Raw genomic sequence first — 72,089 nt, forward strand, 5'->3', positions numbered from 1 at the left:
CAGAACTTGCTTACAAGATCCGAAACATAGTCAAGCTCATGTTCGAGACACCCTCTGGCTTCGCGCTTTTCTCTTTTGATGAGACATACCTCGACAAAGATATTGAGGTACTACTACCCGATTATTTGTTCTTTCTTCCGTGTTGATGCTCTTTAATGTGTCAAGCATCATATAATTAATTAACCTTTTCTGTTTTTTCTGCAGGACATCTGGGTATACTTCGTGGGTGAATATTGGCATCAAAATGTTTGTAACCCCGTCATTTTCCTTTTTCTTACTAAGATTTTTGACAATTGAATAGAGTCAGTAGTAATGCTTGCAGAGTTCACCTCATGGCTTCCATAATTGTTGCTATCTTTTCGTTTGCAACGTGGGGGGCTACAATATGTGGGTCAACTTATTATCCATTAGCTTTTACTCCCTCCGTTCCTAAATGTAAGTCCTTGTAGAGATTTCACTAGGTGGATTACATACGGAGCAAAATGAACGAATCCACACTTAAAATGCATCTAGATACATCCATATGGAGTTCATAGTGGAATCTCTATAAAGACTTATATTTAGGAACGGAGGGAGTACTTCACATCAAAGTGGCAAACATTGAGAAACACATCTTGTAACTATAGCAGGCTATTGGGGATTGTGGAACCTATATTAGGGTTACGGAATGACATGATACTATTGTTAAAAATGCCATCATATTATTTTTCTTCAAAATACCAAACAGTAAGCGCTGCTTAACGCATGAACAGGTTGAGAGTTTTACTGATTGGATTTTAATAAAATAAAAGTTTGAGCAAGGCTATGCATTTCTGGCTGAGACAATCCTACTGAATTACCCGCAACCTGTCACAACTGAGACACATTTCATAATATCAGTATTTGACAAGCTTTGTGTTTTTGTCTCTAACATGCTTGCCTTTGTTCCTCAGATCATCTGGCTGCATGAATTCCAAAAGTTTGAGGACAAGTCCGACGCCATTGACCTTACAAAACGGAAAATAGGCAAAGACATGAACATGTTGCTCATGAACTACTGCTACTCTTATGACAAACTAATTGTCTAAAGCCTTGCATATAAAGAAATAATTGAAGAATCACTGGTTTGTGTGACTCTATAAGCTCCCTAGTCGTGTATGCATGTGTAATAGTACAGTTGACTACTTCCTTTTTCAGGGGCTAACCTGTGTGTACAACGATGATGCTGTGACGGAGGTGATGTGGGTCTGTAGAATCTCATGCGTACTTTAGTGCCTCAAGAACAATCTGAGATTAGTAAGGAGGACCGGATCCTGAGCCGCGAACTGAATATGGTCTTAAATTGACATGACATTGTCATCAAGAAAGATATGGTGAGTTATTAGTGCTTGTCCTTCTATGGTCTGATACACAACGTTTTCTGCTTTATTGCTGCTATCTCATCATGTAATATTCTTTTCTGGTTAAATTGTGCACTCATAACACACTATATTGCCAGTGACAAAATGTTTTTGTAGAAACACTGTTATCATAAGCTGACATTTGAGACTCTGAATTTGTTTGATTCATCTTCCAGAATATGCATGCTTCTTTTTCATGTTTCTTTCAGCGATTAAGCAATGCTCATTTCTATCCAGATTAATGAGCGCATTATTGAGAAGGCCCGCAAGGTGCATCATATCGACATAGGCGAAGATGAACATTTAGTTTTCTTGCACGAAACACTTACTGAGGATTTCAGGACGTTTTCCAAAGTTGACATCAAGGACTGGAGCTTATTCAAACTTGCAACAGCATTGAAGTTGATGTTTGATCCACATGGAGGACTTAAAGCTGGTGATGCTTATGAGGTGAATTCTAATTCTTATGCAAAAGTTTAAGTTCTGATATGATATGTTGACAAGTTGTCATTTAGCTATGGTCTGAAGTATGTTTGTTTTTTCAGATGTTCACACGCGCTGAATTTGCAATGATGTCACGTGATGCGCCTCGATACCATGGGACGATAAGTAAGAACATTGTCTTGGAAATCTACAATGATGTTGTCACTCTCCGTGAGGACAAGATGGAGTTGCTGTATGAATTGCACTGCTTAGTTGAGGAGGAGGAGGTTAAAGCAGCAAATGGAACTGAACAGCATTGCCTCCAAGCAGCAACTTGGTGAATTGTTTTTACTGTATGGAATATGAAGAATTTCAGTTAAGTGCAAAAGCTCTGTAGGAGGTTAATCAGAGTCGTGCAGTCTAGTTTGGATGATGGGAGCGTGCTATTTGGTCAAATGGGTTGTTAAACTTTAGATCTAGAGGTTTAAGATCACAAGAGATCCTAGGCGCGCCCCATGAGGAATCCTACTCCCACCGGGAGTAGGACTCCCCCCTTCCAAGTGGGAGTAGGAGAGGAGAGGGAAGGAGAGAGAGGGGGAAAGGAAAGGGGGGCACCCCCCCTCCTTGTCCAATTCGGACTGGGGGGAAGGGGGCACGCGGCTGCCCTTGGCCGCCCCTCCTGTTCTCCACTAGGGCCCAAAAAGCCCATTAGTCTCCCCGGGGGGTTCCGGTAACCCCCGGTACTCCAGTATATGCCCGATGCTCCTCGAAACCATTCCGGTGTCCGAACATAGTCGTCCAATATATCAATCTTTATGTCTCGACCATTTCGAGACTCCTCCTTATGTCCGTGATCACATCTAGGACTTCGAACTACCTTCGGTACATCAAAACACATAAACTCATAATATAACCATCATCGAACTTTAAGCGTGCGGACCCTATGGGTTCGAGAACTATGTAGACATGACCGAGACACGTCTTCGGTCAATAACCAATAGCGGAACCTGGATGCTCATATTGGCTCCCACATATTCTACGAAGATCTTTTATCGGTCAAACCGCATAACAACATACGTTGTTCCCTTTGTCATCCGTATGTTACTTGCCCGAGATTCGATCGCCGGTATCTCAATAGCTAATTCAATCTCGTTACTGGCAAGTCTCTTTACTTGTTATATAATGCATCATCCCGCAACTAACTTATTAGCTACATTGCTTATAAGGCTTATAGTGATGTGCATGACCAAGAGGGCCCAGAGATACCTCTCTGGCAATCGGAGTGACAAATCCTAATCTCGAAATACGCCAAATCAACATGTACCTTCGTAGATACCTGTAGTGCTCCTTTATAGTCGCCCAGTTATGTTCTGATGTTTGGTAGCACACAAAGTGTTCCTCCGGTAAACGGGAGTTGCATAATCTCATAGTTATAGGAACATGTATAAGTCATGAAGAAAGCAATAGCAAAATACTAAAAGATCAAGTGCTAAGCTAACGGAATGGGTCAAGTCAATCACATCATTATCCTAATGATGTGATCCCGTTAATCAAGTGACAACTCATGTCTATGCCTAGGAAACTCAACCATCTTTGATCAACGAGCTAGTCAAGTAGAGGCATACTAGTGACACTATGTTTGTCTATGTATTCACACATGTATCATGTTTCTGGTTAATACAATTCTAGCATGAATAATAAACATTTATCATGATATGAGGAAATAAATAATAACTTTATTATTGCCTCTAGGGCATATTTCCTTCACGGCTATCTTATGTTTATCTACAGATCAAGATGTCGGGTTACAAGGGGACCATCACGGTTCATGGTAGTCGGAAGGTAGCCTTGGAATGCGAAGAAGGTGACGCGGCTTATGCTGAGTCGGTCTGTGCAGCGGAAGAGTTGAAGTTTTACAAGGATAATTTTGATCCGGCTGATATGACATCTTTGAAGAAGCCAACTACGGAACATGAACCGGTAATGAAATTTAAGTCGGCTGATGACACCAAGCTTGTCGATTTCGTTCCTGGCGATTCATCCAAGCAGTTTAGTATCAGTGCTAATCTGGATCCCAAATTGGAAAGCACGCTCACCGAGTTCATCCATGAGAACCGGGACATCTTTGCATGGAAACCTTCTGACATGCCGGGTGTACCAAGAGAACTCGCTGAGCACACTCTCAATATTGATCTGAAGTTTAAGCCGGTCAAGCAGTTTCTTTGGCGGTTTAATGAGGAGAGGCGTAAGGCCATTGGTGAGGAAGTAGCCCGTCTCTTGGCGGCTGGGTTCATTGTTGAAGTTTTTCATCCAGAGTGGTTGGCTAACCCGATGCTAGTGCTTAAGAAGAACGGCACCTAGCGCATCTGTGTGGATTACACGGACTTAAACAAGGGTTGTCCGGCTGATCCTTTTGCTCTCCCTCGTATTGATCAAATCATTGATGGTATGGCAGGTTGTGAGCGCTTGAGTTTTTTGGATGCTTATCCTGGTTATCATCAGATCAAGATGGCAATTAAGGACCACGAGAAGACGGCTTTTATTACTCCTTCTGGAGCCTTCTGCTATGTATCTATGCCTTTTGGGCTCAAGGGTGCCTAAGGGAGTCCTGGATTAGGGGGTATCCGGACAGCCGGACTATATACTTTGGTCGGACTGTTGGACTATGAAGATACAAGATTGAAGACTTCGTCCCATGTCCGGATGGGACTCTCCTTTGCATGGAAGGCAAGCTTGGCGATTCAGATATGTAGATCTCCTTCTCTGTAACTGACTCTGTGTAACCCTAGCCCCCTCCAGTGTCTATATAAACTGGAGGGTTTAGTCCGTAGGACAACAACAATCATAATCATAGGCTAGCTTCTAGGGTTTAGCCTCTACGATCTCGTGGTAGATCAACTCTTGTAATACTCATATCATCAAGATCAATCAAGCAGGAAGTAGGGTATTACCTCCATCGAGAGGGCCCGAACCTAGGTAAACATCGTGTCCCCAGCCTCCTGTTACCATTAGCCTTAGACGCACAGTTCGGGACCCCCTACCCGAGATCCACCGGTTTTGACACCGACATTGGTGATTTCATTGAGAGTTCCACTGTGTCGTCGCAACAAGGCTTGATGACTCCTTCAATCATCTTCAATGATGTAGTCCGAGGGGAGGTTTTTCCTCCTGGACAGATCTTCATATTCGGCGGCTTCGCACTGCGGGCCAACTCGCTTGGCCACCTAGAGCAGATCGACAGCTACGCCTGTCGGTGTCAAAACCGGCGGATCTCAGGTAGGGGGTCCCGATCTATGTGTCTTAGGCTGATGGTAACAGGAAGCAAGGGACACAATGTTTACCCAGGTTTGGGCCCTCTCGATGGAGGTAAAACCCTACTTCCTGCTTGATCAATATTGAAGATATGTGGAATACAAGAGTTGATCTACCATGAGATCGTAGAGGCTAAACCCTAAGAGCTAGCCTATGATGGTATGATTGTAAATGTGATTGGCCTTCTAAGGACCATCCTCTCCGGTTTATATAGACACCAGAGAGCTAGGGTTTACATGGAGTCGGTTACAAGGAAGGAAACATAATATCCGGATTGCCAAGCTTGTCTACCACACAAAGGAGAGTCCTATCCGAACACGAGCCGAACTCTTGAGTCTTGTATCTTGACGCTTCTATAGTCCGGACATCGAATATAGTCCGGCTGTCCGGATACCCCCTTATCCAGGACTCCCTCAGTAGCCCCTGAACCAGGCTTCAATGACGATGAGTCCGGCGCGCAGTCTTGTCTTCGGCATTGAAAGGCGGGTTCCTCCTCCAAATACTCCAATGTTCCCATCATGACGAACAATGTTCGGCATCTTCATCAATGTTGTACTCCTCGGCATCAGCGCCTCAATAAAGGCCATTTCCACGTGTCGAGCGAATGTGAGGAGTCAAGGCGTTTTTGCATTTGCCACCCTCAGTCCTTCGGACTAACCGTCTATTTGAAGAGACGGGGATTCCTAGATCCAAACCTCACTCTCCCTCCTCAAGCAAGCATCCAACAGAGCGCCCAAAAAAAACCACCCCAACATGGCCGGTCGTCACAGCTCTTCTGCTCGCTCCCCTTGCCCCAAGCCGGGGGACTGGGGAGAGTGTTCAGTTTCCCATAGCCGCTTGGTAAAGTTACAAACCCAAGGGCTCCTCCCGCCAGCGTTCATGGTCCCTGTCTAAGCCGGAGTGGCCTCCTATAATGGTGGGGAACAAGCGGAGAGATCCCCCAATCCATCTCCAGAGGAGCGGGTATGCTTAATTCTGCATGTGTTAAGGGGCGTCGAGTCTCTTATTCACCCGTTCCTTCGTGGCCTTCTGGAGTTCTACGGCCTCCAGTTGCATGACTTTACCCCAGCCTCCTTACTGCATATAGCAGGGTACGTCACCCTCTGCGAGCTATTTCTAGGCTGCGAGGCTCATTTCAGACTGTGGAAGAAGTTGTTCTGCCTTGTCCCCCGCAACCAGGGAGAATCCCTATGTCAAGTGGGCAGGGCCGAAATATGGCGTATCGCTGAGACCGGATACCTATCCGGTACTCCCAAGAAGGCGCCAGATAATTGGACTTCAGAGTGGTTTTACATCAATGACGCTCCCCTTCCGGATCCAGTCCGGACAGGACTCCCCAAATTCAGTAACACCCCGCCGAGGGCACATCTAAGCTGGCGCCCCCGCGGCCCCCGAGAAGAGGATTCCAAGGAAGTACATTTCCTGATGAGTAGGATAAAGTTACTGGCCAAATCCGAACTGACGACAGTCGAGGTGATGGCAATATGCATAATGCGGGGAGTACAACCGCTTCAATACCGGAGCAATCCCATGTGGCACTACAACGGGATAGACGATGCCACCCGCTGTGGCCGGAAGGGCCCGGACTCCCCCACCACAATGGCAAGGATACTGTCCGACCTGTACAAAGGAGAAGAGGAAGAATTCCTTCGTATCAAACCGCGAGACGGATTCTCCATGTACAACCCCCTGAACTGGGTAAGTCGTCATTTATTTCATCACTTCACTTATTGTGGCGTACTTTGCTAAGGTTACCTGCATTTTCTGAGCAGGAACTGAGGAGGGACGTGGAAGGAATCTCCAGCCCTTCCCCGCAGCCAGAGGACCCCAAAAGGGCCCTGGATCTGGGACTCAAAGAAGACCCGGATGCGGCCGTGGAGCTTGTCAACGGGATATTTTGTCGGGCGAGCCGTGACGGTGCCCCGGTAGCTATCGTAGCTGATTATCCCAGACTATTACCTTCGTCGCACGTAAGCCAAGCCAAAAACTTGATCCTCCAAAGAGGATTCTTTCCTGATGTCACACCTTATCCCTGACATGTCGCGTTTTTACAGAAGCGACGTTCAGAGCGCAGGGCTGAGCCCCTAGGGACCCGTTAGCCACAGGTGTCCGAATCGAGTAGGCTCAAGACGAAGGCGACTAGAACCGACACACCTCTATAGAGGTAAGAAAACAACTTGTCATGTAATTTGTTGTCGTTCGGAGTATAACGGTGCCCTTTGTACGTCTTGGCAGGAAGAGGAATATCCAGACAGTATCCGGGGATCCTGCCAACCACGCCTCCACCAGTCGGGCTCCAGGACCAACTCCGAGAGAGGAGGCGGACGTAGGGCCGACGCCACATAGTCCTCCGACAGAGGACGCAGACATGCTCTCTTCCACAAATTCGGACGTAGAGAGCGCCATGCATCATCGGCGTCGACGGGCCGTGCTTCGCAACAACATCTTTTCCGAAGAGGCATTTAATGCCTTCAATTTGGGAGACGCATACATCCGAGCTTCTCAAAGCGGACTTGCTCGGGCGACAGTTCGGTATACCAAAGATATACGGGTAAGAAAGCTTAATCAGCATATATATAGTAGTAGCCCCTCAGACTTGAAACGGTTGAAGCAACAGTTTTAAGTATCAATTCATGCACAGGTTCTTGTAGATAAGAACGAGAAATTGTCTTGGGAGCTGGAGGAGTGCAAAACCCAACTGAGGGCCACAGTTGCCAAGCTAGAGGAATCCCAGAAGGCCTCATGTGGTAATTTTTATCCGAATTTTATGAACACGCACCAGTTGGCAACTAGCTAGTATGACGAATTTAACAGAAAGTTCTGTAGACAACCCCGGAGTAAATCCGGAGGGCGGCGGGGATGACGAGTCGCATCTCCAGAGGCAACTAAAGGCCGGTGAGCGCATTCTAACGCAAGTGAAGCATGATAAGAATATGCTCCAGGATGCCAATATTCGGCTGGACGTGGAATTGAAAGACGTCCGCGCACAGCTGGTAGGCTCCATGAAGGAGAACAAAAGGCTTCGCCATGGCATTTATCGTAAGTGCCCAAACGAACTATAGTATAGTTCGGCGAGGAAGCATATTGAAAAAGTTATGTTTGCAGGAATGCTAACGGGTTGCCCTAAGGAGAAGATGTCCGCTTCTGCAGGTGATCTACTGCAGGACCTCTCACAACTGCATGAGCGAGCTCGGCAGGTGATGCAGGGCATTGCGAGGTCGTTGTGGCCCTCAAGCACCCTGCCAAAAGGCATGGGGGGCTTGTGGACATGCTTCATTGAGCACGGCAGCGCTTCCGCTTATGAAAGGTATCCACATGTCGGCAAGGTGCAAGAGAAGCATGGGAAATGGTGAAGACGCACTACACCAAGCTGGACCCGAACCATATGGCCAAAGTTGGACCGGCCGGGCCAGATGGGCAAGAAATCCCCGTGAGTCTGGTATATGACCAGGTGGCGCTAGCCGCAAAGTATTCTCAACAGGATTGTAGGTTAGATAGCCTATTGGATGGTATAGAGGATGAATATAATCAGTCCAATTGACTGTGTAATTCGATGGACATAAGTAGCCCCTAGCCGGATTAAAATCATTTGTCGTGGCGAACCTTTTCGCTTCAGCCCCCGGATCCTAAAGTCCGGGGTGTGTCCGAATACCTGCTCAGTTATATAAAACCAGAGTATGCATGGAGACCAGGCGTAGGGGTCATAAGTGCTTGAACAGACAAGTACCCAACTAGTTATGTTATATTGCATGGTTAGCAAGAAACATCTTCCAGGGAGAATAGTTCCGTTAAGGGTTCCTTTCCCTAGGTAAGCATGTGTCAAGGCACATGTCCAGACTGCGAACCAAAGCGCAGGATACAAAACTTCTAGGGATTAATGTTATAATAAACAAAGACATCTTTTGTTCACCGACCAAATATTGTCTTAAGGAAACTAGCTTTCGGCTTCACCCAGTCTGAGGTACACATCCGGCTCAACCGGCAGTAACAATCGCAGAGGTGCTCCCCTTATGCCCTAGCCGAATTAATGGGAACGTAGGGCATAAACACAGGAGCCAGGCAACCCAGCTTGGCCACGTCTTAAGTCATATCGATGCATATAATGGTGAAGAAAAGGCGCACCTGGAAAGAGAAACGCATGTGTGACGAGCCAAGAGCCCTGAGAGTAATTTATATTAAGCTTCCGTATAGGAAGCCCCCGGGTAAAGTTTACACACATAGTGCGGCCAGAATAATCCGGGAATCTGCACTGTGTTGAATATTGTGTGTGAAAGGGAAGGGACCGAGAAAGGAAAAAAGGAAAAAAAAAGGGGTGGGAGCAGTATTAAAAAGGAGGGTTAAGGAGACGAACACTAAGTTCGGTGCTAGGCATAGAATCTCCGGAGTCTGGCCACGTACCATGGGTTCGGCTCGAGTCTGTTATCGGACGCATTACGTAAGCGGTACGCTCCTCCGGTGAGAACCTTATCGATGATGAAGGGGCCTTCCCACTTGGGTTTGAGCTTGTCCTTCTTCTCTGGTAAGCATAGAACGAGTTCGCCAATATTATAAGTTTTGGCCCGCACTTCTCTGCTTTGGTATCGTCGAGCCTATTGCTGATAGAATGCGAAACGAGCCTTAGCGACATCACGCTCCTCCTCCAGGGCATCCAAATTATCCTGCCGATCTAACTCAGCTTCCTTCTCTTCGTACATGCGTACGCGTGGCAAATCATGTATTATGTCGCATGGTAGTACTGCTTCCGCGCCGTACACCATAAAAATGGTGTGTATCCGGTGGTGTGATTTGGTGTGGTCCGCAGCCCCCAATGAGTATCTGACTCTGTCAAGGATCGCACTAGTCTGGGTTTGATGCCACTCATGATGAGACCATTTGCCCTTTCGACCTGACCATTTGTCTGAGGGTGGTAGACGGAAGCATAGTCGAGCTTAATGCCCATTTTGCCACACCAAGCTTTCACTTCATCGGCTGTAAAGTTTGAGCCATTATCGGTGATGATGCTGTGGGGGACACTGTATCGGTGTACGACCCCGGATATAAAGTCTATGACTGGTCCGGACTCGGCCGTTTTCACTGGTTTGGCTTCTATCCATTTGGTGAACTTGTCAACCATGACCAGTAGGTATTTTTGCTTATGGCTTCCCCCTTTAAGGGGTCCGGCCATATCCAGCCCCCAGACCGCGAAGGGCTAAGTTATGGGGATTGTTTGGAGAGCGGTAGGGGGCATATGACTATGATTGGCGAAGAGTTGGCAACCGACGCAGTGTTGGACAAGGTCATGTGCATCTGCTCGGGCCGTCGGCCAACAGAAACCTGTACGGAAGGCCTTGCTGACTAGTGCTCGAGCCGCAGCATGGTGCCCGCCCAGTCTGGCACGGATCTCAGCCAAGAGCTGCCGCCCTTCCCCTTCGGAGATGCACCTTTGGAGCACTCCGATAGCACTTTTCTTATAGAGCTCTCCTTCATGGACTTTGTAAGCTTTAGAACGCCGGACAATGCAGCGTGCTTCGTTTTGGTCTTCAGGGAGCTCCTGCCTATTTAGGTAGGCCAAGAAAGGCTCAGTCCACGGGGCGATGACAGCCATTATTTCATGGGCTGACGATGTTATTTCGGTGGTAGAACCTTCGACTATGTTTGATAGTTCGGAATCTGGGGATGTATTCGGATCCGTGCTGGTATTGCCGGGTTCCCCTTCCCATACCACGGATGGCTTGAATAGTCTTTCCAGGAATATGTTTGGTGGGACGGGGTCGCGTTTAGCACCGATGCAGGCAAGGACGTCTGCCGCTAGATTGTTTTCTTGAGCCACATGGTGGAATTTGAGCCCCTCGAACCGAGCTGACATTTTAAGGACGACATTGCGATAGGCCGCCATTTTCAGATCCTTGGCATCGAAGTCTACATTTATTTGTGATATTGCGAGGTTTGAGTCTCCGCGCACTTCTAGGCGTTGAATGTCCATAGAGACTGCCATCCGAAGACCGTGCAACAGAGCCTCGTATTCGGCTGTATTGTTGGAGTCTGTGTATAATATTTGGAGGACGTATTGGACTGTGTCTCCGGTGGGAGAGGTCAGGACGACGCCTGCTCCCAATCCGGCCAGCATTTTAGAGTCGTCGAAGTGCATGATCCAGTTAGAGTACGCGCCATACTCTTTAGGGAGTTCGGCTTCCGTCCATTCGGCAACAAAGTCAGCTAATACTTGCGACTTGATAGCCCGCCGAGGCTTGTATGTTATGTCAAATGGAAGGAGATCGATGGCCCATTTGGCAATCCGGCCCGTGGCATCGCGGTTATTTATTATGTCGTTTCGCGGTACTTCGGAGGCCACCATAATCGAACACTCTTGAAAGTAGTGTCGTAGCTTCCGGGATGACATGAAGACCGCATATGCTATTTTTTGATAGTGTGGGTACTGGGCTTTGCATGGGGTGAGGACTATGGATACGTAATAAACCAGCTTCTGTAGCGGGAATTTATATCCGTCAACCTCTCATTCGACGATAAGTACTGCGCTTACAACTTGATGTGTTGTAGCTATGTACACCAGCATAGGTTCGCCGATAGTTGGTGCTGTTAGGACTGGATTACTGGCCAATAAGGTCTTTATTTCATCTAGTCCGGTCGTGGCTGGGTCCGTCCACACGAAGTGTTCGATGCGCCGAAGGAGGCGATAAAGAGGCAATGCCTTTTCTCCTAATCTGGAGATAAAGCGGCTTAAAGCAGCCACGCATCCAGCTAGTTTCTGGATGTGTTTGAGGTCTATTGGTATAGCCAACTGTGACAAAGCTCGGATTTTTGCCAGATTAGCTTCAATTCCTCTATTGGAAACGATGAAGCCCAGCAGTTTTCTAGAGGGATCCGGAGAAAATGCATTTCTCCGGATTCAGCTTGATGTCGTATGTTCGTAAGTTGTCGAACGTAAGCCTCAAGTCATCAATTAGGGTTTCGGCGTGTCTTGTCTTTACGACTACGTCGTCCACGTATGCCTCCACTGTTTTGCCGATTTGCTTTTCCAGACATGTTTGAATCATGCGTTGATAGGTTGCTCCGGCATTCTTAAGGCCGAAAGGCATAGTGTTGAAGCAGAAAGGGCCATATGGCGTTATAAAAGCTGTTGCAGCTTGGTCGGACTCTGCCATCTTTATTTGATGGTATCCAGAGTATGCGTCAAGGAAACACAGCGAGTCGTGTCCGGCTGTGGCATCGATGATTTGATCAATGCGAGGGAGGGGAAAGGGATCCTTGGGGCAAGCCTTGTTAAGGTCTTTGAAGTCGACGCACAGGCGCCAGGATTTGTCCTTCCTTGGTACCATTACCAGGTTCGCCAGCGAATCCGGATGTTTGATATCTCTGATGAATCCGGCCTCAAGTAGCTTGGCTAGCTCCTCCCCCATGGCTTACCGTTTGGGCTCCGAAAATCGCCTTAGGGTCTGTTTAACAGGTTTGTATCCCTTCAGTATGTTGAGGCTGTGTTCGGCCAATCCACGTGGGATGCCCGGCATGTCCGATGGATGCCAGGCGAAGATATCCCAATTCTCGCGCAAGAAGTCGCGCAATGCGGCGTCCATAGTAGGGTTCAAATGTGTCCCGATGGAGACTGTCTTCGTGGGGTCCGTTGGGTGGACTTGGAATTTGACTATCTCATCTACGGGTTTGAATGAGGTGGACTTGGGTCGCTTGTCGAGTATCATGTCGTCCCTGTCCATGGTGGCGCATAGCGTGGTTAATTTTTCTGCCGCTAGGGCTTCGGATAATGCTTCCAAGGCCAGCGCAGCGGTTTTGTTTTCGGCGCAGAGTGCAACGTCCGGATCACTAGCTAGAGTGATGATTCCATTGGGTCCGGGCATTTTAAGCTTCATGTACCCGTAGTGGGGTATGGCTTGAAAGCTCGCAAACGCGTCCCGCCCTAGAAGGGCGTGGTATCCGCTGTTGAAAGGAGCCACTTGGAAGGTGATTTCTTCGGACCTGTAATTCTCTGGGGTACCAAATACCACGTCGAGTGTGATTTTTCCCGCACACCGTGCCTCTCGACTAGGGATGATTCCCCTGAAGGTCGTGCCACTTTGTTCAATGCAGCTTTTGTCAATATCCATCTTCTTGAGTGTTTCTTCATAGATTAGGTTTAATCCGCTTCCGCCGTCCATGAGTACTTTAGTGAGCCGAAAGCCATCCACTATTGGGTTGAGAACCAGGGCAGCCGACGCCCGGACGGACTGGAATTGGGGTTCGTCACTGGCATTGAAGGTTATAGCCATGTCGTTCCACGGGTTTACCTTTGCCACATGGAAAATTTCAGCGGAGCTTCGATGCGCTCGCTTGCGCCTATTGTTTGAGGCGAAGGTCTCAAAGATCGTCAGCACCGTATTGTATTCCTTGGTGGGATGTAGTTTTGCTTTATGGCTCTCGAGGAGATCCTCGCCACTCTTGGCTACCTGCCGGAGTATCCAACATGCTCTAAGGCTATGGGTCGGCGTTGCCTCTGGTGTGATGTGAAGCTTACACAGCCCGTTGAGCCATTCCTCCAATATGGTTACACGCCCTGGGGCGGGTTTTGGTTTCTTGGGAATTGAATTGGTCGACTTACAAGAGTTTGGCCGTTTAGTTCAGACAAAGGTTCCGGTGAGGGCCGTACAATCCCAAAATTCTGTTTGGGTTTTCCAGGCACTTTCCATCGCATAGTACTTTTGTACTATGGTCGCCAAGTCTGTAAAGTGCGCTATGTCATGGCGACTTATAGCATTAAGGAGTCCTTTGTTCGTACAGTTCCTGCAGAAAAGAGAGACTATGTCCTCCTCGTGACAGTCCTTGACCTTATTAAGAGCAAGGAGGAATCTGGCCCAGTAACGATGTACCGTCTCCTGGGGTTCCTGCCGGACACGGGAGAGATGGATCAGGTCCGAGCGGGCGTCGTTGGCTAGATCCGTATTTTGATCCGATCTGACGCCCGGGGGCACGGGAAGTGCCGAACCTGATAGTTCGGGATCTGGAGTATTACCTAATCCCCTTGGCCCAGCGCCCGATTCTAAGTCCGGGACCTGGGTCACGTATTCCTTTGGGTGGGTGTTTGGCTCACTGAGTTCGGTGATCCGGACATAATTCATCCTCAAAGTTGAGGAGCAACCCACGTGTGGTTCCTCCACTACCGCTATCTCATGGGTGGTCGGCGGGGATCTAATATCCCTCTGGTCGGGTTTAAGCCCAATCTGGTCATAGTTCTTAGCGACTCCCAAAGCGGCGATGCGATCCAAGAGCTCGTTAAGAGGGGAGAGCTCCATCGGATCCATCTGTTTGGCAAGCTCCGAATCAATGCGAAGGTTATGCGTGATGACCTGAGAGGCCATCGTTGGCGCGACAGCCGATGGGGCGGTCATAACGAAGCTGCCAAGTCGGAGAGTGTGGCCTACAGCCAGCGCTCCCCCACAGGTGATGTCGTCCTTGACAATGAGACGAGCCATCGAGCCTTTGCAGCGGAGACGCAAAGGAACTCTCAATGAAAGCACCAATGTCGGTGTCAAAACCGGCGGATCTCAGGTAGGGGGTCCCGATCTGTGCGTCTTAGGCTGATGGTAATAGGAATCAAGGGACACGATGTTTATCCAGGTTCGGGCCCTCTTAATGGAGGTAAAACCCTACTTCCTGCTTGATTAATATTGAAGATATGTGGAATACAAGAGTTGATCTACCACGAGATCGTAGAGGCTAAACCCTAAGAGCTAGCCTTTGATGGTATGATTGTAAATGTGATCGGCCTTCTAAGGACCATCCTCTCCGGTTTATATAGACACCGGAGAGCTAGGGTTTACATGGAGTCGGTTACAAGGAAGGAAACATAATATCCGGATCGCCAAGCTTGTCTACCATGCAAAGGAGAGTCCCATCCGGACACGAGCCGAAGTCTTGAGTCTTGTATCTTGACGCTTCTATAGTCTAGACGTCCAATATAGTCTGGCTGTCTGGATACCCCCTTATCCAGGACTCCCTCAACGCCCTTGGCCAGTAGGTCAGGTTCGGGAACCTAAACTACACTGCCGACATCCATGGAGACTTGATCTTCAGTGGGTCCGAGCCCATGTCAGGTGCACTGGACAGTCCCGATGAGCATGACCTAGATCTGCCATCGGACAGTACTTGGGTTATCGCACCTGTGGCTGCTCCAGGAAACAATCTGGAGCAGACTGTGCCATTCGAGGACAGGTGGATGGACCCCGCCACGGAGGAAGCGCACTCATGAGCCTTGGAGCTGAATACACTTCCCACCTCCTATGAGTTCGATGCCCTCGGACCCTCGGACTCGTCTCCGGCTACAGGATCCGAACCGCGTGCGCCCGTGCCTATCGAATCCGATTGGGCACCGGTCATGGAGTTCACCTCCGCGAATGTTTTTCAGCACTCGCCCTTGGGCGATGTGCTAAACTCATTAAGGTCTCTCTCTTTGTCAGGAGACTCTTGGCCGAACTATGTCCGGCTCGAGTGGGAAGCGGACGACGAAGAAATTTGGCACCCACCCACCACCTACTTAATAGCCACTGTCGATGACCTAACTGACGTGCTCGACTTCGACTCCGAAGACATCGACGGTATGGACGATGATGCAGGAGATGAACAGGAACCACCGCCTATCGGGCACTGGACAACCACCTCATCATATGACATATATATGGTGGACACCCCCAAAGCAAGCGATGGCGATGAGGCGACGGAGGATAAACCCCCGGAGAAGCAATATAGGCACCGGCGCCATAGACGCCGCTCCAAGCCCCGCCATGGCAAAAATAATGATACCGGCACAATAGATGACAATAGTCCGGATGGTGCCGAAGACGAAAACAATCCTGCCGAGCCAGGCTTCGAGCAGGCCGAGCAGGAAGAGGGGCAAACTAGCCCAAAGGAGCAGGCAATAGATGGAGAATCAGAGGATGATAATTACATGCCTCTCTCTGAAGACGAGGTGAGCCTTGGCAACGACGAATTCATTGTGCCTGAGGATCCCGTCGAGCAGGAGCGTTTCAAGTGCCGACTTATGGCCACTGCAAAAATCCTGAAGAAAAAGCAGCGACAGCTTCAAGCTGATCAAGATCTGCTAACTGATAGATGGACCGAGGTCCTGGCTACCGAGGAATACAGACTCGAGCGCCCTACAAAAAGTTACCCAAAGTGTAGGTTGCTATCTCAACTCGAAGAGGAGGCATTAAAGCTCACACTACCAGCGCATGATGCGGCTGACCGGCCACCACGTGGCCGAGACAAAGCAATGTGTAAGCCCGAAGTCCAGACCGCACCCCGTCGCCAAACAAGCAAAAACGCGTAGGCCGGGGGCCACACGAAGGACCTGCGAGATGTATTGGAAAACAAAGCAGGACAGTCAAGATTGATCTACGGATCGCGGGGGCGCGCCACAATGCGCAACGATGACCGACGCACCGGATACACTAAGCAAAAGTCCGGCCGGGCCGAATACAACAGACCAGAATCACTCGAACAGCGACATGATATAGCCCGGCATAGAGGCGCCGCACACCCCCTATGCTTCACTAACGAAGTAATGGATCATGAATTCCCATAAGGGTTCAAACCCGTAAACATTGAATCATATGATGGCACCACAGATCCCGCGGTATGGATTGAAGATTTTCTCCTACACATTCACATGGCCCGAGGAGATGCTCTACACGCCATCAAGTATCTCCCACTAAAGCTCAAGGGACCATCTCGGCATTGGCTGAATAGCTTGCCAGCAAACTCCATCGGTAGAGGGGAGAACCTGGAAGACACATTCCTCGACAACTTCCAAGGCACTTATGTGCGACCCCCAGATGCTGATGACTTAAGTAACATAACACAACAGCCCGGAGAGTCAGCCAGGAAATTCTGGACTCGGTTCCTAACTAAAAAGAACCAAATTGTCGATTGTCCGGATGTTGAAGCCTTAGCAGCTTTCAAGCATAACATCCGTGATGAATGGCTTGCCCGACACCTCGGCCAAGAAAAGCCAAATCCATGGCAGCCCTTACGACACTCATGACCCGCTTTTGCGCGGGCGAGGACAACTGGCTGGCTCGCAGCAACATCAATCCAAAAAACTCCGGCGATTCAGACGCTAGAGACAGCAACGGCATGCCACGACACAATAGACACAAGCACCGGAACATTGGTGACAATGCCGAAGACACGGCAGTCAACGTCGGATTCAGAGGCTCGAAATCCGGTCAGCGGAAAAAGGCGTTCAAAAGAAACAATTCGGGCTCATCCAGTTTAGACCACATACTCGATCGCTCATGTCAAATTCATGGCACCCCTGACAAACCAGCCAACCATACCAACAGAGAATGTTGGGTATTTAAGCAGGCCGGCAAGTTGAACGCCGAATACAAGGACAAGGGGCTACATAGCAATGACGACGAGGAGCCCCGGCTGCCGAACACAGGAGGACAGAAGAAATTCCCTCCCCGGGTAAAAACGGTGAATATGATATACGCAACCCATATTCCCAAGAGGGAACGGAAGCGTGCACTACGGGACGTCTATGCGATGGAGCCAGTCGCCCCAAAGTTCAACCCATGGTCTTCCTGTCTGATCACCTTCGATCGCAGGGACCATCCTACCAGTATCCATCATGGCGGTTTGGCCGCATTGGTCCTAGACCCAATCATTAACGGATTCCACCTTACACGAGTCCTCATGGACGGTGGTAGCAGCCTGAACCTGCTTTACCAGGACACAGTGCGCAAAATGGGCATCGATCCCTCAAGGATCAAACCCACCAAAACCACCTTTAAAGGTGTAATACCAGGTGTAGAGGCCTGTTGTACGGGCTCAATCACATTGGAAGTAGTCTTTGGATCTCCGAACAACTTCCAAAGCAAGGAGTTAATCTTCAATATCGTCCCCTTCCGTAGTGGTTATCATGCCCTACTAGGATGAAACGCATTTGCTCGATTCAATGCGGTGCCGCACTATGCATACCTCAAGCTCAAGATGCCAGGACCTCACGGGGTTATAACAATTAATGGAAATATAGAGCGCTCCCTGCGTACGGAGGAGCATGCGGCGGCCCTAGCGGACGAAGTATAAAGCAGCCTTCTTAGGCAAACAACCAACTCGGCGATGAACAACCCGGACACCGTCAAGCGAGTCCAGAATACCCCGTAGGAGGATCATCCAGCGCGTCCAGAGCTGCATTAGCAATTCGGCCTCCGTCCTAGTCCCAGCCAAGCGGCGAAACTTGTGTCCCGAGTACATAATTACGCACTAAAAATACCATGGGCACGGGCGGAGGCACATCTATGACGCGGTCCATAATGCGGCTCAACCGCCAGGGGACCCGTATCCCTTCATCATTTTCTTTCCTCCAGGACCCAATTTTCTGGAAGCCCTTTCAGACAGCCGGATTATCGGACTCATCATGGAAAGGAAAACCAAGGAGATCAGAAGCTTTGACGTACAAAGAAATACCCAGGTGGTCTCTGTTAATGATATTTATACCTGTTTTATATACCCATACGTAGCTTACCCTTGGTTAGGACATGTTAAATAGTCCTATTTTGCTTATCGCACTTCTTGTACACATATGCTTCGACGTTTCATTCGAATAACAGTACAAGAAACATACATCGTTAGCTATGGTACGTTCAGTTCGCCAGGGGCTTCAGTGTACCCCATAACACGGCGAGAAAAGTCCGAACACTTTTGACAGTGCAGCACCCCGAACTTATAGCATTATATGCATCAGCTCCGAATCATGTCTTGGGTCAATAGTTGGGTTTGCCCAGCTCCCTTGTTTTGGTGCCTTACGTTCCGCTATATCGGCTAAGGTAGCGCAGGGAGAACTACTGCAATTGTGTCCTGGTTCTTCCGGACGAGAGCCTCAGTAGAGAAAGCCGAAAACTAACTGTCATGATGCGGCGAGAGTTGGTCGTTGTTCGAGAGGTCTCAAATCCTTAAAGATTTTTTCCACTTCGGGCAAGGAATCGGCCTTGTCCGATTTGGGCCTGTATAGCGCCCCAACTTCGGCCTTCCGAATACTAGGGGCTTCGCCAAAATTTAAAATTGTAGACTTCTATGGCCAAGTGAGAGTGATAAAGCTATATAGTCTGATTACCTTGTTCGTTGCGCTAAACACCTCCTTAAAGGACCAAAAATTTGGATTAAGAGTGTTTAGATTTATCCCAAACACCCCGGTACTAGCTACATAGGGGCGGAAGCCGACGACTGGCCAACTCTCAGATTTGATAAACGGTCGCAGAGAAGGTAATATTTTAAATCAACAAGCGTTGCATAACGCACATGAACTAGTTTTCATATTACAGGATGACAAGATCACATTTCATTCAAATATCACATCCTTAGCACATTCATCCGCCACAAGGCGGGCACCCAGGATGTCGTCATGATACTTCTCAGGGTAACAATGCTATTTGTCCTTCGGCGGCACCTCCTTCACCAGCTTCTCGGCGTCCGTCTTCGCCCAGTGCACTTTTACACGGGTGAGGGCCCTGCACGCACCTTCAATGCAGACGGACCGCTTAATGACTTCAAGCCGCGGACAGGCATGCACCATCCGCTTTATAAGGCCGAAGTGGCTGTCGGGCAGGGGCTCGCCAGGCCATAGCCGGACTATAAAGTCCTTCATGGCCAGTTCGGCCGCCTTGTGTAGCTCGACCAATTGCTTCAGCTGGTCACTCAAGGGCATCGTATATTCGGTCCCAATATACTGGGACCAGAACAACTTCTCCGTAGAGCTCCCCTTTTCCGCACGGTAGAACTCCGCGGCATCCGACATGCTGCGTGGCAGATCGACGAACACTCCTAGAGAGCTCTGAATTCGGGTAAGTAAAAGGAAAGTTTCATTCACATGCTTGATTTGCATAATGAATACCTTACCCGCCGCTATCTTCTTGGACGTCTCGATTTCCTGGAGGGCCTTTTGGGCTTCGGCCTTACCGTCTTGCGCACTCTGGAGGGCCTTCGCAAGCTCGGACTCTCGCGTCTTAGAGTCACGCTCCAGGGACTCACATTTGTTGACGAGGTCCTGGAGCTCTTGTTGGACCTCATTTACCCGAGCATCTTGCTTCTCACGCTCGGTGCGCTCCTTGGCCGCCCTGTCTTCAGCCTCGGACAGCGCTTTCTTAAGGGCCGCCACTTCAGTCATGGCCCCTATTAAACATTCACATTGCTTCCATTAGCATCAATAATTTTTTATATAACTTACGGACGGGGTATAACTTACCTTTGTTCTCTTTGAGCTGCCTCTTCACGAGGCCAAGCTCTTCTTCGGCCCACCACAGGTTCTGCTTCAGTCCGGAGACCTCCGCAATGCGGGCGGCGGCGGCCAGCAGCGAGGCCTGCATATTCACATTCACATAACATGATTAGACTCCTGCAAACATTTTTTGATCCTCTGTTCGGCTTTTCTTTATGAACACCACACAGAGCATCAGGGGCTACTATCTATGCTATGATATTTCCTCTTAATGAGATTACTTACCTCAAAGCCCTTTAGGAGGCTAGCACAGGCTTCGATCAACCCACTTTTGGCGAACCGAACCTTCTCAATCACCGTACTCATGAGAGTACAGTGCTCTTCGTCAACAAAAGCGCCGTGAAGCGCTTCCAGCAAATTGTCCGATGCCTCTGGTTGGACAGAGGTCATCATAAAAGGCGGCTCGTCCTCCTTAGCGAGGGGATGCCTACCTGAATCCGGAACCGTTCGGGGTTCCGATGCAGTGTCCGGATGGGAGCCGGACTTGTTGCGGCCCCCATCGTCAAAATCCATGGGGTCTTTCCCCCCATGAGCCCAGCGCCTGGGATTTCGCCTTGCGGCGTCTCCAGAATCATCTCCCCTACTCCGGTATCCTCTGGGACAACACCTCGGTGTCATCCGCGGGCCGGGGGATGTGGTCGTCGGGAGCGAATAGCTGTTCATCTCCGACGGACTCAAAGACCCATCCGAGGAGGATGCGCCTATATGGGCTTTGGATGGACTGCATGATCATGTTTAACATGTTAGAAAGCAAATAAAGCGGAACATACTGGAAGGTAGTATCCGGACACTTACGACTTCGCCCGGGGCTTGTCCCTGGGCAGCCACTCCTCGTCACTGTAGGCGACGGTGGTGGATTGGTCCGGAGGGAGGGTTCTTCACCTCTTGGACCCTTCGGCCTCCCTGGAAGGGGCGGCCTTCCTTTTCTTCTCCTCCCTGGTTGGGGGAGGGACTTCCTCTTCCTCCTCCTCATTTTCATTGGAGGAGGGTGCCTCGACGTCTTCGGACGATGCGTCCGACACGGCTTTGCATCGGATACCTTTCCTGGTCCCCGTGGCCTTCTTCTTGGCCTTCTTCTCTGGCACCTTGTAAGGCGCCGGAACCAGCATCTCCATTAGGAGAATGGTTGCTGGATCTTCAGGTAGCGGAGCCGGAAAGTTGAGCCACTCCGCCGTCACCACATATTCCTGCTAAATCAGCATGGTAGCTTAGCCCCCCCCCCCAAGTATACTTAAAGGCTTGTCTTGAAAGATGGAAGGCTTACCGGATTGGCAGGGCGCTTTGCGCTGAGTCCACGGTCTTCGGTGAGGGGAGGGGGGACTTTGTACGCCTTGAACAGCACCTTCCAGACGTCTTTATGCGTCGTGTTGAAGAGCTCCCACGGCATCTGGTGTTGGGCCGAATCGAACTCCCACATATTGAACGCCCGTATTTGGCACGGGAGGATCCGGCGGAAGAGCACGACCTGAACCACGTTGACGAGCTTGATCTTCTTTCCCATCATATTCTTGACGCAGTTCACGAGTCTGGTCAGCTCTGCAGGGGCACCCCGGGCCAAGCCTTTCTTTTCCCAGGAGGTGAGCCGCATGGGGATGCCGGATCGAAATTCGGGGACCGCCGCCCAGTTGGCGTCGCGTGGCTCGGTGATATAGAACCACCCCGATTTCCACCCCTTCACAGTCTCCATGAAGGAGCCTTCAAGCCAGGTGGCATTGGGCATCCTACCCACCATGGCGCCTCCGCACTCCGCTTGCTCACCCCCCACTATCTTCGGCTTCACGTTGAAGATCTTTAGCCACAAGCCAAAGTGGGGCGGGATGCGGAGGAAGGCCTCGCACACGATGATAAACGCCGAGATGTTGAGGATGAAATTTGGGCCAGATCATGAAAATTTAGCCCGTAGTAGAACATAAGCCCATGGACAAAAGGGTGGAGGGGAAATCCCAATCCGTGGACGGAGTGGGGGAGAAATACAACCCTCTCATGGGGTTCTGGAGTGGGGATGATCTGCCCTTCGTTCGGGAGCCGGTGTGTGATGTATGCGGCTAAGTATCCGGCCTCCCTAAGCTTTGTAATGTCCTCCTCCGTAACAGAGGAGGCCATCCACTTGCCTCCCGCTCCAGACATGATTGAAATGGCTTAACGGAGAAGGTGAGAACTTGGGCGCTGGAGCTCGAGAGTGCGAGAGTGGATGAGCAATGGAGGAAGAAGGCGTGGGTGAAAAGGGGGGATCCTTATCTCTTTATAAAGGCGGTAGGAGCCATGTGCCTCCCCTCTTGCCCGTTGAAATTGCTTATTCCCCAAGCACCATGGTTGATGGCGCGGTTGGGTTACCCACGCCCGTATTGATGAGAATCCCGTGATAAGGGGACACGATCTCTGCTTTGACAAGACGTGCCAAGGAAACCGCCTCGCAATATGTGCAGTAGCTGGTTGTAAAAAAAATGGTTCGAATACTGATCGGGCCGTGGCGTGATGTCAGTCTACAAAAGTTGTCAGCAAATTTGATTTGTGGAATATTGTTCTCTCTATGGTGGTATGTGGAATTTGCTTTGCAGAGCCGGACACGATTCTCGTGTTCAAAATCTTCTATGGAGTATTCGGAGGAGGAACCCGCCTGGCAATGTCGAAGACAAACTGCGCGTCGGACTCATCGTCATTGAAGCCTGGTTCAGGGGCTACTGAGGGAGTCCTGGATTAGGGGGTATCCGGACAGCGGGACTATATACTTTGGCCGGACTGTTGGATTATGAAGATACAAGATTGAAGACTTTGTTCCGTGTCCGGATGGGACTCTCCTTTGCGTGGAAGGCAAGCTTGGCGATTCGGATATGTAGATATCCTTCTCTATAACCGACTCTGTGTAACCCTAGCCCCCTCCAGTGTCTATATAAACCGGAGGGTTTAGTCCGTAGGACAACAACAATCATAATCATAGGCTAGCTTCTAGGGTTTAGCCTCTACGATCTCGTGGTAGATCAACTCTTGTAATACTCATATCATCAAGATCAATCAAGCAGGAAGTAGGGTATTACCTCCAACAAGAGGGCCCGAACCTGGGTAAACATTGTGTCCCCTGCCTCCTGTACAATTAGCCTTAGACGCACAGTTCGGGACCCCCTACCCGAGATCCGCCGGTTTTGACACCGACAGTGCCCAGGCGACTTATCAGCGTTGTGTGCAGAATTGTCTTCATACTCAGATTGGGCGTAATGTTCATGCTTAAGTGGATGATATTGTGGTGAAGTCCAGAGAGAAGGAGACCTTGATATATGACTTAAGGGAGACCTTTGATAATCTCCGGGTCTACAAGATGATGCTTAACCCAGCCAAGTGTGTCTTTGGTGTGCCGGCAGGCAAGCTTTTGGGATTTATGGTTTCTAACAGAGTCATTGAGGCTAACCCAGAGAAGATCAATGCTATCACTTCTTTGGCAAAACCCAAGTGTATCAATGATGTTCAGCGTTTGGTGGGTCTTATTGCTGCTTTAAGCCGTTTCATAAGCCGGTTAGGTGAGAAGGCCATACCGCTGTATCAGATGATGAAGAAAATGGACGACTTTGTCTGGAGTGATGTTGATAACAATGCATTTGAAGATTTGAAGAGGCAGCTAGCTGAGCCGCCGGTTCTTGCTGCTCCCATTGATAAGGATCCATTATTGCTATATGTGGCTGCTAACACACGTGCTATCAGTGTGTCCATAGTGTTGGAGCACAAGGAGGCTGGCAAAGAATATCTAGTTCAACGGCTGGTTTGTTACATGAGTGAGGTGCTTATTGAGTCCAAGCAGAGATATCCACATTGGCAGAAGCTTGTTTATGGGGTGTTCATGGCCAGCCGGAAGCTTAAACAATATTTTCTAGGTCATCCCATCACTGTGGTTAGTTCTGCTCCTTTAGGAGATATCATCCAGAACAGAGAAGCCACAGGACGAGTCGCCAAGTGGGCCATTGAGCTTGGGCCTCATGGTTTAAAGTATGTGTCACGCACTGCTATCAAGTCTCAGGCACTTGTGGATTTCATCAACGATTGGACAGAGTTGCAGATGCCTGAAGAGAAGCTGGACAATACATATTGGACTATTCACTTTGATGGATCCAGGAAATTGGAGGGCTCGGGGGATGGAGTTGTTTTAGCTTCCCCTCGAGGCGACAAGTTTTGTTATGTGCTAAGGTTGATGTTTCCTTGTACTAACAATGCAGCTGAGTATGGGGCCTTGAGAAAGTGCAACTATCCCTGGGTGGTTTTGGTAATTCCTAACAACATATATCTCATTGAGCTAATGCTACTTCAAGATAAATATTTCAGGAAAGCTCAATGATTGGCATGGCATGGATGACAAAAATGGATCCCTCAAAATGCTAAGGACAAAAGGATTGGCTCAAGCTCAAAGCTCAAGACTCTACATTTTCTATTTTAGTGATCCAAGATCACATTGAGTCTATAGGAAAAGCCAATACTATCAAGGAGGGATAAGGTGTTGCTTAATGGCTTGCTTGCTCAAAATGCTTAGTGATATGCTCCAAAGCCCTCAACTACTTTATCACATCCACATATGACCTAAACCATAAGTCAAACTTGGCCCCACCGATTCTTTCTATCCGACGCCACCGAGTTCAAATGACATAGCCACTGCCACAAACCCTAGGCAAATCGGTCTCACCGATAGGGATCTCGGTCTCACCGATATGGGATTGTAATCTCTCTGTTTCCCTTTGTAACGTTTCGGTCAAACCGAGATGAGCGATCAGTCCCACCGAGATTACAATGCAAACTCTTTGTTTCATTTTCGTAATGTTTCGGTCTTACCGAGATGAGCGAATCGGTCCCACCGAGTTTGCCTGACCAACCCTCTGTGTGTCCATTACCAAAGTCGGTCTCACCGAGTTTGTGTAATCGGTCTCACCGAGATTACGTTATGCCCTAACCCTAATCATATCGGTCCTACCGAGTTGCATGTCGGTCCCACCGAAAATCCTAACGGTCACATCATTTGCTGAATTGGTCCAACCGAGTTTCTCAATTCGGTCCCACCGAGATTGGTAAGTTGTGTGTAACGGTTAGATTTTGTGCGGAGGCTATATATACCCCTCCACCCACTCTTCATTCATGGAGAGAGCCATCAGAACATGCCTACACTTCCAGCCTACATTTTCTGAGAGAGAACCACCTACACTTGTGTTGAGGCCAAGATATTCCATTCCTACCATATGAATCTTGATCTCTAGCCTTCCCCAAGTTGCTTTCCACTCAAATCTTCTTTCCACCAAATCTAAATCCCGTGAGAGAGAGTTGAGTATTGGGGAGACTATCATTTGAAGCATAAGAGCAAGGAGTTCATCATCAACACACCATATGTTACTTCTTGGAGAGTGGTGTCTCCTAGATTGGCTAGGTGTCACTTGGGAGCCTCCGACAAGATTGTGGAGTTGAACCAAGGAGTTTGTAAGGGCAAGGAGATCGCCTACTTCATGAAGATCTACCATAGTGAGGCAAGTCCTTCGTTGGCGATGGTGTCACGCCCAATATGCGACCCTATCCAAAAGGAACTCGAAGGTCCCACCAAGGATAGACCCGCATATTGAAACGCTTTTGCAAGGTGGATATCATTACATCAACATTAAATAATAGATGGGGATACATACATAAGGCATACAATGCCACATAAATACAACATCACAATACATAATAGCATCATCCGACTACAGGTGAAACACAAACAGAAACTCAAACGACATCCACCCTGCTAGCCCAGGCTGCCGACCTGGAACCTATCCCCTGATCGAAGAAGAAGCAGAAGAAGAACTCCAAAACAAGTAACCATCGCTCTTGCGTCATGATCATCGCACGACCTGTACCTGCAACTGTTGTTGTAGTAATCTGGGAGCCACGAGGACTCAGCAATCCCATTACCATGGGTATCAAGACTAGCAAAGCTTAAAGGGAAAGGAAGGGGTAAAGTGGTGAGGCTGCACCAGCGACAAAGCATATATGGTGGCTAACATACGCAAATAAAGAGCGAGAAGAGAGCAAGCAGAATGGTCGTGAAGCTAGCAATGATCAAGAAGTGATCCTGAACTCCTACTTACGTCAAACATAATCCCAGAAACCATGTTCACTTCCCAGACTCCGCCGAAAAGAGACCATCACGGCTACACACGCGGTTGATGCGTTTTAATTCGGATCTGGTGTCAAGTTGTCTACAACCGGACATTAACAAATTCCCATCTGCCTATAACCGTAGGCACGGCTTTCGAAAGATTATACCCTGCAGGGGTGTCCCAACTTAGCCCATGACAAGCTCTCGCGATCAACGAAGGAATAGACCTTCTCCCAGGAAGACCCGATCAGACTCGGAATCCCGGTTTACAAGACATTTCGGCAATGGTAAAACAAGACCAGCAAGACCGCCCGATGCGCCGACAATCCCGATAGGAGCTGCACATATCTCGTTCTCAGGGCAACACCGGATAAGCTAAGCGTACAGGAACCGACGTAACCCAAGTTGCCAAGGGATGGTCCCGCACGGTGCTCTAGTCTGGACCAACACTTAGACAAGCATTGGCCCGGGGGGGTTGTAATAAAGATGACCCTTGGGTTAATTATTCCTAAGGGAAATATAGGTGGTGGTGAGGCAAATGGTAAAACCAAGGTTGGGCCTTGCTGGAGGAGTTTTATTCAAAGAGAACTGTCAAGGGAGTCCCATAAATCACCCGACCGCGTAAGGAACGCAAAATCCGAGAACATAACACCGGTATGACGAAAACTAGGGCGGCAAGAGTGGAACAAAACACTAGGCATAAGGCCGAGCCTTCCACCCTTTACCAAATATATAGATGCATTAATAATATAAGAGATATTGTGATATCCCAACAAAAATCCTGTCCACCATGGAGAAATCTTCAACTTCACCTGCAACTAACAACGCTATAAGAGGGGCTGAGCAAAGCGGTAACATAGCCAAACAACGGTTTGCTAGGAAGGGTGTCAAAGGTTAGAGGTTCATGGCAATATGGGAGGCTTGATGAGCAAAAGATAGGTAACGCAGCATAGCGATAGAATGAAGCAACTAGCATAGCAATGATAGTAGTGAGATCCAGGGTAGCGGTCATCTTGCCTGAAATCCCGCAAGGAAGAAGAACGAGTCCATGAAGAAGACACACGGACGAAGTCGAACGAATCCTCACAATCGCAACATTACCGGAACTAAGAAGCAACACCGGAAAGAAACAAACAACATGGTAAACACACAAGCATAATCATGGCATGATGCACAATCAAGTATGATGCATGTCCGGTTTAATGAGGCATGGCATGGCAAACTGCAACACACAATACTACAAATTAAGTGGAGCTCAATATGCAACGAGTTGCATATTGACAAAACACCACATGCAATTATTTAGTTTGATCTTGGTTATGTACCCAACAATATTAAATGTTGTTAAACATGGCAAGAGGTGAAGCATAAGAAAGTCATCTATTTAGACAAGTTTAAATGAGGCCGGAAATAACAAACAACAATTCCGGAAAATCCCCATATGCAAATTATGGATTTGGTACTGTTCTGCCTATTACATAATTTTAGAGTTGTTAAACAGGAAACTAAAGTGGACCATGTTAAACTAGGCATTTTTCCACACCATTTACATATAAAGTTTATTTAAAACCGAGCTACGGTTATTTAGTTATGAACTAAATCATTTTAGCATGGCATTTAAGCAAAATAAACACAAACAGCATGTTAAACATTTTTAACATGGATGAAAACGGCATATTATTAATCTACACAATTTTTCTGAGCATTCTACATATATAAATTATTTACAAAAGATGCACAGTTTGTGAGTTATTAAATGTATGATGTATGAGGGGTTTTTCTGCAAATTCGTTAATTCACTGGATAAATAGCAAATTCGCAGGACAGGAAAAAAATAACATTGGGCCGAATCTGGTTGAACTGTTGGGCTAACAGAGAGGAGGGCTCTGGAGGCTCACCCATGGGACTTGGGCCGGCTCGGCTGGAGCTGGGCTGGCTGGGGCAGAGGGAGCTGGGCCTTGGCGTGGCTGGCAGCCCACGCAGCTGACCAGCACGGCGGCGGCGCGGTCAACGGCAGCGAGCGCTGCCTCGTTCCCCTCCAACGCAGAAGAAGACCGGCGGCAGGAGGTCCTCTCGGCGACGGCGATGGGCGTGGAGGTCGGGAATGGACGCGGAGGAGGAGATCCGGGCGGCGGAGGAGGAGATCCGGGCGGCGGAGGAGGAGATCCGGGCGGCGGTTGCCGGGTCCAGCGAAGACGACGCCCGCGATGATGATTTCGGGGCGGCAGACGGCGCGCTGCAAAGGGAGAGAGAGATGCCATGAGGGAGAGGGAGAAGGAAGAGAAGGGAGGAGGAGAGGGACGGGGCCGGCGTGCAGCTCACCGGCGGCGGAGACCCGGCAGTGCTCCGGCGGCCTCGGGCTCGCGGGACGCAGGGCCGGCGACGCGCTCCTGATCCCATCGGGATCGAGCGGGAGGGGCGAGGCGAGCGCCAGGGGCGCGGGCGGCAACGCGGGGTCGGGCCCAGATGGGCTTGGCGGGCCCTGCGCGGGCTTGGACGGGCCAGCGGCGGCGGGGAAGTGGGCAGGGGTGCGCTGGGGACGCGTGGAGGGCTGCGAGTGGCTGCGGGAGGCGGGGAAGGCGACGTGGCGGCGCCCGGTTGGCCGGGGCGATGCCTCAGGTGGCGGCGCAGCCTCTGGGCCGGCGACAAGTGGCGGCGAGGGAGTGGGGTGGCGCGGATTCTGAGGAGGGGAGGCTAGAGGTAGGTGGAGGGGGGTTAGGCTGCCCAAAATGGACAAGGGGTGTCCATATATAGCAAAATTGCTAGGGTTTGGGGGTTAGGAGGGGTTTCGGGACCCCCGGATCGCGATCCGACGGTTCCGGAGCGGAGAGCGACTAGGAGAGGGGTTGTTGGGCTGTGAACAGGAGTTGGGCTGCCAGAGAGAAGAGAGAGAGAGGCCCGGCGACAGTTCCGGAGACCGAAGCGTCCGACGAAAGTACCGGCAACGGTACCGCTATACATTTAACGGTTGGGCTATCAGATGGACTCCGAATGCGACGAAACTTGGCAGGCGGCCTGTCTACACTATAATAAGACCACATGACAAGTTGCAACCCATTCTGAGAACATTTTTATGCCACAAATAAAATAATATTTCGGAGGTGCCGCGGGCGCGTGCGAGTGTGGTCGGGCTCAGAACGGACAACGGAGAGAACCGGGAGAACCCGAGCGGATGCAAGTTTGAAAACAATGATGGCAACAGAGTGCCAATGCATGCGAATGATGCGATGAGATGAGATGCATAACAAGAACAACATGCAAACAACAGACAAAACCCAACCGCGGAGGAAATAATAAATCACATAACCGGAAATGGCAAGAGTCGGAGTTATGAATATGGAAAGTTGTATCCGGGGCATTACAACACTCCACCACTACAAGAGGATCTCGTCCCGAGATCTAGGATGGCACCGGAGGGAAAAGGAAGAGGAAGATAAGCGGTAAAACTAAGTTGCTTCTTCGACCAATGAGTGAAACCACGAACCTTGAGAGGTTGAACAATTGAAAGAAACAAAACAACAAAGATGGCCAAGATTGCAAACAGTCTGTTAGAAAAGAGGAACAAGGAACATTGCAAGAACTTGAAGGTTGCAAAGACATGAATGACGAGCACAATGGACAAGAAGGAATTGAAACCACTCTGGTTGAAACGAGATAAGAATGAATAAGAATGATATAATTTTGACAGCACTCCGACTGTAAATGGAAGAAATTGAACATGAACTTGACAAGATGAGAGGATACTTGATGAAATCAACAACATACTGCCTCCAGAATTATTGAAGGAATGGCACAAGGGGTAAGAAGGATTTCAGACAGCACTCCGATTGAAACGATAGGCAAAACTTGATAAGAAGAAAACACTTGAAGAGATGACATATCACTCCGGTTAAATGGATAAGCATGAAAAGAACACGATCCTCACAAAACAAAATGATGAGTGAATAGAACAACATCACAATGCCTTCAGAAGAAAGAATAGAAGATAGATCACTTGAATAAAAGAATGGAGAAGAAAATGCCAACTTCTGCCACAAAAGAACTTGGAAAGCACCCTTGCAAAGAAGAATTGAACGGAGTTGTTGGAAAACCAACAACAAAAGGCACAAGCTTGTAGTGGGCTTATGGAAACATCTCAAGACTATGAGGTGACATTCTGCCACTAACGAAAATAATTGCTTGCTTGAGAACAACGAAGAGATGAAAAACCTCTTTCACAGAGAAGGATATGGAGAAAGCTTGGATCATTGATAAGCACCACAAATAGCAACATTCCTTAGGGAAGGCTTTAGGCGAAATATAACCCAAGATAACTACAACAAAGAGATTGATGGATTTAAAATACCTCATTCTTGACAACATGTGAATCATGAAACATGAAGGAAATTGTCAAGAGTGATATAACACCACCACAAAAGATAAGGTAGAAATAATTGCACTTTGGAATGCAAGATGAAGAATGCTTGAACTCCCCAAAACAAAACATGTATTTAGCACCATGTTTAATTTTGCGTATAGCTTGGCGGATCATAACTTTGAGAGAAATCTTGAAGAACAATTGAAGAATGAAAAGAATGCTTCACGAACCACCATGTAGATCTTCCATGAAGAACTCCGGTAATAAAAGGATGATAGAAAGAAAGAGAAGTTGGAAACACAAGGTGAGGCCTTGCAATGATTTAGATGGAGCTTTGCGATGATATAACCGAGAGAACTTGGAGCTCCGGAAAGAAAAGATGAATACTAGAACCGAGAATTACTTCATCATGAACAATCTCCGGAAGAAGGAATTAATCACTTGGATGAAACAAGAATAAGAATTATGTCATGCCTATCCTTCACCAATTTATATTGATGAAAAACAACGGATTTGGCATACTACTTATTCTCGTAGAAAGAATTAAGAGAGATATAGCATAAACTTCGGAAGGTATTGATGGAACCACCGGTGGAATTGGAAACAACAAATGAAATGATACGATAACAAGAGAAGATGAATCTTGAATGGACCACTATAAGAATTGAAAATGAAAGTAGCAAAGGCACAAATCACCGGGACGAATTGGGAAACGAATGAAGATACTTGAAGGGATTTAGATAAATGAGAAAGAAGAGAACATGAACTGATTAGAGGATATTTGAACGATGCACCGGTAAGATTTGGAGAATGATAGCTACACATTGCGAATGCAGAATTATGACATGATGGCCTTCGGAGGAAAGAAATGGAAACCACTTATAAAATGCTCCGGATGGGTGAAAAGAATTCCCACAATCGAAAACAATTATGAGAGGATGGCATCAAGCTAGAACCATGAATCTTCAAGAGAACGGACCAAGATTTAAGAGATACTCTTCTTCGGTCTTCAAATGTTGAGAATGATGATGAGAACCACCATGAATTGTTGAGATACTCCGGGAGAATGAAAAGCGAAGGGGGTTGAGCCAACGATGAAAAGAATTTGAAAATGACCTTGGAGAAAGACATTTGACTGGTGATAATTCATTCTTACGTCAAACTTGGAAATGAATTTGAGAATCACTCCTGATAATTAGAAGAGTCAGGTAAGATCCTGGGAAAAGACCTGTGGGTTAGGGCCCACTCAAAAGAAACACCATTGAAATAATTTTGAAGAGAGATTGCACCGGTAGAATTAAATGATTCAAAAGAGATAACAACCTCGAGATATCTTGAACGGATTGAGAATGGAAACACAAGTCTTCCGGGATATCTTCAGCACTCCAGAACAAATGAATAGCGAGAAGTGAAAGATTAAGAGGTGCACCGGTATGAAAAAGCATTTGACACGAGGAAAAGAATATGATCAACACTGAAAGCTTGAAATGGATCTACCGGAGAAGAAAAAGAACGAAGGATGATGAACTTGAAGCTCGTGAGCATCTCCACGAGGGATCACCGGATTAGAACATTGATTTAGAAGAGTGAAGAGACTTCACATGAATAAATGGATACTTGATTAAGAAATCTGGGTCCTTGAAGAAAAAGGGGTGGGAGGGCGGGAAAACAAAGACAACTTGGGACGGATGAAACAAACACCGGTGAGAAAACTTAGAGTTTATCTTGCGGGTGTTGAAAATGATCGGATCCACTTGAAGAGAAGCACGCCGGTTGGAAAAGAATTAACATGACAACCTCGATGATCAAGAAGGATTAGTATTCACATAGCAATATGAGAACACCGTTTATGAAAGGTATGGATTCAACATTTGACTTTGAAGCAACTCGAATACCACAAATAAAACAAAACAAAGGATTTGGCTTGCAGAATAAGCCGGAAACAAACATATGATAGATCCCATATCGTATCATGTGTCTGTTGGAAAGATAAAACTAGAGCTACTTGAATTCCCACCTATAAAACTCCCGAAACTTTCTGGTTATGCAATCTGGTGTTGGGGATACAGGGGAAGCAATATATCTCACCCAAAACTAACAATACCTACATCCAGCTGTATACATCCGTCAACACATAACCAAGAAACCTTCGGAAATCGTGTACCTCAACCTTCGAAAAGCATCCGTTATACAAGCTATGGCAATACTCCCGAGCTCGCCCCAGTACTGGGTTATCGGGGTTATCTCACCAACAACTGCATAAAAGAGATTTTCGATGTCGGCAAATCTCAGGTATTCCAGAACTGCAACGATAAAATTGTGATGACAACACCTCGGAGCTCAACTCCCCGGGTCAAAGCCACATAAATAGACAGGAGGCACCAAGAACAATGTTCTCGTCACAAAACCATCGAAACGATTCCAAGATACCCGCGTGATCCTAAAAAAATTGAGTGAAATTTGAGGAGAGGAAAGTCAAAACATCTACGTCAAGAGTCCTCACCAGAGCGACGAAGGGGACTGAGAAGTAAAAAGAATCCTACTCTCCGATATATATAATCCTAAGACTCAAAATAGTTTTCTTCTAGACTCAACAACGGCCAACAATCAAGGGGGCTCCTAAGGTCGGTCGAGGCTCTGATTACCAACTTGTCACGCCCAATATGCGACCCTATCCAAAAGGAACTCGAAGGTCCCACCAAGGATAGACCCGCATATTGAAACGCTTTTGCAAGGTGGATATCATTACATCAACATTACATAATAGATGGGGATACATACATAAGGCATACAATGCCACATAAATAAAACATCACAATACATAATAGCATCATCCGACTACAGATGAAACACAAACAGAAACTCAAACGACATCCACCCTGCTAGCTCAGGCTGCCGACCTGGAACCTATCCCCTGATCGAAGAAGAAGCAGAAGAAGAACTCCAAAACAAGTAACCATCGCTCTCGCGTCATGATCATCGCACGACCTGTACCTGCAACTGTTGTTGTAGTAATCTGTGAGCCACGAGGACTCAGCAATCCCATTACCATGGGTATCAAGACTAGCAAAGCTTAAAGGGAAAGGAAGGGCTAAAGTGGTGAGGCTGCAGCAGCGACTAAGCATATATGGTGGCTAACATACGGAAATAAAGAGCGAGAAGAGAGCAAGCAGAACGGTCATGAAGCTAGCAATGATCAAGAAGTGATCCTGAACTCCTACTTACGTCAAACATAATCCCAGAAACCGTGTTCACTTCCTGGACTCCGCCGAAAAGAGACCATCATGGCTACACACGCGGTTGATGCGTTTTAATTCGGATCTGGTGTCAAGTTATCTACAACCGGACATTAACAAATTCCCATCTGTCTATAACCGCAGGAACGGCTTTCGAAAGATTATACCCTGCAGGGGTGTCCCAACTTAGCCCATGACAAGCTCTCGCGATCAACGAAGGAATAGACCTTCTCCCAGGAAGACCCGATCAGACTCGGAATCCCGGTTTACAAGACATTTCGGCAATGGTAAAACAAGACCAGCAAGACCGCCCGATGCGCCGACAATCCCGATAGGAGCTGCACATATCTCGTTCTCAGGGCAACACCGGATAAGCTAAGCGTACAGGAGCCGACGTAACCCAAGTTGCCAAGGGATGGTCCCGCACGGTGCTCTAGTTTGGACCAACACTTAGACAAGCACTGGCCCGGGGGGGCTGTAATAAAGATGACCCTTGGGTTAATTACTCCCAAGGGAAATATAGGTGGTGGTGAGGCAAATGGTAAAACCAAGGTTGGGCCTTGCTGGAGGAGTTTTATTCAAAGCGAACTGTCAAGGGGGTCCCATAAATCACCCGACCGCGTAAGGAACGCAAAATCCGGGAACATAACACCGGTATGACGAAAACTAGGGCGGCAAGAGTGGAACAAAACACTAGGCATAAGGCCGAGCCTTCCACCCTTTACCAAATATATAGATGCATTAATAATATAAGAGATATTGTGATATCCCAACAAAAATCCTGTCCACCATGGAGAAATCTTCAACTTCACCTGCAACTAACAACGCTATAAGAGGGGTTGAGCAAAGCGGTAACATAGCCAAACAACGGTTTGCTAGGAAGGGTGTCAAAGGTTAGAGGTTCATGGCAATATGGGAGGCTTGATGAGCAAAAGATAGGTAACGCAGCATAGCGATAGAACGAAGCAACTAGCATAGCAATGATAGTAGTGAGATCCAGGGTAGCGGTCATCTTGCCTGAAATCCCGCAAGGAAGAAGAACGAGTCCATGAAGAAGACACATGGACGAAGTCGAACGAATCCTCACAATCGCAACATTACCGGAACTAAGAAGCAACACCGGAAAGAAACAAACAACATGGTAAACACACAAGCATAATCATGGCATGATGCACAATCAAGTATGATGCATGTCCGGTTTAATGAGGCATGGCATGGCAAACTGCAACACACAATACTACAAATTAAGTGGAGCTCAATATGCAACGAGTTGCATATTGACAAAACACCACATGCAATTATTTAGTTTGATCTCGGTTATGTACCCAACAATATTAAATGTTGTTAAACATGGCAAGAGGTGAAGCATAAGAAAGTCATCTAATTAGGCAAGTTTAAATGAGGCCGGAAATAACAAACAACAATTCCGGAAAATCCCCATATGCAAATTATGGATTTGGTACTGTTCTGCCTATTATATAATTTTAGAATTGTTAAACAGGAAAATAAAGTGGACCATGTTAAACTAGGCATTTTTCCACCCCATTTACATATAAAGTTTATTTAAAACCGAGCTACGGTTATTTAGTTATGAATTAAATCATTTTAGCATGGCGTTTAAGCAAAATAAACACAAACAGCATGTTAAACATTTTTAACATGGATGAAAATGGCATATTATTAATCTACACAATTTTTCTGAGCATTCTACATATATAAATTATTTACAAAAGATGCACAGTTTGTGAGTTATTAAATGTATGATGTATGAGTGGTTTTCTGCAAATTCGTTAATTCATTGGATAAATAGCAAATTCGCAGGACAGGAAAAAAATAACATTGGGCCGAATCTGGTTGAACTGTTGGGCTAACAGAGAGGAGGGCTCTGGAGGCTCACCCATGGGCCTTGGGCCGGCTCGGCTGGAGCTGGGCTGGCTGGGGCAGAGGGAGCTGGGCCTTGGCGCGGCTGGCAGCCCACGCAGCTGACCAGCACGGCGGCGGCGCGGTCAATGGCAGCGAGCGCTGCCTTGTTCCCCTCCAACGCAGAAGAAGACCAGCGGTAGGAGGTCCTCTCGGTGACGGCGACGGGCGTGGAGGTCGGGAATGGACGCGGAGGAGGAGATCCGGGCGGCGAAGGAGGAGATCCGGGCGGCGGTTGCCGAGTCCGGCGAAGACGACGCCCGCGACGATGATTTCGGGGCGGCAGACGGCGCGCTGCAAAGGGAGAGAGAGATGCCATGAGGGAGAGGGAGAAGGAAGAGAAGGGAGGAGGAGAGGGACGGGGCCGGCGCGCAGCTCACCGGCGGCGGAGACCCGGCAGTGCTCCAGCGGCCTCGGGCTCGCGGGACGCAGGGCCGACGACGCGCTCCTGATCCCATCGGGATCGAGCGGGAGGGGCGAGGCGAGCACCAGGGGCGCGTGCGGCGGCGCGGGGTCGGGCCCAGATGGGCTTGGCGGGCCCTGCGCGGGCTTGGACGGGCCAGCGGCAGCGGGGAAGTGGGCAGGGGTGCGCTGGGGACGCGTGGAGGGCTGCGAGTGGCTGCGGGAGGCGGGGAAGGCGACGTGGCGGCGCCCGGTTGGCCGAGGCGACGCCTTAGGTGGCGGCGCAGCCTCTGGGCCGGCGACAAGTGGCGGCGAGGGAGTGGGGCGGCGCGGATTCTGAGGAGGGGGGAGGCTAGAGGTAGGTGGAGGGGGTTAGGCTGCCCAAAATGGACAAGGGGTGTCCATATATAGCAAAATTGCTAGGGTTTGGGGGTTAGGAGGGGTTTCGGGACCCCCGGATCGCGATCCGACGGTTTCGGAGCGGAGAGCGACTAGGAGAGGGGTTGTTGGGCTGTGAACAGGAGTTGGGCTGCCAGAGAGAAGAGAGAGAGAGGCCCGGCGACAGTTCCGGAGACCGAAACATCCGACGAAAGTACCGGCAACGGTACCGCTATACATTTAACGGTTGGGCTATCAGATGGACTCCGAATGCGACAAAACTTGGCAGGCGGCCTGTCTACACTATAATAAGACCACATGACAAGTTGCAACCCATTCCGAGAACATTTTTATGCCACTTATAAAATAATATTTCGGAGGTGCCGCGGGCGCGTGCGAGTGTGGCCGGGCTCAGAACGGACAACGGAGAGAACCGGGAGAACCCGAGCGGATGCAAGTTTGAAAACAATGATGGCAACAGAGTGCCAATGCAATGCGAATGATGTGATGAGATGAGATGCATAACAAGAACAACATGCAAACAACAGACAAAACCCAACCGCGGAGGAAATAATAAATCACATAACCGGAAATGGCAAGAGTCGGAGTTCTGAATATGGAAAGTTGTATCCGGGGCGTTACAACACTCCACCACTACGAGAGGATCTCGTCCCGAGATCTAGGATGGCACTGGAGGGAAAAGGAAGAGGAAGATAAGCGGTAAAACTAAGTTGCTTCTTCGACCAATGAGTGAAACCATGAACCTTGAGAGGTTGAACAATTGAAAGAAACAAAACAACGGAGATGGCCAAGATTGCAAATAGTCTGTTAGAAAAGAGGAACAAGGAACATTGCAAGAACTTGAAGGTTGCAAAGACATGAATGACGAGCACAATGGACAAGAAGGAATTGAAACCACTCTGGTTGAAACGAGATAAGAATGATATAATTTTGACAGCACTCCGACTGTAAATGGAAGAAATTGAACATGAACTTGACAAGATGAGAGGATACTTGATGAAATCAACAACATACTGCCTCCAGAACTATTGAAGGAATGGCACAAGGGGTAAGAAGGATTTCAGACAGCACTCCGATTGAAACGATAGGCAAAACTTGATAAGAAGAAAACACTTGAAGAGATGACATAACACTCCGGTTAAATGGATAAGCATGAAAAGAACACGATCCTCAGAAAACAAGATGATGAGTGAATAGAACAACATCACAATTCCTTCGTAAGAAAGAATAGAAGATAGATCAATTGAATAAAAGAATGGAGAAGAAAATGCCAACTTCTGCCACAAAAGAACTTGGAAAGCACCCTTGCAAAGAAGAATTGAACGGAGTTGTTGGAAAACCAACAACAAAAGGCACAAGCTTGTAGTGGGCTTATGGAAACATCTCAAGACTATGAGGTGACATTCTGCCACTAACGAAAATAATTGCTTGCTTGAGAACAACGAAGAGATGAAAAACCTCTTTCACAGCGAAGGATATGGAGAAAGCTTGGATCATTGATAAGCACCACAAATAGCAACATTCCTTAGGGAAGGCTTTAGGTGAAATATAACCCAAGATAACTCCAACAAAGATTTTGATGGATTTAAAATACCTCATTCTTGACAACATGTGAATCATGAAACATGAAGGAAATTGTCAAGAGTGATATAACACCACCACAAAAGATAAGGTAGAAATAATTGCACTTCGGAATGCAAGATGAAGAATGCTTGAACTCCCCAAAACAAAACATGTGTTTAGCACCATGTTTAATTTTGCATATAGCTTGGCGGATCATAACTTCGAGAGAAATCTTGAAGAACAATTGAAGAATGAAAAGAATGCTTCACGAACCACCATGTAGATCTTCCATGAAGAACTCCGGTAATAAAAGGATGATAGAAAGAAAGAGAAGTTGGAAACACAAGGTGAATCCTTGCAATGATTTAGATGGAGCTTTGTGATGATATAACCGAGAGAACTTGGAGCTCCGGAAAGAAAAGATGAATACTAGAACCGAGAATTACTTCATCATGAACAATCTCCGGAAGAAGGAATTAATCACTTGGATGAAACAAGAATAAGAATTATGTCATGCCTATCCTTCACCAATTTAAATTGATGACAAACAACGGATTTGGCATACTACTTATTCTCGTAGAAAGAATTAAGAGAGATATAGCATAAACTTCAGAAGGTATTGATGGAACCACCCGTGGAATTGGAAACAACGAATGAAATGATACGATAACAAGAGAAGATGAATCTTGAATGGACCACCGTAAGAATTGAAAATGAAAGTAGCAAAGGCACAAATCACCGGGATGAATTGGGAAACGAATGAAGATACTTGAAGGGATTTAGATAAATGAGAAAGAAGAGAACATGAACTGACTAGAGGATATTTGAACGATGCACCGGTAAGATTTGGAGAATGATAGCTACATGTTGCGAATGCAGAATTATGACATGATGGCCTTCGGAGGAAAGAAATGGAAACCACTTATAAAATGCTCCGGATGGGTGAAAAGAATTCCCACAATCAAAAACAATTATGAGAGGATGGCATCAAGCTAGAACCATGAATCTTCAAGAGAACGGACCAAGATTTAAGAGATACTCTTCTTCGGTCTTCAAATGTTGAGAATGATGATGAGAACCACCATGAATTGTTGAGATACTCCGGGAGAATGAAAAGCGAAGGGGGTTGAGCCAACGATGAAAAGAATTTGAAAATGACCTTGGAGAAAGACATTTGACTGGTGATAATTCATTCTTACGTCAAACTTGGAAATGAATTTGAGAATCACTCCTGATAATTAGAAGAGTCAGGTAAGATCCTGGGAAAAGACCTGTGGGTTAGGGCCCACTCAAAAGAAACACCATTGAAATAGTTTTGAAGAGAGATTGCACCAGTAGAATTAAATGATTCAAAAGAGATAACAACCTCGAGATATCTTGAACGGATTGAGAATGGAAACACAAGTCTTCTGGGATATCTTCAGCACTCCAGAACAAATGAATAGCGAGAAGTGAAAGATTAAGAGGTGCACCGATATGAAAAAGCATTTGACACGAGGAAAAGAATATGATCAACACTGAAAGCTTGAAATGGATCCACCGGAGAAGAAAAAGAACGAAGGATGATGAACTTGAAGCTCGTGAGCATCTCCATGAGGGATCACCGGATTAGAACATTGATTTAGAAGAGTGAAGAGACTTCACATGAATAAATGGATACTTGATTAAGAAAACTGGGTCCTTGAAGAAAAAGGGGTGGGAGGGCGGGAAAACAAAGACAACTTGGGACGGATGAAACAAACACCGGTGAGAAAACTTAGAGTTTATCTTGCGGGTGTTGAAAATGATCGGATCCACTTGAAGAGAAGCACGCCGGTTGGAAAAGAATTAACATGATGACCTCGATGATCAAGAAGGATTAGTATTCACATGGCAATATGAGAACACCGTTTATGAAAGGTATGGATTCAACATTTGACTTCGAAGCAACTCGAATACCACAAATAAAACAAAACAAAGGATTTGGCTTGCAGAATAAGCCGGAAACAAACATATGATAGATCCCATATCGTATCATGTGTCTGTTGGAAAGATAAAACTAGAGCTACTTGAATTCCCACCTATAAAACTCCCGAAACTTTCTGGTTATGCAATCTGGTGTTGGGGATACAGGGGAAGCAATATATCTCAACCAAAACTAACAATACCTACATCCAGCTGTATACATCCGTCAACACATAACCAAGAAACCTTCGGAAATCGTGTACCTCAACCTTTGAAAAGCATCCGTTATACAAGCTATGGCAATACTCCCGAGCTCGCCCCAGTACTGGGTTATCGGGGTTATCTCACCAACAACTGCATAAAAGAGATTTTCGATGTCGGCAAATCTCAGGTATTCCAGAACAGCAACGATAAAATTGTGACGACAACACCTCGGAGCTCAACTCCCCGGGTCAAAGCCACATAAATAGACAGGAGGCACCAAGAACAATGTTCTCGTCACAAAACCATCAAAACGATTCCAAGATACCCGCGTGATCCTAAAAAAAATTGAGTGAAATTTGAGAAGAGGAAAGTCAAAACATCTACGTCAAGAGTCCTCACCAGAGCGACGAAGGGGGCTGAGAAGTAAAAAGAATCCTACTCTCCGATATATATAATCCTAAGACTCAAAATAGTTTTCTTTTAGACTCAACAACGGCCAACAATCAAGGGGGCTCCTAAGGTCGGTCGAGGCTCTGATTACCAACTTGTCACGCCCAATATGCGACCCTATCCAAAAGGAACTCGAAGGTCCCACCAAGGATAGACCCGCATATTGAAACGCTTTTGCAAGGTGGATATCATTACATCAACATTACATAATAGATGGGGATACATACATAAGGCATACAATGCCACATAAATACAACATCACAATACATAATAGCATCATCCGACTACGGATGAAACACAAACAGAAACTCAAACGACATCCACCCTGCTAGCCCAGGCTGCCGACCTGGAACCTATCCCCTGATCGAAGAAGAAGCAGAAGAAGAACTCCAAAACAAGTAACCATCACTCTCGCATCATGATCATTGCACGACCTGTACCTGCAACTATTGTTGTAGTAATCTGTGAGCCACGAGGACTCAGCAATCCCATTACCATGGGTATCAAGACTAGCAAAGCTTAAAGGGAAAGGAAGGGGTAAAGTGGTGAGGCTGCAGCAGCGACTAAGCATATATGGTGGCTAACATACGCAAATAAAGAGTGAGAAGAGAGCAAGCAGAACGGTCGTGAAGCTAGCAATGATCAAGAAGTGATCCTGAACTCCTACTTACGTCAAACATAATCCCAGAAACTGTGTTCACTTCCCGGACTCCGCCGAAAAGAGACCATCACGGCTACACACGTGGTTGATGCGTTTTAATTCGGATCTGGTGTCAAGTTGTCTACAACCGGACATTAACAAATTCCCATCTGCCTATAACCGCAGGCATGGCTTTCGAAAGATTATACCCTGCAGGGGTGTCCCAACTTAGCCCATGACAAGCTCTCGCGATCAACGAAGGAATAGACCTTCTCCCAGGAAGACCCGATCAGACTCGGAATCCCGGTTTACAAGACATTTCGGCAATGATAAAACAAGACCAGCAAGACCGCCCGATGCGCCGACAATCCTGATAGGAGCTGCACATATCTCGTTCTCAGGGCAACACCGGATAAGCTAAGCGTACAGGAACCGACGTAACCCAAGTTGCCAGGGGATGGTCCCGCACGGTGCTCTAGTTTGGACCAACACTTAGACAAGCACTGGCCCGGGGGGGCTGTAATAAAGATGACCCTTGGGTTAATTACTCCCAAGGGAAATATAGGTGGTGGTGAGGCAAATGGTAAAACCAAGGTTGGACCTTGCTGGAGGAGTTTTATTCAAAGCGAACTGTCAAGGGGGTCCCATAAATCACCCGACCGCGTAAGGAACACAAAATCCGGGAACATAACACTGGTATGACAAAAACTAGGGCGGCAAGAGTGGAACAAAACACTAGGCATAAGGTCGAGCCTTCCACCCTTTACCAAATATATAGATGCATTAATAATATAAGAGATATTGTGATATCCCAACAAAAATCCTGTCCACCATGGAGAAATCTTCAACTTCACCTGCAACTAACAACGCTATAAGAGGGGCTGAGCAAAGCGGTAACATAGCCAAACAACGGTGTGCTAGGAAGGGTGTCAAAGGTTAGAGGTTCATGGCAATATGGGAGGCTTGATGAGCAAAAGATAGGTAACATAGCATAGCGATAGAACGAAGCAACTAGCATAGCAATGATAGTAGTGAGATCCAGGGTAGCGGTCATCTTGCCTGAAATCCCGCAAGGAAGAAGAACGAGTCCATGAAGAAGACACATAGACGAAGTCGAACGACTCCTCACAGTCGCAACATTACCAGAACTAAGAAGCAACACTGGAAAGAAACAAACAACATGGTGAACACACAAGCATAATCATGGCATGATGCACAATCAAGTATGATGCATGTCCGGTTTAATGAGACATGGCATGGCAAACTACAACACACAATACTACAAATTAAGTGGAGCTCAATATGCAACGAGTTGCATATTGACAAAACACCACATGCAATTATTTAGTTTGATCTCGGTTATGTACCCAACAATATTAAATGTTGTTAAACATGGCAAGAGGTGAAGCATAAGAAAGTCATCTATTTAGGCAAGTTTAAATGAGGCCGGAAATAACAAACAACAATTCCGGAAAATCCCCAAATGCAAATTATGGATTTGGTACTGTTCTGCCTATTACATAATTTTAGAGTTGTTAAACAGGAAAATAAAGTGGACCATGTTAACCTAGGCATTTTTCCACCCCATTTACATATAAAGTTTATTTAAAACCGAGCTACGGTTATTTAGTTATGAATTAAATCATTTTAGCATGGCATTTAAGCAAAATAAACACAAACAGCATGTTAAACATTTTTTAACATGGATGAAAATGGCATATTATTAATCTACACAATTTTTCTGAGCATTCTACATATATAAATTATTTACAAAAGATGCACAGTTTGTGAGTTATTAAATGTATGATGTATGAGGGGTTTTCTGCAAATTCGTTAATTCACTGGATAAATAGCAAATTCGCAGGACAGGAAAAAAATAACATTGGGCCGAATCTGGTTGAACTGTTGGGCTAACAGAGAGGAGGGCTCTGGAGGCTCACCCATGGGCCTTGGGCCGGCTCGGCTGGAGCTGGGCTGCGTGGGGCAGATGGAGTTGGGCCTTGGCACGGCTGGCAGCCCACGCAGCTGACCAGCACGGCGGCGGCGCGGTCAACGGCAGCGAGCGCTGCCTCGTTCCCCTCCAACGCAGAAGAAGACCGGTGGCAGGAGGTCCTCTCGGCGACAGCGACGGGCGTGGAGGTCGGGAATGGACGCGGAGGAGGAGATCCGGGCGGCGGAGGAGGAGATCCGGGCGGCGGTTGCCGGGTCCGGCGAAGACGACGCCCGCGACGATGATTTCGGGGTGGCAGACGGCGCGCTGCAAAGGGAGAGAGAGATGCCATGAGGGAGAGGGAGAAGGAAGAGAAGGAATGAGGAGAGGGACGGGGCCGGTGCGTAGCTCTCCGGCGGCGGAGACCGGCAGTGCTCCGGCGGCCTCGGGCTCGCGGGACGCAGGGCCGGCGACGCGCTCCTGATCCCATCGGGATCGATCTGGAGGGGAGAGGCGAGCGCCAGGGGCGCGGGCGGCGGTGCAGGGTCAGGCCCAAATGGGCTTGGCGGGCCCTGCGCAGGCTTGGACGGGCCAGCAGTGGTGGGGAAGTGGGCAGGGGTGCGCTGGGGACGCGTGGAGGGCTGCGAGTGGCTGCGAGAGGCGGGGAAGGCCACGTGGCGGCGCCCGGTTGGCCGGGGTGACGCCTCAGGTGGCGGCGCAGCCTCTGGGCCGGCGACAAGTGGCGGTGAGGGAGTGGGGTGGCGCGGATTCTGAGGAGGGTGGAGGCTAGAGGTAGGTGGAGGGGGGTTAGGCTGCCCAAAATGGACAAGGGGTGTCCATATATAGCAAAATTGCTAGGGTTTGGGGTTAGGAGGGGTTTCGGGACCCCCCGATCGCGATCCGACGGTTCCGGAGCGGAGAGCGACTAGGAGAGGGGTTGTTGGGCTGTGAACAGGAGTTGGGCTGCCAGAGAGAAGAGAGAGAGAGGCCCGGCGACAGTTCCGGAGACCGAAACGTCCAACGAAAGTACCGGCAACGGTACCGCTATACATTTAACGGTTGGGCTATCAGATGGACTCCGAATGCGACGAAACTTGGCAGGCGGCCTGTCTACACTATAATAAGACCACATGACAAGTTGCAACCCATTCCGAGAACATTTTTATGCCACTTATAAAATAATATTTCGGAGGTGCCGCGGGCGTGTGGGAGTGTGGTCGGGCTCAGAACGGACAACGGAGAGAACCGGGAGAACCCGAGCGGATGCAAGTTTGAAAACAATGATGGCAACAGAGTGCCAATGCAATGCGAATGATGCAATGAGATGAGATGCATAACAAGAACAACATGCATACAACAGACAAAACCCAACCGCGGAGGAAATAATAAATCACATAATCGGAAATGGCAAGAGTCGGAGTTATGAATATGGAAAGTTGTATCTGTTGGGTTTCGTAGTAATTTCAAAAAATTTCCTACGCGCACACAGGATCATGTGATGCATAGCAACGAGGGGAGAGTGTTGTCTACGTACCCAACGCAGACCGACTGTGGAAGCGATGACACGACGTAGAGGAAGTAGTCGTACGTCTTCACGATCCAACCGATCAAGCACCGAAACTACGGCACCTCCGAGTTCGAGCACACGTTCAGCTCGATGACGATCCCCGGACTCCGATCCAGCAAAGTGTCGGGGAAGAGTTTCGTCAGCACGACGGCGTGGTGACGATCTTGATGAACTACAGCAGCAGGGCTTCGCCTAAACTCCGCTACAGTATTATCGAGGAATATGGTGGCAGGGGGCACCGCACACGGCTAAGGAATCGATCACGTGGATCAACTTGTGTCAACTTGTGTGTCTTGGGGTGCCTCTACCTTAGTATATAAAGGAGCCAAGGGGGGAGGGTGCGCCGGCCAAGAGAGAGAGGCGCAGGAGGAGTCCTACTCCTACCGGGAGTAGGACTCCCCTCCAATCCTATTCCAACTAGGATTCCCAAGGGGGAAAGAGGGAGAGGGGTGGCCGGCCACCTCTCCTAGTCCTAATAGGACTAGGGGAAGGGGGGAGGCGCGCAGCCCCCTTGGGCTGCCCCTTTCTCCTTTCCACTAAGGCCCATGAAGGCCCATATGGCTCCCGGGGGGTTCCGGTAACCTCCCGGTAACCTGGTAAAATCCCGATTTCACCCGGAACACTTCCGATGTCCAAACATAGGCTTCCAATATATCAATCTTTATGTCTCGACCATTTCGAGACTCCTCGTCATGTCCGTGATCACATCCGGGACTCCGAACAACCTTCGGTACATCAAAATGCATAAACTCATAATATAACTGTCATCGTAACCTTAAGCGTGCGGACCCTACGGGTTTGAGAACAATGTAGACATGACCGAGACACGTCTCCGGTCAATAACCAATAGCGAGACCTGGATGCCCATATTGGCTCCTACATATTCTACGAAGATCTTTATCGGTCAGACCGCATAACAACATACGTTGTTCCCTTTGTCATCGGTATGTTACTTGCCCGAGATTCGATCGTCGGTATCCAATACCTAGTTCAATCTCGTTACCGGCAAGTCTCTTTACTCGTTCCGTAATACATCATCTCACAACTAACATATTAGTTGTAATGCTTGCAAGGCTTATGTGATGTGTATTACCGAGAGGGCCCAGAGATACCTCTCCGACAATCGGAGTGACAAATCCTAATCTCGAAATACGCCAACCCAACATCGACCATTGGAGACACCTGTAGTACTCCTTTATAATCACCCAGTTACGTTGTGACGTTTGGTACTACCCAAAGTGTTCCTCCGGTAAACGGGAGTTGCATAATCTCATAGTCATAGGAACATGTATAAGTCATGAAGAAAGCAATAGCAACATACTAAACGATCGGGTGCTAAGCTAATGGAATGGGTCATGTCAATCAGATCATTCTACTAATGATGTGACCTCGTTAATCAAATAACAACTCATTGTTCATGGTTAGGAAACATAACCATCTTTGATTAACGAGCTAGTCAAGTAGAGGCATACTAGTGACACTTTGTTTGTCTATGTATTCACACATGTATTATGTTTCCGGTTAATACAATTCTAGCATGAATAATAAACATTTATCATGAAATAAGGAAATAAATAATAACTTTATTATTGTCTCTAGGGCATATTTCCTTCACCGGCCACCTCTCCTAGTCCTAATAGGACTAGGGGAAGGGGGGGCGCGCAGCCCATCTAGGGCAGCCCCTTCTCTTTTCCACTAAGGCCCACTATGGCCCAAATAGCTCCCGGGGGGTTCCGGTAACCCTCCCGGTATTCCGGTAAAATCCCGATTTCACCCGGAACACTTCCGATATCCAAATATAGGCTTCCAATATATCAATCTTTACGTCTCGACCATTTCGAGACTCCTCGTCATGTCCGTGATCACATCCGGGACTCCGAACAACCTTCGGTACATCAAAATGCATAAACTCATAATATAACTGTCATCGTAACCTTAAGCGTGCGGACCCTACGGGTTCGAGAACAATGTAGACATGACCGAGACACGTCTCTGGTCAATAACCAATAGCGGGACCTGGATGCCCATATTGGCTCCTACATATTCTACAAAGATCTTTATCGGTCAGACCGCATAACAACATACGTTGTTCCCTTTGTCATCGGTATGTTACTTGCCCGAGATTCGATCGTTGGTATCCAATACCTAGTTCAATCTCGTTACTGGCAAGTCTCTTTACTCGTTCTGTAATACATCATCTCACAACTAACATATTAGTTGTAATGCTTGCAAGGCTTATGTGATGTGTATTACCGAGAGGGCCCAGAGATACCTCTCCGACAATCGGAGTGACAAATCCTAATCTCGAAATACGCCAACCCAACATCGACCATTGGAGACACCTGTAGTACTCCTTTATAATCACCCAGTTACGTTGTGACGTTTGGTAGTACCCAAAGTGTTCCTCCGGTAAACGGGAGTTGCATAATCTCATAGTCATAGGAACATGTATAAGTCATGAAGAAAGCAATAGCAACATACTAAACGATCGGGTGCTAAGCTAATGGAATGGGTCATGTCAATCAGATCATTCTACTAATGATGTGACCTCGTTAATCAAATAACAACTCTTTGTTCATGGTTAGGAAACATAACCATCTTTGATTAACGAGCTAGTCAAGTAGAGGCATACTAGTGACACTATGTTTGTCTATGTATTCACACATGTATTATGTTTCCGGTAAATACAATTTTAGCATGAATAATAAACATTTATCATGATTATAAGGAAATAAATAATAACTTTATTATTTCCTCTAGGGCATATTTCCTTCAGTCTCCCACTTGCACTAGAGTCAATAATCTAGATTACTCTGTAATGATTCTAACACCCATGGAGCCTTGGTGCTGATCATGTTTTGCTCGTGGAAGAGGCTTAGTCAACGGGTCTGCAACATTCAGATCCGTATGTATCTTGCAAATCTCTATGTCTCCCACCTGGACTAGATCCCGGATGGAGTTGAAGCGTCTCTTGATGTGTTTGGTCCTTTTGTGAAATCTGGATTCCTTTGCTAAGGCAATTGCACCAGTATTGTCACAAAAGATTTTCATTGGACCCGATGCACTAGGTATGACACCTAGATCGGATATGAACTCCTTCATCCAGACTCCTTCATTTGCTGCTTCCGAAGCAGCTATATATTCCGCTTCACATGTAGATCCCGCTACAACGCTTTGTTTAGAACTGCACCAACTGACAGCTCCACCGTTTAATGTAAACACGTATCCGGTTTGCGATTTAGAATCGTCCGGATCAGTGTCAAAGCTTGCATCAACGTAACCTTTTACGATGAGCTCTTTGTCACTTCCATATACGAGAAACATATCCTTAGTCCTTTTCAGGTATTTCAGGATGTTCTTGACCGCTGTCCAGTGATCCATTCCTGGATTACTTTGGTACCTCCCTGCTAAACTTATAGCAAGGCACACATCAGGTCTGGTACACAGCATTGCATACATGATAGAGCCTATGGCTGATGCATAGGGAACATCTTTCATATTCTCTCTATCTTCTGCAGTGGTCGGGCATTGAGTCTTACTCAATTTCACACCTTGTAACACAGGCAAGAACCCTTTCTTTGCTTGATCCATTTTGAACTTCTTCAAAATTTTGTCAAGGTATGTGCTTTGTGAAAGTCCAATTAAGCGTCTTGATCTATCTCTATAGATCTTAATGCCTAATATGTAAGCAGCTTCACCGAGGTCTTTCATTGAAAAACTTTTATTCAAGTATCCCTTTATGCTATCCAAAAATTCTATATCATTTCCAATCAGTAATATGTCATCCACATATAATATTAGAAATGCTACAGAGCTCCCACTCACTTTCTTGTAAATACAGGCTTCTCCAAAAGTCTATATAAAACCAAATGCTTTGATCACACTATCAAAACGTTTATTCCAACTCCGAGAGTCTTGCACCAGTCCATAAATGGATCGCTGGAGCTTGCACACTTTGTTAGCTCCCTTTGGATCGACAAAACCTTCTGGTTGCATCATATACAACTCTTCTTCCAGGAATCCATTCAGGAATGCAGTTTTGACATCCATTTGCCAAATTTCATAATCATAAAATGCGGCAATTGCTAACATGATTTGGACGGACTTAAGCATCGCTACGGGTGAGAAGGTCTCATCGTAGTCAATTCCTTGAACTTGTCGAAAACCTTTTGCGACAAGTCGAGCTTTGTAGACAGTAACATTACCATCAGCGTCAGTCTTCTTCTTAAAGATCCATTTATTCTCAATTGCTTGCCGATCATCGGGCAAGTCAACCAAAGTCCATACTTTGTTCTCATACATGGATCCCATCTCAGATTTCATGGCTTCAAGCCACTTTGCGGAATCTGGGCTCACCATCGCTTCTTCATAGTTCGTAGGTTCATCATGATCTAGTAGCATGACTTCCAGAACAGGATTTCCGTACCACTCTGGCGCGGATCTTACTCTGGTTGATCTACGTGGTTCAGTAGTATCTTGATCTGAAGTTTCATGATCATTATCATTGGCTTCCTCACTAACCGGTGTAGGTGTCACTCAAACAGTTTTCTGTGATGAACTACTCTCCAGTAAGGGAGCAGGTACAGTTACCTCGTCAAGTTCTACTTTCCTCCCACTCACTTCTTTCGAGAGAAACTCCTTCTCTAGAAATGATCCATTCTTAGCAACGAATGTTTTGCCTTCGGATTTGTGATAGAAGGTGTACCCAACAGTTTCCTTTGGGTATCCTATGAATACACATTTCTCCGATTTGGGTTCGAGCTTATCAGGTTGAAGCTTTTTCACATAAGCATCGCAGCCCCAAACTTTAAGAAACGACAACTTTGGTTTCTTGCCAAACCATAGTTCATAAGGCGTCGTCTCAACGGATTTTGATGGTGCCCTATTTAACGTGAATGCGGCCGTCTCTAAAGCATAACCCCAAAATGATAGCGGTAAATCTGTAAGAGACATCATAGATCGCACCATATCTAGTAAAGTACGATTACGACGTTCGGACACACCATTACGCTGTGGTGTTCCGGGTGGCGTGAGTTGCGAAACTATTCCACAGTTTTTCAAATGTATGCCAAACTCGTAACTCAAATATTCTCCTCCACGATCAGATCGTAGAAACTTTATTTTCTTGTTACGATGATTTTCAACTTCATTCTGAAATTCTTTGAACTTTTCAAATGTTTCAGACTTATGCTTCATTAAGTAGATATATCCATATCTGCTCAAATCATCTGTGAAGGTGAGAAAATAACGATATCCGCCACGAGCCTCAATATTCATCGGACCACATACATCGGTATGTATGATTTCCAACAAATCTGTTGCTCTCTCCATAGTACCGGAGAACGGTGTTTTAGTCATCTTGCCCATGAGGCACGGTTCGCAAGTACCAAGTGATTCATAATCAAGTGGTTCCAAAAGTCCATTAGTATGGAGTTTCTTCATGCGTTTTACACCGATATGACCTAAACGACAGTGCCACAAATAAGTTGCACTTTCATTATCAACTCTGTATCTTTTGGTTTCAACATTATGAATATATGTATTACTACTATCGAGATTTAGTAAGAATAGACCACTCTTCAAGGGTGCATGACCATAAAAGATATTACTCATATAAATAGAACAACCATTATTCTCTGATTTAAATGAATAACCGTCTCGCATTAAACAAGATCCAGATATAATGTTCATGCTCAACGCTGGCACCAAATAACAATTATTTAGGTCTAATATTAATCCCGAAGGTAGATGTAGAGGTAGCGTGCCGACCGCGATCACATCGACTTTGGAACCGTTTCCCACGCGCATCGTCACCTCGTCCTTTGCCAGTGCCCGCTTATTCTGTAGTCCCTGTTTCGAGTTGCAAATATTAGCAACAGAACCAGTATCAAATACCCAGGTGCTACTGCGAGCTCTAGTAAGGTACACATCAATAACATGTATATCATATATACCTTTGTTCACCTTGCCATCCTTCTTATCCGCCAAATACTTGGGGCAGTTCCGCTTCCAGTGACCAGTCTGCTTGCAGTAGAAGCACTCAGTTTCAGGCTTAGGTCCAGACTTGGGTTTCTTATCTTGAGTAGCAACTGGCTTGCTGTTCTTCTTGAAGTTCCCTTTCTTCTTTCCTTTGCCCTTTTTCTTGAAACTACTGGTTTTGTTAACCATCAACACTTGATGCTCCTTTTTGATTTCTACCTCCGCAACTTTCAGCATTGCGAAGAGCTCGGGAATAGACTTGTTCATCCCTTGCATATTATAGTTCATCACGAAGCTCTTGTAGCTTGGTGGCAGTGATTGGAGAATTCTGTCAATGACGCAATCATCCGGAAGATTAACTCCCAATTGAATCAAGTGATTATTATACCCAGACATTTTGAGTATATGCTCACTGACAGAACTGTTCTCCTCCATCTTGCAGCTATAGAACTTATTGGAGACTTCATATCTCTCAATCCGGGCATTTGCTTGAAATATTAACTTCAACTCCTGGAACATCTCATATGCTCCATGACGTTCAAAACGTCGTTGAAGTCCCGATTCTAAGCCGTAAAGCATGGCACACTGAACTATCGAGTAGTCATCAGCTTTGCTCTGCCAGACGTTCATAACATCTGGCGTTGCTCCAGCAGCAGGCCTGGCACCCAGCGGTGCTTCCAGGACGTAATTCTTCTGTGCAGCAATGAGGATAATCCTCAAGTTACGGACCCAGTCCGTGTAATTGCTACCATCATCTTTCAACTTTGCTTTCTCAAGGAACGCATTAAAATTCAACGGAACAACAGCACGAGCCATCTATCTACAATCAACATAAACAAGCAAGATACTATCAGGTACTAAGTTCATGATAAATTTAACTTCAATTAATCATATTACTTAAGAACTCCCACTTAGATAGACATCCCTCTAATCCTCTAAGTGATTACGTGATCCAAATCAACTAAACCATAACCGATCATCACGTGAGATGGAGTAGTTTTCAATGGTGAACATCGTTATGTTGATCATATCTACTATATGATTCACGCTCGACCTTTCGGTCTCCGTGTTCCGAGGCCATATCTGCATATGCTAGGCTCGTCAAGTTTAACCTGAGTATTCTGCGTGTGCAAAAACTGGCTTGCACCCGTTGTAGATGGACGTAGAGCTTATCACACCCGATCATCACGTGGTGTCTGGGCACGACGAACTTTGGCAACGGTGCATACTCAGGGAGAACACTTCTTGATAATTTAGTGAGAGATCATCTTATAATGCTACCGTCAATCAAAGCAAGATAAGATGCATAAAAAGATAAACATCACATGCAATCAATATAAGTGATATGATATGGCCATCATCATCTCGTGCTTGTGATCTCCATCTCCGAAGCACCGTCATGATCACCATCGTCACCGGCGCGACACCTTGATCTCCATCGTAGCATCGTTGTCGTCTCGCCAATCTTATGCTTCCACGACTATCACTACCGTTTAGTAATAAAGTAAAGCATTACATCGCGATTGCATTGCATACAATAAAGCGACAACCATATGGCTCCTGCCAGTTGCCGATAACTTGGTTACAAAACATGATCATCTCATACAATAAAATTCAGCATCATGCTTTGACCATATCACATCACAACATGCCCTGCAAAAACAAGTTAGATGTCCTCTACTTTGTTGTTGCATGTTTTACGTGGCTGCTACGGGCTTAAGTAAGAACCAATCTCACCTACGCATCAAAACCACAACGATAGTTTGTCAAATAGACTCCGTTTTAACCTTCGCAAGGACCGGGCGTAGCCATACTTGGTTCAACTAAAGTTGGAGAGGCAGTCGCCCGCAAGCCATCTCTGTGCAAAGCACGTCGAGGGAACCGGTCTCGCGTAAGCGTACGCGTAAGGTTGGTCCGGGTCGTCTCGTCCAACAATACCGCCGAACCAAAATATGACATGCTGGTAGGCAGTATGACTTGTATCGTCCACAACTCACTTGTGTTCTACTCGTGCATATAACATCAACATCAATAACCTAGGCTCGGATACCACTGTTGGGTTTCGTAGTAATTTCAAAAAATTTCCTGCGCGCACACAGGATCATGTGATGCATAGCAACGAGGGGAGAGTGTTGTCTACGTACCCAACGCAGACCGACTGCGGAAGCGATGACACGACGTAGAGGAAGTAGTCGTACGTCTTCACGATCCAACCGATCAAGCACCGAAACTACGGCACCTCCGAGTTCGAGCACACGTTCAGCTCGATGACGATCCCCGGACTCCGATCCAGCAAAGTGTCGGGGAAGAGTTTCGTCAGCACGACGGCGTGGTGACGATCTTGATGAACTACAGCAGTAGGGCTTCGCCTAAACTCCGCTACAGTATTATCGAGGAATATGGTGGCAGGGGGCACCGCACACGGCTAAGGAATCGATCACGTGGATCAACTTGTGTCAACTTGTGTGTCTTGGGGTGCCTCTACCTCAGTATATAAAGGAGCCAAGGGGGGAGGGTGCGCCGGCCAAGAGAGAGAGGCGCAGGAGGAGTCCTACTCCTACCGGGAGTAGGACTCCCCTCCAATCCTATTCCAACTAGGATTCCCAAGGGGGAAAGAGGGAGAGGGGTGGCCGGCCACCTCTCCTAGTCCTAATAGGACTAGGGGAAGGGGGGAGGCGCGCAGCCCCCTTGGGCTGCCCCTTTCTCCTTTCCACTAAGGCCCATGAAGGCCCATATGGCTCCCGGGGGGTTCCGGTAACCTCCCGGTAACCTGGTAAAATCCCGATTTCACCCGGAACACTTCCGATGTCCAAACATAGGCTTCCAATATATCAATCTTTATGTCTCGACCATTTCGAGACTCCTCGTCATGTCCGTGATCACATCCAGGACTCCGAACAACCTTCGGTACATCAAAATGCATAAACTCATAATATAACTGTCATCGTAACCTTAAGCGTGCGGACCCTACGGGTTCGAGAACAATGTAGACATGACCGAGACACATCTCCGGTCAATAACCAATAGCGGGACCTGGATGCCCATATTGGCTCCTACATATTCTACGAAGATCTTTATCGGTCAGACCGCATAACAACATACGTTGTTCCCTTTGTCATCGGTATGTTACTTGCCCGAGATTCGATCGTCGGTATCCAATACCTAGTTCAATCTCGTTACCGGCAAGTCTCTTTACTCGTTCCGTAATACATCATCTCACAACTAACATATTAGTTGTAATGCTTGCAAGGCTTATGTGATGTGTATTACCGAGAGGGCCCAGATATACCTCTCCGACAATCGGAGTGACAAATCCTAATCTCGAAATACGCCAACCCAACATCGACCATTGGAGACACCTGTAGTACTCCTTTATAATCACCCAGTTACGTTGTGACGTTTGGTAGTACCCAAAGTGTTCCTCCGGTAAACGGGAGTTGCATAATCTCATAGTCATAGGAACATGTATAAGTCATGAAGAAAGCAATAGCAACATACTAAACGATCGGGTGCTAAGCTAATGGAATGGGTCATGTCAATCAGATCATTCTACTAATGATGTGACCTCGTTAATCAAATAACAACTCTTTGTTCATGGTTAGGAAACATAACCATCTTTGATTAACGAGCTAGTCAAGTAGAGGCATACTAGTGACACTATGTTTGTCTATGTATTCACACATGTATTATGTTTCCGGTAAATACAATTTTAGCATGAATAATAAACATTTATCATGATTATAAGGAAATAAATAATAACTTTATTATTGCCTCTAGGGCATATTTCCTTCAGTATCCGGGGCGTTACAGATGGCCATGGTGGGATAGACAAGGTTGCTTCCTTGTGGACACTTCGTGGGTGGAGCCCTCCGTGGACTCGCGCAGCCGTTACCCTTTGTGGGTTGAAGTCTCCATCAATGTGGATGTATGATAGCACCACCTATCGGAATCACGACAAAAACATCCGTGTCTCCTATTGCGCTTGCACTCTCCAAAACCTTCCCTTTACATTCTTTCAAATTGCATGTTTTACTTTCCGCTGCTCATATACTCTTCGCATGCTTGCTTGAATTGTGTTAAGATTGCTTGTACCGTGCTAAAGTTTCTAAAATCTGCCAAGAACTAAAATTGGGAAAAGGCAAGATTTTTATTTAGTCAAGTAGTCTAATCACCCCCCCCCCTCTAGACATACTTTCGATCCTACACCTTGCTCCATGGTCTTCGGATGGCTAAGGAGATGAACTTAAGCTAGATGAGGTGCTTTGGCGACTCAGATTTGGTGGCTCAACAAGGTTCGGGCTAGTGGGATTCCAAGGATCCCCTCATGGCGGCTTATCACCGTGAAGTTGATGCTGTTGCTGGATACTTCAAGGGTTATCAAGTGGAGCACATTGATCGCAGAAAGAATGAGGCAACTGATGCTTTAAGCCAGCTGGCCTCTCAGCGTAAGCCGGTACCACCGAACACTTTTTTAGATATTCTGCATAACCCTTCTGTCAAGTTTCCTACAGAGGAAGATCTGGATGTTCCTGACCCGGAAGCACAATTAGTGGCGGCTCTTCACGTCATCCCAGATTGGACATTGCCATATTTGGCTTATATGACCCGGGGCGAGTTACCTGAGGATGAACCTTGGCCAGGCAGATAACCCGGCGGTGTAAGTCAATGACAATCGCCAATGGTGAGTTACATCATTGCAGTGTCACTGGGGCGTTTTAGCATTGTGTTTCTCTAGAGGAAGTGAGGGAGTCCTGGATTAGGGGGTATCCGGACAACCGGACTATATACTTTGGCAGGACTGTTGGATTATGAAGATACAAGATTGAAGACTTTGTTCCGTGTCCGGATGGGACTCTCCTTTGCGTGGAAGGCAAGCTTGGTGATTAGGATATGTAGATCTCCTTCTCTGTAGCCGACTTTGTGTAACCCTAGCCCCCTCCGGTGTCTATATAAACCGGAGGGTTTAGTGCGTAGGACAACAACAATCATAATCATAGGCTAGCTTCTAGGGTTTAGCCTCTACGATCTCGTGGTAGATCAACTCTTGTAATACTCATATCATCAAGATCAATCTAGTAGGAAATAGGGTATTACCTCCACCGAGAGGGCCCGAACCTGGGTAAACATCGTGTCCCCAGCCTCCTGTTACCATTAGCCTTAGACGCACAGTTCGGGACCTCCTACCCGAGATCCGCCGGTTTTGACACCGACATTGGTGCTTTCATTGAGAGTTCCACTGTGACGTCGTAATAAGGTTTGATGGCTCACCTTGTTGTCAAGGACAACATTACCTCTGGCGGAACCCTGGTTGTAGGCCAGACCCTCTGACTGGGCGGCTTCGTCATGGCCGCCCGTTCGGCCTCCACGCCAATGATGACTTCTCAGGTCGTCAAAAACAGCCTCCACGCCAGCTCGGAATTCGCCGAGCAGATGGATCCAATAGAGCTCTCCTCCCTGAACGAACTCTTGGATTGCATCGCCGCTTTGGGAGTCGCTACGGATTATGATCGGATCGGGCTTAAACCCGACCAAAGGGAAATTAACTCCCCACCGATCACCCATCAGATAGCGGTGATGGAGGAATAACACAACGATTCCTCTATTCTGAGGACGAACTATGTCTGGATTCCCGAGCTCTCTGAGCCGGATACCCGTATGCGGGAGGACATTGCCCAGGATCCAAACTTAGAATCGGGCAGCAGGCCAGGAAAATTGGGCAGCATCCTGGAGTCTAAGCTGCCATGCTCGGAAACTCCTCCGCCCCTGGGTTTCAGATCGGGTCAGGGTTCAGACTTCAATCCACCTACCCACCCAGATGCAAGCGATCTTTCCCACATTAGACAAGAGCCCCAAGAGACAGTACATCATTTCTGGGCCAGATTCCTCCTTGTAATGAATAAGGTTAAGGACTATCGCGAGGAAGACGCAATATCATTCTTCTGCACAAATTGCACGGACAAGGGAATTCTCAACGCCATAAGTCACCGTAATATAGTACACTTTGCTAACTTGGCGGCCCTAGTACAAAAGTACTGCGCGATGGAAAGCGCCTGGAAAACCCAAACACAATTGTGGGATCCTCCAGCTCTCACTAAACCCCTCGTCCGAACTAAAAGGGTGCACTCCCGTAAGCCACCCAATCCAATCACAAAGAAGCCAAAGCCCCTCACTGGGCGTGGAACCGTACTGGAGGGATGGCTCAATGCGCCATGCAAAATTCATAGTACACCAGATACTATACCAACACACTGCCTTAGAGCATGTTGGGTACTCCAGCAGGTGGCCAAGAGCGGCAAGGACCTCCTCATTAATAATGTCGCAGAGCTCCATCCCACGGAGGATAACAATACAGTACTGACAATATTTGAGACTTTCGCCTCAAACAATAGGCGTAAGAGAGCACTCCACAGCCTTGCTGAAGTCTGCCACGTTGCAGCAACAAATCCATGGAATGACATGGCTATAACTTTCAATGCCCGTGAAGAACCTAAATTCCGAACAGTTCGGGCACCAGCCGCATTAGTTCTTAGTCCAATTTTGGACGGGTTCCGGCTTACTAAAGTGCTCATGGACGGCGGCAACGGATTAAACCTCATTTACGAGGAGACTCTTAACAAGATGGAAATAGACAAGAGCCGCATTGAGCAAAGTAGCACGACCTTCAGGGGAATCATCCCTAGTCGGGAGGCACGATGTGCGGGAAAAATCACACTTGATGTGGTATTCGGCATGCTGGAGAATTATAGGTCCGAAGAAATCATATTCCAAGTGGCCCCATTCAGTAGCGGATACCACGCCCTTTTAGGGCAGGATGCATTCATGAGCTTTCAAGCTATACCCCATTATGGGTACATGAAGCTCAAGATGCCCGGGCCCAATGGAATCATCACTCTAGCTAGTGATCCGGACATAGCACTCCGCGCAGAAAACAAAACTGTCGCACTAGCCCTCGAGGCATTATCCGAAGCCCTCGTAGCTGAGGAACTAACTGCGCTGCGCTCCACAGTGGACAGGGACGATGTGATACTCGACAAACGACCCAAATCCACCTCTTTCAAACCAGCGGACGAAATAGCCAAAATCCAGGTCCACTCAACGGACCCTACAAAAACAGCATCAATTGGGACACAGCTGAACCCCACAATAGACGCTGCACTACGAGAGTTCTTGCGCGAGAATTGGGACATCTTCGCCTGGCATCCTTCAGATATGCCAGGTGAGGGAGTCCCGGACTAGGGGGTGTCCGGATAGCCGAACTATCATGGTCGGCCGGACTCCAAGATTATGAAGATACAAGATTGAAGACTTCGTCCCGTGTCCGGATGGGACTTTCCTTGGCGTGGAAGGCAAGCTTGGCGATACGGATATGTAGATTTCCTATCATTGTAACCGACTCTGTGTAACCCTAGCCCTCTCCGGTGTCTATATAAACCGGATGGCTTTAGTCCATAGGACGAACAACAATCATACCATAGGCTAGCTTCTAGGGTTTAGCCTCCTTGATCTCGTGGTAGATCCACTCTTGTAACACACATCATGAATATTAATCAAGCAGGACATAGGGTTTTACCTCCATCAAGAGGGCCCGAACCTGGGTAAAACATCGTGTCCCTTGTCTCCTGTTACCATCCGCCTAGATGCATAGTTCGGGACCCCCTACCCGAGATCCGCCGGTTTTGACACCGACATTGGTGCTTTCATTGAGAGTTCCTTTGTGCCATCACCATTAGGAAGGATGCCTTTTCCCGTCTTTAAAGATGGCACCATCGTCAAGGGAGCTTTGGCTGCCGGCCAGACTATCCGGCTAGGCGGTTTTCTTATGACCGCCTGTTCGCCACCGCTCCGACAATGACCTCTCAGGTCATTAAAAGCGATCTTCACGTCAGCTCGGAATTCGCCGAGCAGCTAGATCCGATTGAGCTCTCCTCCATAAACGAGCTCTTGGATCGCATCGCCGCCCTGGGAGTCACTACCGACTATGATCAGATTGGGCTTAAAACCGATCTGAGAGAAATTAACTCTCCCCAGGTTTCCCACCACGTTGTTGTGGTAGAGGAACAATGCGGCGACTCTTCTTCTATGTTAAAAACCAACTATGTCCGGATTCCCGATCCCTCCATGCCGGATTCTCGCGGAGGGACGGACGCTAATCAAATACTGAACCTAAAGTCAGGCATCGGACCAGATTTGTTGGAAAGCGTCCAGCAAACCAAGCTTCCAAATCCGGAAACTTCTTGGCCTTTGAGCCTCAGATCAGGCGGGGTTCCGAACTTGATTACACCCGCCCACCCAAACATAAGCGATCTATCTCAAATACGGTAAGAGCCCGATGAAACAGTACATCATTACTGGGCCAGATTCCTCCTGGTTATGAACAGGATAAAGGACTACCGTGAAGAAAGCGCGATTTCAATCTTCTGCAATAATTGCACGGACAAGGGAATCATAAACGCCATCAGTCGTCGCAAAGTTACACGCTTCATCGACCTAGCGACCATTGTACAAAAATACTGCGCGATGGAGAGTGCCTGGAAAACCGAAACTAGGTTTTGGGACAATCCGGCCCTGAATACAACCCTAGTCCGAAATAAAAGGGTGCGTCATACTCAAGCACCTTGGTTAAAAACCAAAAAGCAAAAACCCCCTAAAGGGTACGGAACCATACTGGAGGGATGGCTCAACGGACCCTACAAAATCCATAGTACGAAGGGCGCCACTCCAACACATAGCCTTCGAGCATGTTGGATATTACGGCAGGTGGCCAAAAGTGGCGAAGGCTTTTTAGCCCCGGGCAATCAGCCCAGCAGCACCAGTACGGTATTAACAGTCTTCGAGACTTTCGCATCAAATAACATGCGGAAACTCCGCAGCCTTGCCGAAGTCTACCAAGTAGCAACAACAAATCCATGGAGTGACACGGCTATCACCTTCAATGGCAGCGACGAACCTAAATTCCGAACAGCTAGAGCACCAGCTGCATTGGTCCTCGGTCCGATAGTGGACGGCTTTCGTCTTACGAAGGTACTCATGGATGGCGGCAGCGGATTAAACCTCATCTACGAAGAAACTCTTCAAAAAATGGAAATTGACTGGAGCCGCATCGAGCGGAGCAGCACAACCTTCAGGGGAATAATCCCTAGTCGAGAAGTACGCTGCACAGGAAAAATCACACTAGATGTAGTGTTCGGCTCGCCGGACAATTACAGGTCCGAAGAGGTCACGTTCCAAGTGGCCCCATTCGGCAGCGGATATCACGCCTTGTTAGGGCGAGAGGCATTCACAATCTTCCAAGCTATACCCCATTACGGGTACATGAAGCTCAAAATGCCCGAACCCAATGGAATAATCACTCTCACCAGTGATCCAGATACAGCACTCCGCACTGAAAATAAGACAGCCGCATTGGCCCTAGAGGCATTATCCGAAGCCCTAGCGGCAGAGGAACTAACTGCGCTGCGCTCCACGGTGGATAGGGATGATGTGATACTCGACAAGAGGTCCAAGTCCACCTCTTTCAAACCAGCAGACGAAATAGTCAAATTTCAGGTCCATCCAACGGACCCCACAAAGACGGCATCCATTGGGGCACAATTAAATCCTGATGTAGAAGCCGCACTACGATAATTCCTCCGGGGAAATTGAGACATTTTTGCCTGGCACCCTTCAGACATGCCAGGAATCCCATGCAGGCTGGCAGAGCACAGCCTAAATATCCTAAAAGGATTCAAGCCAGTCAAACAAGCTCTTCGGCGATTTTCTGAACCCAAAAGACAGGCAATGGGAGAGGAGCTAGCCAAGCTCTTAGAAGCCGGATTCATCAGAGATATCAAACATCCGGACTGGCTAGCCAACCTAGTAATGGTACCAAAAAAGGACAAATCCTGGCGCCTCTGCGTCGATTTCAAAGACCTTAACAAGGCCTGTCCAAAGGACCCTTTCCCTCTCCCTCGCATCGACCAAATCATCGATGCTACCGCAGGGCACGATTCATTGTGCTTCCTCGATGCATACTCCGGATACCATCAAATCAAGATGGCGGAAAAAGACCAGGCCGCAACGGCATTCATTACTCCATATGGGCCATTCTGCTTCAACACAATGCCCTTCGGACTCAAAAACGCTGGCGCAACATATCAGCGCATGATTCAGACATGTCTGGCTACCCGGATAGGCAAAACAGTAGAGGCATACGTAGACGATGTGGTCGTCAAGACCAAACACGTTGAAACTCCAGTAGACGACTTGAGGGTGACATTTGACAACCTCCGAGCATATGACATTAAGCTCAACCCGGAAAAATGTGTCTTCGGAGTACTAGCCGGAAAGCTTTTGGGCTTCATTGTATCCGGTAGAGGAATTGAAGCAAACCTAGCCAAGATCCGAGCTCTGTCACAATTGGATATCCCAAAAGACCTCAAGCAAATACAAAAACTAACTGGGTGCATAGCGGCTCTAAGCCGCTTCATCTCCCGTTTGGGAGAAAAGGCTCTGCCCCTCTATCGCCTCCTCCGGCGCACCGAACACTTCGAATGGATGGATGTCTCCACGACCGGACTCGAAGAAATCAAGGCCATACTGGCAACAAATCCGGTCCTGGCCGCGCCCAACCTGGGTGAACCTATGTTATTATATATCGCAGCAACACATCAAGTTGCCAGCACGGTACTCGTCGTCGAACGAGAAACAGAAGGGCACAGATTCCCTCTTCAAAAACCAGTGTACTACGTATCCACTGTCTTAACTCCATGCAAGTCCCGGTACCCATATTATCAAAAGATAGCGTATGCGGTGTTCATGGCATCCCGGAAGCTGCGACACTACTTTCAAGAGTGTTCCATAACGGTGGCCTCCGAAGTACCTCTCAACGATATTATAAACAATCGCGACGCAACGGGCAGGATTGCAAAATGGGCCATTGAGCTCTTACCATTTGACATAACCTACAAACCACGGCGAGCTATAAAATCGCAAGTTCTGGCTGACTTCGTCGCCGAATGGACCGAAGCCGAACTCCCTAAAGAGTACGGCGCGTACTCCAATTGGATCATGCATTTCGACGGATCCAAAATGTTGGCTGGCTTGGGGGCTGGCGTCGTCTTGACGTCCCCAACTGGAGACACAGTCCAATACATACTTCAAATAATGTACATGGACTCCAACAACGCAGCCGAATACGAGGCCCTTCTACACGGCCTCCGGATGGCAATCTCCATGGGCATTCAACGCCTAGAGGTGCGTGGGGATTCAAACCTCGCAATATCCCAAGTAAATGGAGACTTTGACGCCAAAGATCCGAAAATGGCAGCTTACCGCAACGCCATCCTAAAAATGTCAGCTCGGTTCGAAGGACTCGAATTCCACCATGTAGCCGGGATAATAACCAGGCAGCAGACGTGTTAGCACGCATCGGCGCAAAACGCGATGCCGTCCCTCCAAACATCTTCCTGTAACGGCTCTTTAAGCCATCCGTATTATGGGAAGAGGAGTCCGGAAATAACAATCCGGAGCCAGCTGCAGCACCTAACTCAGACAATTCTGACACAATCGGCGGCTCAGCAAATGAAATAACACCTTCAGCCCACGAAATAATGGTAGTAATTGCCCCGTGGACGGAACCATTCCTAGCCTACTTAATTAGGCAGGAACTTCTCGAAGACCAAAATGAGGCCCGCTGCATAGTTTGGCGATCTAAAGCCTACAAGGTCCATGAGGGAGAACTTTATAAGAAAAGCACAACCGGAGTCCTTCAAAGGTGTATCTCCGAAGAGGAAGGGCGTAATCTCCTGGCTGAAATTCACGCCGGACTCGGCGGGCACCACGCTGCAGCCCGGGCCCTTGTAGGCAAGGCCTTCCGTACAGGATTTTATTGGCCGACAGCCCGGGCAGATGCTTAGGACTTAGTCCAATGATGCGTCGGTTGCCAGCTCTTTGCTAATCAGAGCCACATGCCACCCACCGCCCTCAAAACTATACCCATCACCTGGCCGTTCGCGGTCTGGGGGATTGACATGGTTGGACCCCTTAAAGGGGGAACCCACAAGCACAAATACTTATTGGTCATGGTGGACAAATTCACCAAATGGATTGAAGCCAAGCCGGTTAAAATGGCAGAATCCGGACCTGTGATAGATTTCATATCCGGGGTAGTACACCGTTTTGGCGTCCCCCACAGCATCATCACTCACAACGGCATGAATTTCACGGCCGACGAGGTTAAACTCTGGTGCAAAAATATGGGCATCAAGCTCGACTACGCTTCAGTCTATCACCCCCAAACTAACGGTCAAGTCGAGCAAGCAAATGGTCTAATCATGAGTGGCATCAAACCCAGACTAGTGCGGTCCCTCAAGGAATCTAACACGCACTGGGTAGAGGAGCTCGACTCCGTACTCTGGGGGCTGCGGACCACGCCAAACCGAACTACCGGATTCACACCATTTTTTATGGTGTACGGCGTAGAGGCAGTTTTGCCCTGCGATATAATTCATGACTCACCTCGCGTGCGCATGTACGAAGAAAGAGAACCCGAGCTGGATCGGCAGGACAGTTTGGACGCCTTAGAGGAGGAGCGGGACGTGGCAAAAGCTCGTTCCGCATTTTATCAACAGCAGGCTTGAAGATACCAAAGTAGAGAAGTACGGGCCAAAGCTTACAATGTTGGCGAACTTGTTCTACGCCTGCCGGACAAGAAAAAGGACAAACTTAAGCCCAAGTGGGAAGGTCCCTTCATCATCGACCAAGTCCTGACCGGCGGAGCATACCGTCTACATAACGCATCTGACAACCGACTCGAGCCGAACCCATGGAACGCAGCCCGTCTCCGAAGATTCTACGCCTAACGCCGGACTCAGAGTTTGTCTCACTCCTTCGTCCACCTTTTTACATTTTCACTGTCTCTTGTCCCCCTCCTTCTTCCCACTTTTTTTCCAATACCTTTGATAGGCTGATTTGCGCATTGTTCGCACACACTTGATGTGCTCCTAGCACTCATTATACCTGGGGGCTTCTTTAACAGAAGCTTATTTATACGGGCTTCATGCCCAACACATGTGTCATACTTCCGCATGTACCTTTTATTCACCATTATATGCATCGATATGACTTAAGTTTTGGCCAAGCTGGGTTGCCTGGCTCTTGTGCTTACCCATACGTTCCCGATTGTTCGGCTAGGAGGTAAAGGGAGCACCTTTGCGATTGTTACTGCTGGGTCAGCCGGATGTGTACCTCAGACTGGGTGAAGCCGAAAGCTAGCGTTCTTAAGAGAGTATTCGGTCAGTGACTTGAAAGATGATTTATTACTTACTTATTTATTTGCCCCCAGATGCTTTTTCTGCTATTTTTGCAGTCCGGACATGCACTTTAGGGCATGCCTCCCAGGGAAAGGAACCCTTAACGGAACTATTATCCCTGGAAGATGTTTCTTACTAACCATGTAATATAACATAGCTAGTTGGGCACTTGTCTGATAAAGCAATTATGACCCCGACGCCTTGTCTCCACGCATGCCCCGGTTCTTCTATAAACGTAAAGGTATTCGGACACACTCCGGACTGTTGGGTCCTGAGGTTGAAGCGAAAAGGTCCGCAAAGACAAACGATCTACAATCCGGCTAGAAGGCATTTTACATGTCATTTCAAATTACATCATCAAACTGACTGATTGTACTCCTCTTCAATCCCATCTAATAGGCTGTCTAATTTACAGTCCTGTTGGGAATATTTCGCGGCCAGTTCTACTTGGCCGTACATCAAGCTCATAGGGATCTCCTTCCCATCAGGCCCCGTAGGTCCGACCTCGGCCATGTGGTTTGGGTCAGCCTTCGGGTACCGCGTCTTCACCATGGCCCAGGCCTCCCTGGCGCCTTGACGGCAGGCCGATATCTTCCACAGACGGAGGCGTCGCCATGCTCCCTAAAGCTTCTCAGCAAGCCCTCCAAGGCCCTCGGGTAGGGAGACAGAAGGCCATAAAGCCTGAACGACGCCACTCATCGCCTGCCGAACACGTTCGAGCAGTTGCACCAGCTCTGGAAGTTGGTCACCCGTTGAACCAGGCATTTCCTCCACAGGGCGACCTGTGAGCACACCTAAAGACACATTTCTGTCAATCGACTTCCTCGCTGAATTCTTCTTTTCAAAGAAATTTGCTCAAGCACTTACTATAAATGCCGCGACGAAGCCGCTGATTCTCCTTCACGGAGCCAGACAGCTGGGCCTGAACACCTTTCAGCTCTTCTCCTAGCTGGGTGTGGGCATCTTGGAGCTTGTTTCTCTCCTGCTGCACCTTCATAAGCACCCTCTCGTTGGCCTTTAGCTGACGCAGTAGCTGTTGCTTGTCCGGATCTAGTCCGGCGCCCTCTGCATTATTATTGTCAGATTTACGCACACGCCGCACTTTGTTAACTACTTATCTTTTCGAAGTACGTATTACCAGCGGGGATCTCTGTGGCTCCCCCTGTGGTGGCTAGTGCGGCCTCAAGTTGGGCCTTGCACTCTTGGAGCTCCTGGGATAGGTGCGTATTCTTCTCCGTAAGATCCTGCATAAATGATCCTTAAATCAGTTATTTTAACTATTTTAAGTCTCGGGGGCTACTAGCATATATAACTATTAAAATTACTTACCCGTATGTCCTTCACATACTGCTCCGCGGCTCTGGTTAAACCATCTTGAGCAGCACGGAGGTGCGCATTTCCCGCATCAAAGGCATTCAACGCCTCCGGGGAGAAACATGCGTCACGAAGAACTGTCCGGCGACGCCTGTGATTCATGGCGCTCTCCACCTCAGACCGGGTGGCGGACAGCCTGTCGGCATCCTCCATCGGAGGAGCATCCGGCTCTTGCCTTGTGTTCGCCTCCACTTTCGGACCACGCGATGGAGCATGGCTGGCGGAGGCTTGATTGGCAACCTCTCCGGACACTATCCGGCGAGCGCTCTTTCTCCTGGAAAAAGTTATGAGCATTAATATACCTCCTAGGGATCCTTCCCTTAAAAACAACGGTGCGCCATACCGTTGCAGCGACGTTTCGATTTGCGTCGCACTCCTCTTCCGCCTGCTGGGCCGAACTGACCCTTGCTGGTCAGCCGCCGCAGGTTCGGCTTCCTGCCTTAAAGGCACCTCCTGCGATGCACCATCAGTATAGGATGGTCAGAATTGAGCACGGATCAAATGATGGTGTCAAGACCTCGGTCGTAGTCACCTGGGAGGCCGGAAACAAACCGGGGTAGTCAGCCGTAATGGCGACTAGGGCATTGTCCATGCTAAGTTGGTGGAACACCCCGTCAATCAGCTCCACCTTTATGTCCGGATCCTCTTCGGAGGTCGGATCAAGGGATCGTTCCAGATCCTCGGGCTGTGGAGTTAGGCTTCGTATGCCCTCCACGTCCCGGCGCAGCTCCTGCGTCGAAATCACAAAGTAAAATACTTGACTTTGGAAGTATGGATCGGGTAGATAAACGTCCGCTTACCCAGCTCCGAGGGTTATTTACGGAGAATACGTTCAATGGATTCGTGCGGAGAAAGTCCTCCTCCTCCCCCTTGTACAAACCGGACAGGATCTTTGCTAGATCGGCTGCCGAGCTCGGCCCTCTGCGGCCATGACGGGTGGCGTCGTCTTCCCCGTTGAAATCCCACATAGGGTGGCCCTATATTGGAGTGGCTGCACCCCTCACATAATGCACGTGGCCATGATTCCAATCATGGTCAATCCGGAGTGGGCCAGTAACCTAATCCGGCCCATCAGATAATGGACGCTCCCATCATCCTCCCGTTGAGGGCTCCGCGGGCGCCAACTCAGGCGTTTCTTCAAGGGAGCATTGCTGAACTCCGGGAGGCCGATCCAAACTGGATCCGGCAGAGGGGCGTCCTCCATGTAGAACCATTCCGAAGGCCAGTCTTCGGACGCCTTCTTCGGGGTGCCGGATAGATATCCGGTCCCAGCGATGCGCCATATTTCGGCTCCGCCCACTTGATATATCGACCCCTCATAAGAGCGGGGTACGAGGCAAAACAATCTCTTTCACAGCGCAAAATGGGGCTCGATGCCCAGGAACAGCTCGCAAAGAGCTACAAAGCCCGCAATGTGTAAAATGGAGGCAGGTGTGAGGTGGGGAAGTTGGAGTCCGTAGAACTCCAGGAGCCCCCGGAGAAACGGATGTATGGGAAATCTGAGTCCCCTTATTAGATAAGGGACGAAGCATACCCGCTCTCCTTTGGAAGGGTTGGGGATGCTCTCCGCCTGCTTTCCACCCTTGAAGGTGGCCAGTCCGGCTCGAACCAGAACCATGAAAGCTGGGGGAAGATATCCCTCGGTTTGGAGTGCCACTAGCTCGCTGTGTGGAACTGAGCATCTCCCCCAATCTCCTGGCTTAGGGCTGGGAGCGCGAGAGGAGGAGCCGCGTCGACTATCCATGATGGAATGGATTTTTGTCAGAGGCGCTTCGATGAGAACTTGCGAATGGAGGATGGTGTGAGCTGGATCTAGATCCTCGCCTCTCTTATAAGCGGCTCATTCGCACGGCTAGGGGGGTAAAATGTAAAAATACCCTAGCTTTTTGCATTCATACGACACATGGAAGAAGGCCATTATTGGGCGTAGAAGCCAAGGAGCGCAACATTTATAAGGAAGCCGGACACTATTCGACAGGAACATGAAGTTTGAAGGAGAACCCGCCTTGCAACGCCGAAGACAATATACGCGCCGGACTCGTTGTCGCTGAAGCCCGGTTCGGGGGCTACTGAGGGAGTCCCGGACTAGGGGGTGTCCGGATAGCTGAACTATCATGGTCGGCCAGACTCCAAGATTATGAAGATACAAGATTGAAGACTTCGTCCCGTGTCCGGATGGGACTTTCCTTGGCGTGGAAGGCAAGCTTGGCGATACGGATATGTAGATTTCCTATCATTGTAACCGACTCTGTGTAACCCTAGCCCTCTCCGGTGTCTATATAAACCGGATGGCTTTAGTCCATAGGACGAACAACAATCATACCATAGGCTAGCTTCTAGGGTTTAGCCTCCTTGATCTCGTGGTAGATCCACTCTTGTAACACACATCATCAATATTAATCAAGCAGGACGTAGGGTTTTACCTCCATCAAGAGGGCCCGAACCTGGGTAAAACATCGTGTCCCTTGTCTCCTGTTACCATCCGCCTAGACGCACAGTTCGGGACCCCCTACCCGAGATCCGCCGGTTTTGACACCGACACCAGGTATCCCACGCAGGCTGGCCGAGCATAGCCTAAACATACAAAAGGGATACAAGCCAGTCAAGCAGACTCTTCAGCGCTTTTCCGAACCCAAGCGACAAGCCATGGGAGAAGAACTAACCAAGTTACTCGAGGCCGGATTCATCAGAGAAATAAAACATCCGGACTGGCTAGCAAACCTGGTGATGGTACCGAAGAAGGACAAATCCTGGCGCCTATGCATCGACTTCAAGGACCTTAATAAGGCTTGCCCAAAGGATCCCTTCCCACTACCCCGCATCGATCAAATAATCGACGCTACCGTAGGACACGACTCACTGTGTTTCCTCGATGCATATCCCGGATACCACCAAATCAAGATGGTGGAGTCCGACCAAGCCGCAACGGCATTCATCACTCCATACGGCCCCTTCTGTTTCAATACCATGCCTTTCGGGCTCAAAAACACCGGCGCAACCTATCAACGCATGATTCATACATGCTTGGAAACACAAATCGAGAAAACAGTGGAGGCATACGTAGACGACGTGGTCATCAAAACCAGACACGTCGAATCTTTAGTAGACTATCTGAGGCTTACGTTCGATAATCTCCGAACATATGACATCAAGCTCAACCCGGAAAAATGTGTCTTTGGCGTACCTACCGGAAAGCTCTTGGGCTTCATCATTTCAAGTAGAGGAATTGAAGCAAATCCGTCTAAAATCCGAGCTTTGTCACAGTTGGCTACCCCAACAAACCTCAAACAAATCCAGAAATTAACTGGATGTGTGGCTGCCTTAAGCCACTTTATCTCCCGATTAGGAGAAAAGGCATTACCTCTCTATCGCCTTCTTCGACGCACCGATCACTTCGAGTGGACGGATGCGGCTACGGCCGGACTGGAAGAAATAAAGGCCCTCTTGGCCAGCAACGCAATCCTGGCCGCACCAAGTGTTGGTGAACCCATGTTGTTATATATAGCTGCTACACATCAGGTTGTAAGCGTAGCACTCGTCGTCGAACGAGAGACGGACGGACACAAATTACCGCTTCAAAAGCCGGTGTACTATGTATCCATTGTCCTCACTCCATGCAAGTCACGGTACCCACATTATCAAAAGATAGCATATGCGGTCTTCACGGCATCCCGAAAACTACGACACTACTTTCAAGAGTGTTCAATCACAGTGGCCTCCGAAGTTCCACTCATTGACATAATAAATAACCGTGATGCCACGGGCTGGATTGCTAAATGGGCCATCGAGCTATTCCCATCCGACATAATGTATAAACCACGGCGAGCCATTAAGTCGCAGGTACTGGCTGACTTCATCGCCGAATGGACGGAAGCCGAACTCCCTAAAGAGTATGGCGCGTACTCCAATTGGATCATGCACTTTGACGGCTCCAAGATGCTGGCTAGTCTAGGGGCAGGCATCGTCCTGACATCCCCCATAGGAGATACAGTCCAATATGTACTTCAAATACTATTCACAGATTCCAACAATGCAGCCGAATACGAGGCTCTGTTGCACGGTCTTCGGATGGCAGTCTCCATGGGCATCCAACGCCTAGAAGTGCGCGGGGACCCGAACCTCACAATATCTCAAATAAATGGAGACTTTGACGCCAAGGACCCAAAAATGGCGGCCTACTGCAATGTTGTTCTTAAAATGTCAACTCGGTTCGAGGGGCTCGAATTCCACCATGTGGTAAGAGAGAAAAATCAAGCGGCGGATATCCTCGCCTGCATGGGCGCTAAACGCGACCTCGTCCCACCTAATATTTTCCTGGAAAGGTTGTTCAAGCCATCTGTGGTATGGGAAGGGGAGACCGGCAGTATCAGTCCGGATCCGAAGACAACCCTAGACTCCAAACACTCTGACATAATCAGAGGCTCTGCCACCGAAATAACACCGTCGGCCCACGTCCTCATGGCTATAATCGCCCTGTGGAGCGAACCCTTCTTAGCCTACCTAAATAGGCAAGAACTCCCTGAGGATCAAAATGAGGCACGCTGCATTGTGCGGCCCTCTAAAGCCTACAAAGTCCATGAGGGAGAGCTTTATAAGAAAAGCGTGACTGGAGTGCTCCAAAGGTGCATCCCCGAAGAGGAAGGACGGCAGCTTTTGGCAGAAATTCATGCTGGACTTGGCGGCCATCACGCCGCAGCTCAGGCCCTTGTAAGCAAGGCCTTCCGCATAGGTTTCTACTGGCCGACAGCCCGAGCGGACGCATAGGACCTCATCCAACATTGTGTCGGTTGTCAGCTTTTTGCCAATCAAAGCCATATGCCACCTACCGCTCTCCAAACAATCCCCATAACTTGGCCCTTTGCGGTCTGGGGGCTCTACATGGTTGGACCCCTTAAGGGAGGAAGCAATAAGAAAAAGTACCTATTGGTCATGGTAGATAAATTCACGAAATGGATAGAGGCCAAGCCAGTTAAAACGGTCGAATCCGGACCAGTGATAGACTTTATATTCGGAGTCATACACCGTTATGGTGTCCCCCACAGCATCATCACTGATAACGGCTCCAACTTCACAGCCAACAAGGTGAAAACATGGTGCGGCAAGATGGGTATTAAGCTAGACTATGCCTCCGTCTATCACCCCCAAACAAACGGTCAAGTCGAACGAGCAAAAGGTCTTATTATGAGCGGCATCAAACCCAGGCTAGTGCGATCCTTGAAGGAATCAGATTCGCAGTGGGTCGAGGAACTCGACTCCGTACTGGGGCTGCAGACCACGCCCAATCGTACAACCGGATACACACCATTTTTCATGGTGTATGGCACAGAGACAGTGCTGCCATGCGATATCATTCATGATTCACCTAGAGTGTGCATGTACCAAGAGAGAGAGGCCTAGATCGGAAGGATAGTTTAGATGCCCTGGAGGAAGAGCGGGAAGTAGCGAAGGCCTGTTCCACATTTTATCAGCAGCAGGCCCAGAGGTATCAAAGCAGAGAAGTACGGGCCAAAACATATAACGTTGGCGAACTCGTTCTACGCCTACCGGAGAAGAAAAAGGACAAGCTCAAGCCCAAGTGGGAGGGTCCCTTCATCATTGACAAAGTTCTCACCGGAGGAGCGTACCGTGTGCGTGATGCATCAGATAATCGACTCGAGCCGAACCCATGGAACGTGGCCAGACTCCAAAGATTCTACGCCTAGTGTCGGACTCTGTGTTTGTCTCCTCACCTCCGTTTTCCTTTTTTATATATATATATATATATATATATATATATATATATATATATATATCTTATCTCTCTCCCTTCTATATATACATAGCTTTAAAAAGATTCAAGTATGCTTTGACCGCACACTCCTGCCGCACTATGCATGCTCAATATACCTGGGGGCTTCTTACACAGAAGCCTAACATAATTGTCTTCTGGGCTTCATGCCCACCACATATGCGTCATTTCTCCATATGTGCCTTTTTTCACCATTATATGCATCGATATGACTTAAGTTTTGGCCAAGCTGGGTTGCTTGGCTCTTGTGTTTATGCCCTACGTTCCCGTTAATTCGGCTAGGGCATAAGGGGAGCACCTCTGCGATTGTTACTGTTGGGTCAGCCGGATGTGTACCTCAGACTGGGTGAAGCCGAAAGCTAGCATTCTTAAGGGGATATTCGGTCAGTGAACAAAAGATGTCTTTTACTTATTAGAAAACATGCCCCCAGATGTTTATATCCTGCGACATTTTTCGTAGTTCGAACATGCGCATGAATGCATGCACACCGAGGGAAAGGAACCCTTAATGGAACTATTCTCCCTGGAAGATGTTTCTTACTATCCATGTAATATAACATAACTAGTTGGG

The sequence above is a fragment of the Triticum dicoccoides genome, chromosome 2B (genome assembly GCF_002162155.2).
Source record: "Triticum dicoccoides isolate Atlit2015 ecotype Zavitan chromosome 2B, WEW_v2.0, whole genome shotgun sequence".
NCBI classification, from domain to species: Eukaryota; Viridiplantae; Streptophyta; class Magnoliopsida; order Poales; family Poaceae; genus Triticum; species Triticum dicoccoides.